Genomic DNA, 72089 nt, shown 5'->3' on the forward strand with positions numbered 1-72089 from the left:
ATATTAGTGGTGCTTGATCAAACGAGCTAGATTGCATCTTCGAGTTGCAGGTGACATTGAGAGGGAGGTCTGTCCGTCACTGAAGGCAGATGGCGAGGGGTGAGTTGTGAGCGTCTAGACTTATTGGTTAAGGGAATGACTCTTGTTGTTGGGTGTGATGAGTTCGATTCCGAGGATCGAAGTCTGATGACCCACCGTCTATAGGGCCTCTCTAGCTTGTGCCCGGTGGTGTGATGGACTTGTGATCATCCCGTCTTCTAAACTAATCCCCAAACCCAAAAAAAAAAAAAAAAAAAAAAACTAGTTCTGCGTCTCCATCACCATCGCAAGCACGCCATAATTCGGAGCTCCGAATTCTGCTGAAATGCTACGGAAATCGACCAGTTTCCTCACCGAATTCTTCATCTTTCAATCGAAAGAAACTCTGAGCATCCTCTGCTAAATTCGCTTTACAAGCTTGGTTGTCGTTCAATTACGTCAATTCTTTGCCAAGACCAGGTACTCGCGCCTTCGTTTCATCAGACGTACTGCTTTCTTGACAAAACAACTATCTTCCGGTCTTCGATCGATCTTCTCGGATATTTTGGACTGCAAGAATCCAAAGTTGGAATTACCGAGCATAGGCATGCGTCCTGGTGACGGGAAAATTTTCAGATTGCAATTCGTATGCCCGCTTCTCTCCTTGTCTCATCTGCTTGTCACACATATATACGGAAAAGATGAAAGCAAGCGAACAGGCGGAATATGCGGCGATCCTTTTGGATCCCACAACCGTTTGCTTATGTCGTGATTAAAGCTGGATTGTAAAATGCATCACAAAAAACGCAGCCACCACCTGCTGAATCTTCTTCGCGCTATTTATCGGATTTCACTTTTCCAGGCTACCGATGCCGTTGAGAAGCGTCATGCTCGTATGTGGTGGTAGATGGAAGCTGCAGAGACTGCACTTCACGATGAGAAGGTGCGTTCATGGATTCCTCGCAGCACTTCATCCTATGCCATGTCCCGGGATTATTGGATGCCGGACAGCAGCTGTTCCGTTTGTTATGAATGCGATTCTCAGTTCAACTTACTCAATCGCCGGCATCATTGCCGCATCTGTGGCCGCATATTCTGTGGAAAGTGCACTCAAAATAAGCTACCAATTAGGGATGGGTGTATTAGACAGCGAGGAGAACTGGAGCTTGTTAGAGTTTGCAAGTTTTGTTTCAATAACCGAGAACACGAATCTGTTTGCTTTAATGGACGAGACGGTTCAACACCCACTCTTACTCCGTCATCATCAAGTCGCAGTCTGGCAAGTAACAGCACAAGTGGTGGTAGCTCCACTACGTCATCCATGTATCCTGGGCCGAGGTCTACAAGTTTTAAATTTCCGACACAGCTAGCGGATGCTAGTGCTGCTGTTTCAGAGGAACAGCTTAGAATGATTCGGCTAGGTAGGATAAACAAAAGAACAGTGTCTCCCAGGGGTAGAGAAGGATCTCCAAGTCCTTATGACTTCTGCAATAATGGCAGGTAACTTTTTCTTTGTTTTAATCTAGAATCCTTTTCCCTTTGCCCTCGTGCTTGGAATTTCTGTTACTGGCTGGGATGTCATTCCCTTGCATGATGTATCTTTGGCAGAAGTGATGACGAGGATGATGATTTCCACAATGAAGAAGAATACAGCAATCTCAGAATTGAACAGGTGCGTGGGAATAATATGCAGGATCAACAACAGTGTTCTGCCTATGTAGATATTGACACCTCCAATTCTATGTATGATAATATCCTGGCCAGTGAATCAAGCCCTTTTAGTACAGAATCTAATATGAAGGCGGTGGATGAATTTAATAGTGGAGAGAATGAACATAAGAGTCTCAACCGTCTCAGTCCTGAGACTAGAGAACAGTCGCTTTCCAACAGATCTGAAGTGTCTGCAGAGTACTATGGGGGGCCAGAAGAAGGTGCGGATGACAACAGCTTCTATGCATCTTTGTACAAAGAACCGTTGTCTTCATGCGAAGGAGAATTGCCTCTTGATGTTGAAAATAATGCATTGATATGGGTTGCTCCACCGCCAGAGGATGAGGTTGATGAGATGGGTACTGTTATGGGTGATGATGATGCTGATGATGATGATGTGGAGGGTGTCTGGGGTTTGGCCCGCTCATCGGGAAACCTGAGCAGCTGTGACTTTAGGAACAAAGAAAAAGCAACGTCAGAGGAACAACGGAAGGCCATGAGGGCAGTTGTAGATGAGCATTTTAGGGCACTTGTTGCACAGCTTCTCAGTGGGGAGGGTATTCAAGTGGAAGAAGGTGGTGATCAGCAAAGCTGGGTAGAGATTGTGACAGCTCTTTCTTTGCAAGCTGCAACTGTTGTAAAGCCAGACACAAGCAAAGGTGGAGGCATGGATCCAGGAGGGTATGTGAAAGTGAAGTGTGTGGCCACTGGCCAGCGAAGTGAAAGGTGAGTACAGAAATTAACTTGGTTATTTTCAGGATTGGAACTTCTATTTATCATTGCCTTGTGGCTAAAGGTGTCCTTTAATATGTAAGCTTGGAAAGCTTTCTTTGCTGCCTTTCTTATACAGTTTTATGGCAGTTGTGTGGTGAAGGGAATTGTTTGCAAAAAGAAATTAGCTCACAAACGAATGGCATTGCGTTACAAGAACCCAAGGTTGCTCCTCTTGGGAGGTGCACTTGAGTATCAGAGGGTTTCGAATCAATTTTCTTCACTGGACACTCTGCTACAGCAGGTACATCTAGGCATAAGTACAGTGAGCTTTCTGTAAGAAAGGTGCAGGAATGCAGTAGATTTCTGCTTGTTTGTTTGCACTGTAATGGGACTGGACACCTAAAAGGGAGTGTTTTGGAATGCAATACCTTGAAAGCTGGTTTGTCACGATTCTTGACTTAACTTCCCTTTTCGCTTTAATTCCAATGGGTACATGATGGATCTGCTTTTTTGTAGAATTCTCAGCAGCTGCAGTGCATGCCCTCCATCTCTCCTTGAGTCTCTTCCCCCCCCGGAACAACCTACTCACACTTTCAACCCAACTTGATAATGAATCAACCTAACACAAACTTACACAACTAAGCCCTGAGAAGGGTTAGCGCAGCATAGAACAACAATCTGGCTGGCTTCCCTACCTACATATTTTGGACATTGTCCCCAACATGCCTATTCTAAACTTGCCAGTCACCCCTGCCCAGCCAGTTGGAGAGAGGAGTGCCCGAGCCATGCCAGTGAAGCATGAGAATGGGTTCTGGATGGCAAGGGATCTGCAAGAAATTACCAAGAATTTGGCCTTTACAGTAGACAAAACTGAAGTTGCACATATGCCAGGGCGACAGGGATTGTCCGGTATAGCAGTCCAAGTAGAAGTAGAAGTAGAATTTATTATCGTCCTCAGGGGGCCAAAAATGACCCATGGGACCTAATCATCAGTACAAAAATCTCCTCCAATGTGGAGGGGTCAAGAATTTTCAAGTTCTTGGCGGTATGAAAAAAGACGGGTGATGAAGAAGCTCCATGGGGGAGAGAAGTGAGAGAAACAGGTTGCAAGTGAGAGAAGGGGAGCGTAGAGGAGCCTTAAGAAAAAGACGAATGGGAAGAGCAGATGAAGACCCCTCTTATCAGAGGAAAAGAGCATGCTCTGAGGTAGCCCCTGTGCTTTTGTTTCTTGGTGTTTGTGTTGGTGTTTCTTTTAGTTTCAAAAGAGAGTTTGATTGAGTATGCATGTGCTTTCTAAGTTAGAAATGCAATTTTGTATCTTTGTAGGAAGCGGTACAGAAGTGTAAGGGGTCCATTTAGTTTTTTATGTTTTAAATGAGAGAGAGAGAGAGAGATTTTATTCCTGTTTTTTGGAAGATTTTGTTTCTTGATTTGCTTGTTTATTTTTGCTTAGCCTCCTTCTTCCTTTCTTCTTTATTTTTAGTTTTTTATGTTTTAAATGAGAGAGAGAGAGAAAGAGATTTTATTCCTGTTTTTTGGAAGATTTTGTTTCTTGATTTGCTTGTTTATTTTTGCTTAGTCTCCTTCTTCCTTTCTTCTTTATTTCCTTGTTTTCTTTCTCTTTTGTTTATTTCACGTATTTTAGTAAGCACTGGGTTTGCCCAAGAGACTCCGCGGGTCTTTAGAAACCCAGTATAGCTGCTTATGCTTGGGCATTGATGAGGACATAAGTGTTGCTTGCTTGCTAAGTACGTCTTCCTTTTGTTTTTCAAAAAACTTTTTGTTACCTCTGTTCTCTCTTTTATTGTCTGTGTAGATTTTTGGACTTTAGAACAACTAAAAATCTAAATTTGTATGATTGGACATATTCTAGTCTTACAAAGGTGTTTTTTCTATCACCTTAGCGGACATGCAAATTCTTTGAATTTTTGTTATTATTATTAATGTTTTTCATTTTGTTTAATATTTTATTCTTAATTTTTTTTTCTTTCTTTTTAATTTTTAAAGATTTTTAGTTAACTTTATTATTTTCATTTTTATTTTTACAAAAAGTGAGCTTTTGCTTATTTTTCTCTCATTTGTTTATTTCACTGCTCCTTTCTCATTTCTTGTCTTTGGTAGTGTTGTCATGTTCTACATTTTTTATTTTTAAAATTTAATTTTATATTGGTAACTTTCCTCTCCTCTCTCTCTTTTTTGGTGCTTATTGGCTTAGCGATACATGCTATGATGAATTTGCTTTTGGAAACCAACAAGGCGATCTCTTGGGACGTCATCTTGCTCCTTTGACATACCCTTGATGTAGGACAAACCTATGGGATGGCTTTTATTCGTTTTCAAGAACATGTTAGGGAAGCTAGAAAAGTTCCTAGGAAGAATTCCTTGATTAAGAATTTAAAACCCTTATGTGCGGCAATGGCAAAGTATGGTTTCGAATCTTTTCATTGCTTTCCTATTGAGCATATAGAGGGCCATTTTAATAATGCCAAGTATTTTTACAAGGCTGCTTGACCTCGTGAATTGTTTTGGATGGGAACCTTTATACACGTTCTTCCCAAGAGGTTTTAATTTGGAAGGAAAATCAACTCATCGTAAGAATAAAAGAACCTCTAAAAAGAAACGGTTGATGTGGCGAACTCATATCAAGCCCTTTAACATTCCTCTTTACCAACATTGTCATACACCTACCCTTGTATGGAAAGCTAAAGTTATGTTATGGGGTTGCCCTAGCTTTATTACAATCTCACATGTTGTTCGTGAGTTGCCTCCCTCACTTCCTCTTTCTCCTCCTTCGGCTCCTTTAACTTCCTCAGTTCCTGGAGTTTTTGCTTCTCGAGACTATAAAAGAAGACTTCTTAACCTAGATAGACTAATGTCTCTGGGCCTTTTTTCAATAAAAATATAATGTCAAAGCTCTTTTCAAAGTTCAATACACGGATTTGAATCTAAATAAGCTCCATTATATACAACTTAAAACTTCTTTGGATCACTTTTTAAAAGTAAAAGCTTCCTTTCAAAGCAAATAACTCTATCTAAACAAGGAACTCTTGATTTCTACTTTTACTTCTCCCTCTCTTGACAAGGTAGGCTTGAACTCAATTTTGAAGTCTTCTGCAATAATGCATTCTCTCCCTCATTATGAGAGAAGAATGTGGAAGCATCCAGCAGTAGCTTGGAAGTATGTAAGAACTTTAGGACTAAAGGCTTTGAACTATGGAGAGATAGGGCTTTCAGAGCATTCAAAATCTTCGAGAACCTTGTTGTTGTAAAAGTAAGAGATTCCAAAGCTTTGTTGATGCTGATTTAGGACATGTAGTCACAGCTGATACGTCAATTTGCTTTCTAGTAACTTAAGAGACCTTTTCATGAAAGGCACAAAATTTCGATTGTACTCTTTAAATTTTAAAGAGTCTTTCCTTTTAAAAGCTATTGATAAGGGAATCTCAAAGTTTGCTTTGCAAATAGAAGAAAGTTTGGGAGTTCAAAATATCTTATGAGAATGGAAAGGGAAGATTTTGAAGAAAGTTGCTTTGAAACTAGAAGAAGGCCCTTCCGTCAATCGCTCAAAGCAAAGTAACCATCTTTCTAAAGAAGATGAAACTCTTCTTCGAAAATTCTATAGGAAATTTGTCATTTCTTATATGGACAACTGTTCCAATAACTTTGTTTTTATTTGCAAACAGTTTTACTTAGAATGTCTTTTGAGAGAAGTGAACTCGTCTGCCAAAACTTACGCCTTGCCTTAGTTTCTCAAAAAAAATGATAGGGCAGGTATTGATAGAAATAAGACGTTGCATAAACTCAAATTCATAAGTGAAAAGCTAAAAGTTTGCTAAAAAGACAGCACAATTAGTGCCCATGGGGATTCCTATAATTTGTTGAAACAAAGAATCACCTATTGTGATGTAAAGATTATCTAAAAGAAAATCTATCCAAGAGCAAACATCTTCAACACTACCTTTGTGTATCTTTTCTTTTTAGAATCGATGTCATGGTCTTTATTATTTAGCCACAAAAAGTCAAAACATAAAGTTGTTTTTTCAACTTTTAGCACTTTGCATCTATCTTTATCAAATCTCAGCTTGAAAACTTTAGCCACTAGCTTTTTTATTCTACACTTCAGATCTTCCAACTTGATCTTTGTGTAAAGCGTAGTAAAATCATAGAATTGAAGGAGAATAGGAGACATGCTTCGAGAGGAATTTAAAAAATTTACAACAGGAATCACTCCTATAGAGTTGTTTAAAAGTGAGCTTAAGTGCGAAGGGACATTTGCCTCCTTTAATAAGTCCCTCCAAAGTTCATGGACACTAGGCAACATGGCTTTGAAGCAGTAGCTTAGCCATTTAGAGACATCCACCAAAGTATTCTCAAAAGTAGCTGCAATAAATCTTGGCTTTTTTGGAGTTTTGTGAAACTTCCAAGCAGCACAAAGAAAAGGGATACTTGGATTGCAAACAAACCCAGAAGACTTGGTATTTTGAGATCAAATCCCAAAAGCTTACCAAGTTAGGCGTTTTATAGATGATTTATTTGCACCATATGTTGTTGACTTTCAAGACTTTATGTACTTGTGCTTTTGGAGAAGGAATCTATCCTCGTGACTCTTGTGAACTGAACTGCACTTCAAGAGGGGATTCTTGTGTTTCTTAGATCTTAGACTTTCTCAATCTATTGTAGGATTAGAGGTTGATATATACGATAAACGTGAGCAACATGAATATAGTGGTTTACACATTATAAAAATGCCTCACATTGACTCAAAAATTTCTGATTTGGCAAAATATGGAGTCATTTCTTCCCAATTCCGCCTTGTACAACTAAGGAGTCTTTTATCTAGTAATTTGATCACTTTACTAATACACAAGAGGTATAATCCAAGAAAAATAATGAACAAAGTACGCACAATCTTAGATCTGAAGTCTTTTGTCTATGGTGTATCGGCCTTAGGTATGTTTAGAATGATTGAACATAAGCTGAAAACAAAAAGCGGGGAGCTGAATAGCCTATTTTTCTTTTAGTTTCAAAAGAGAGTTTGATTGAGTATGCATGTGCTTTCTAAGTTAGGAATGTAATTTTGCATCTTTGTAGGAAGTGGTACATACGTGTAAGGGGTTCATTTAGTTTTTGATGTTTTAAATGAGAGAGAGAGAGAGAGAGAGAGAGAGAGATTTTATTCTTGCTTTTTGGAAGATTTTGTTTCTTGTGTTGCTTGTTTATCTTTGCTTAGTCTCCTTCTTCCTTTCTTCTTTATTTCTTGTTTTTTTTCTCTTTTGTTTATTTGACATATTTTAGTAAGCATTGGGTTTGCCCAAGAGACTCCGTGGTCTTAGAAACCCAGTATAGCTGCTTATGCTTGGGCACTGATGACGACATAAATGTTGCCTTGCTTGCTAAGTATGTCTTTCTTTTGTTTTTCAAAAAAGTTTTTGTTACCTCTTTTTTCTTCTCTTTAGTTTTCTCTTTTATTGTCTGTGTAGATTTTTGGACTTTAGAACAACAAAATATCTAAATTTGTATGATTGGACATATTCTAGTCTTACAAAGGTATATTTCTTTTATTTCCTTGTATGTCTCTCCCACTCAACAAAGAATGGGAATTCTATGAACATTAGCTGAATTGAGAAGAGGGGGGAGGGGAGGGACGGGGCCCAATGAAATAGGGGAAGCTCCCCCCCCCCTCCCTTTCTCTCTTCTTTACTAGGTAGGCAGGAGGCAATGGTATGATTTTATTATTATGGTTTGCTGCCTGGAAGCTTAGATCCACACCAACGGTTCTGCATGTCAGAGAGCTCACCTCTATATTGCAACCCTTTTTCTTAAGATTGTTGGATATTGTGAGTCTAGCATTTCACCTACCTTTGCATTGTTAGAACTGTGTTCAGTTTGCTTGACATGGAAGTGTTGATTATGAGTTTGAGTGCCACCCATATGTAACCCGAATTACAGTGGCTCTTTTTTCATCTGTTAGTAGTTGTGTTTGTCTTTGCATGCCTCAATAAAATACTCATCGGTCATCCACTAACAGTTCTTCCAGAGAAAAAATGAGAGGCATACATTCCATGGGGGTAAGCCTATTTCTGATGGAATCTACAGTTTAGTAATTCTTGCAGGGAATAAAAGATTTGTCCATTTGTATTGACCTGACTAGAACAACCCCTACTTAAATTTCTGTTTGTGGATTCCATGATCTATGCGAGTAACGCTCTATTTTGTGCCATGTGTTTTTTGCTCCTTTTACACTTTCAATTGAGCATGGTCTGGTCTTCATTGTTATTCTACATGGATCGTGTCATACATGATGGTTATTGCTGTTGCAGTTTCAAGATTTGGCATATAAATGATGTATGTTTGTGGAGCTTCAAGATTAAAGATGATGCCCATGTTTTTTATCATAAATGGAATATCTGTTTTGATTGTGCACTCTTGTAAATTCAGACAAATCTTATATTGGCTAAGTGTCTTGCAGGAAACAGATCATCTGAGCATGGCTGTGACAAGAATAGAGGCACATCATCCAAATGTGCTGCTCGTTGAAAAAACTGTCTCACGACATGCACAAGAACGGATTTTAGCCAAGGAAATTTCTCTCGTGTTGAATGTCAAGAGGCCTCTCTTGGAACGCATAGCAAGGTGCACAGGTGCAAGTATAGTCTCTAACCTAGATCACTTAACTTCAGCCAACTCCACTAAAACTGGGCATTGTGAGCTCTTTCATGTGGAGACGTATGTTGAGGAGGATGGAAGTAAAGGTCAAGGCCGGAAAAAGCTACCAAAGACTCTCATGTTTTTTGAGGGCTGTCCCAAACCATTGGGATGCACGGTCAGTAATTTTATTAGTGATTATGATGAAGTTTTTTGTTCTTAGGTAGGTCAGCAGTATCAAGCATGCTTTTGATCAACATGAAGCAAGGAACTTAATGACTTTTATTGGAAGAAGATGCAAATATTTGGAATAATCCCTTGAAACAAAACTATTGGAAAACCCTTAAAGAAGAAGGCACATGTGAAACATTATCGAAATCTCCAAAATAAAGTTTTTTGAATAGAATTGAGATGGGCCACGTAATAGTTAAAGTACTTTAAAAGTATCTAAGAAAATGTATTAGCTGCAGTAGAAATCTATCTTTATGTAACATGTTAAAGCATATAAATTTGTTGGAAAGGTCACCTCCCCATCTGTAAGCCCCCAAATGAGGAGAGCATGGGGGGGGTTGAACCTGGGAACTGAGAGAATGCCACATGAGCAGCAGCATGGCTGCCATGGAGGTAGTAATCAGCGAAAGAAAGGAGCCACTGATGTGGCAATGATGTCAGCAACAGTATAGGGGATGCCACGTGGCTGTACTGGGCTGGAAGGAGCCTTGCAAGAGGCAGAACGAGCAGGGCAGCACAGGTGCCTGCACATGGCTGAAGGAGGGGGAGCCAGGAAACCTGGTTGGCCAGATGGAGGGCTGGTAGGGCTGGTTCCAGCCAGCCTAACATGCCTGGAAGAAGGGAGGACGAGGGGCTGGACCCTGCAATAAATGGAGGGCATTATGCCCTGGAACAAAGGCCTGGAGCGGGTTGGTTTTTGGGACCTGCAGCAGACTGGTTGGCCAGAATGAGGCTGACTGGTCGGTGGAGTTCTCAGCCCCTTGGGGGCTTATAAAAGGAGAGGCCTCAGGCCTCATTTGAGCATCCAGCACACCAGCAGTTTTGTGAGCAGCAGGAGCAGTAGTGCACACATCTTCAGGCCTACTTCCAAGAGGTAGAAGAGTGCAATAGAGGCTGCATACTGAGCTCTCTGTCACGAGGGCGTGATTTCTGGCGCATGCATGTTGGCCTGCATGTGGGCAAGACCCTAGGAAAACTAAGAGCGTGCTCAAGGGTTGCTTGATGTGCTAGAACCCCTAGAAATTGTGCCTTGGGGGTGATTTTGTGGTTTGGACCAAAAAGGGGGCAAAATATCCTTAGTTTTGAAGTTGGTCCTTGGAGGGGTTTTAAAAAGGCCCCACTAGAGGGGGCCTAGGGGCAAATGAAGCCCTTAGGGGCAACCTAAGGCATGGGCTGCCACGTGGCATGCCCATGCAAGTCCCTTTTGGAAAGGAACTCCTCGGGAGGAGCTGGCTGGACGACAGGTGACGGGAGAGAGGCTGTGGAGTGGGCCAAAGGATATGCACGGGAAAAAAAGGTCCTTTGCCTGGAGCGCATGTATGGAGCTGTACGGCGCTCGGACTGTAGGTAGTGCACGAGACTAGTATGGCTGACTACCGGTTGGGCAGAGGCATTTCTGGTACGGGAGCTGTGGTACAGGCTGTAGCTAGCTTATGTATGGAAATCCCAGGGACCTGCTGGTCTACGTGTACGAAAGAGAGTACAATTGCTGATCTATTGATTGCGTACGGTTGGAGCCTGCACCTTGTGATGATGAACGGGATGATGTACGTACAAGCTGTTGTTACCGTACAGACGTACGGATTTGGAAGGGGATGCTGATAGGTTGAGGACGGTCTTGGTATGGGCTGCCAACAGGCTAAGTGTACGGATGATCAACAGGTGACGGGAGAGAGGCTGTGGAGTGGGCCAAAGGATATGCACGGAAAAAAAGTCCTTTGCCTGGAGCACATGTATGGAGCTGTATGGCGCTCAGACTGTAGGTAGTGCACGAGACTAGTATGGCTGACGACCGGCTGGGCAGAGGCATTTCTGGTACGGGAGCTGCGGTATGGGCTGTAGCTAGCTTATGTATGGAATCCCAGGGACCTGCTGGTCTACATGTACAAAAGAGAGTACAATTGCTGATCTATTGATTGCGTATGGTTGGAGCCTGCACCTTGTGATGATGAACGGGATGATGTATGTACAAGCTGTTGTTACCTTACCGTACAGACGTACGGATTTGGAAGGGGCTGCTGATAGGCTGAGGACGGCCTTGGTATGGGCTGCCAACAGGCTAAGTACAGCCTTTGTGTACAGATGATCAGAGAGTTATGCTACATGTGCATTGCTACAGGATCTGTACGGACTAGGCACGGTAGCTTATGCCAAAGTACGGGCTGTTGTACATCGCCATTCAAATGCACACACTGTTGAACGTTGTTGTACACATGGATTTGTGAGCACGGTGGTTGTTTCCTTGGGCAGCGTGCATATACAACACCGATAAGGCTATTGCTCATCTTGGGACGTGTTCTCACCATGGGTCACTTTTGGGCGACTGCTTCAGTCCAAGGCTTCATCTAATGTTAGCTGTGTGTGCATGCTTTAACTTTACCCGGTGAGCTAGTAAATGGCCATGTGGCCCCTGGTATTAGTTATTGTGGACTGTGTGGCCTGGCAAAGCTACTTGAAAACAGTCTTGGGCTGAGTGGATCAGAATTAAATGCTTAGTGTTAAGCTTTGTGAGAACAATGCATAACAAAGTGTAAGGATGGGGAATTGATGCCTACCAGAGTGTGAAAATTTGCCAATGGATGCTAGGTGTGTATCCTTGCTTTATCCTTGTCCTGAGCACGTGAATGGCTAAGAGGGCACTCATGGCAGCTAAGGGAGTATTGGTTGCTAGGAACGGGCCTAAGCTCAGTGCAAGTGTTTTGGACCTTTTAGCTATGCTTGATGGAGGTCACTTATAGTAGAGATAATGTAACCGGCCTTTGAATGACAAAGGGTAGTATAACTTACTCTATTATCTCACAACACCAAAATACAGCCACCGTGTTCCATTGCCATTGCCCAAACACAATACTTAGAGCATACAATTTCTATCACTGAACCATACAAAACAAGGGAGGCTAGAATGCCCCTACTCAAAAGCATACACAGTGACACTTGTTGGCCCCAACACGTGGCGCCCCTTGCGGTCTTTATTTATTCATTGGTTAGTTTAAATACAAGGGACTCCCTTCTTGAACTCACCCGCAGGTGCAACCCAGTACAATGTCAACCCATGGCTGTGCAAGTGACCAACTCCCAGTGCTATTCTCTTGGTTCCCTTCAGTAGCCATGCATATCACAAGCAGGACAACCTAGCATCAAGCCAAGCAATGCATCTACACAAATCAAAGCCATTACTGAGCGCTTGCCACTGCACCCCCAAGAAGAGAGTATCACAACCAGTGCCTCAATCCTCTTCCAGGCCAACGGTAGGCATCCAACCTTCTAGAAACTCAGCAAGAATGATAGTAGCACAAATCAGAAGGAGAAGACAAGAATTTGGCCAACAAACGGAGCGTGTTTCAGCTCGAAACAGCTTCAGAAGATGGTTGAACAGCAGATAGCAGACTTTGGTAGGAGGGAGCTGTCCTTGACTGACTTCCAGCACCAGCAAAGGTCATAAAAGAGAGTGTCCAGCTAGCTGTAGCAAATCCGCCATGAATTGGTCCACTAGAATGAAGATTCCAGCCCACTGAAAGTGAAACCAGCCTCAACAACATAAAGGGTGGTAGGATCCACGTAATTACACCATACACAGTAAATAGACAAGCAAATATGCACCACACCACAAATCACAGGGGAGCTAGAGCGCTCCTACTCAGAAACAAAGACACCGATTGGCCCCAAATGCTGGCACCCCTTGCGGTATTTATTTAACATTCATTTGAAGCCAAGTGGCTGATTGCAAAGGTCTCTAGGAAGCTGCTCCACATGTATATCAATGCCCTTAGACTTCCTGTCCAGCCCACCCTGTAATTCCCTGCTCAACTTCAAATGGTGAACGGCATCCAATTACTAGACAATCCTGTATCCTCAGCCAACCAAAGCATGCAACAGAGACCCCAATAGCATCCATTGTTTGAACCACTCGTGCAATCGCACATCCAAGTGCTCAGCCAGCCAAACACGGTTGAACAACTGCAAGACAAAGCCCTCAATAGCTGAACTCTGGTGCAATCAAACAACCAAACACTTCCCAGTGGGTTGCCCCAATCTATAGCCTCCCTGGCCACTGCCAACATCATAAATCGACCCTTCTTCGCGAGGAAAGAAACCCAAACACAATAACTAGCCAGCAACCAATCAGGGAACGGCAAAAGCAGGCAAAGACAAGCCTTCTTCTACCTGGAATCCACAGAAGAGAGGTCACCCTGGCTGGAAAACCCTAGATCTTGCGGAGATAAGCTGATTCTGCTTTGGCACAGCCCCAAATACAGCTTAGAAGCGAACACCCACACATGGAAAGTTGCCAAAGTCAACTGGCACAGCTCGGAAGCCTCTAGAATCAAATCACAATCTTCCTGCACAGCCCAGAAATAGAATCGCAATTTCCCTGCAACAGCCTGGATAGCCTGGAAACTCCTGAAAATAGATTGCAATCCTTGTAGCAGCCCGGAAATACCTGGAAACAGTACCAGAACAGGACACAGTCACTTGGCACAGCCCGGAGGACTTGGAAACTGGATCGCATTTTGTAGCAAACACCCTTGGCAGAAATCACAATCTGCAACAAGCCTTCGATCTGGTGCATTTTTCTCTGGCAGGCCCTGGATGTGCTGGTACAGGCCCTGACTGATGACGATTTCCTCTGGCAAGCCCCGGAAGCTCCTGGTAATCTGCGATTTTGCTGGCAGGCTCTGGCAGCTCACAACTGATGATTTGGCTCCTTTTGGAACTGATTTGGCCAACTGAACCCAAAATAAGAGCTCTGGGTCCCTATTGTAGTCCTGTGCTAAAAATAGCAGTTTTTAATTGCACCACTCTTTTGGCCCCCCTTGTTGCACATTTTGGCCCTAGGAATTAATTGCCTAGTAACTGGGCGCACATTCACTATTTCCAAGGGCCCACTAGGAATTTTAATTTCCCAAGTCCCGCCCCATGGCGGGACCCTCGCGCCCTAGAGGCTCAAGGCAGTCACACGCAAATTACGGGAGTCACAAATCAAAAGTCCCATAATTTCACATCCTCGTGACAGACCCCCCACTTGAAAGAAGGCAAACGTCCTCGATTGCATGCAAACCAAAACAAAAAGAAAGAGTAGCAATGGAAAAATCAAAAGCAAATGAAATAACCAAAGCTGAAATAGAAAAATAATTAATAACCAAATCTGAAAGATAGCCAACAATGCCATCAACAGATCAACCAAGTCTGAAATGGGAGCGATCCAACAGACCAACCAAATCTGAAAGGATAGCTTGCCAATGCCGCCAACAGGTCAACCAACAATGAATATGTATTTGTAGAGCCTAGGTAACAAATACATAACACATTGCACATAAGATGCATCAAAACCAAGTGCCTAGCACACCAATCATAGAGGCTATCACGGCGAAGATACTGTTAGCAACCAGTACCTCGGGTGACACAAAATGCAACACCAAGTGTTCTCTAAGATACATGAGTGGGTCTGTACAACAAGAATGGAAGCACTAACTTCCCCTCTGTGTACAGACACCCGGAGATCTGCTGAACCTGAATGAGTACCACACAAAGTGGGCTCCAACTGGAAAGCCTCAAGATAAAGCTGTGGCAGCACCTGAGGAGTATCTACCAACTCGTCCTCCTCCATCCATTTCGCATGCAATGATGAATAATTACAAAACTTCACCAAATAGCATGGTACAACTTTACTTTTTACCTTCCTTTCCCTACGTGCTAGGATCTGCTCGGGTACAAGGATCTCATCCGAGTCTTCCACCTCTGGCTGAATCTCCGAAGGCAAATCCGTAGGCACATCACCTTGAAAAGGCTTAAGGAGACTCACATGGAAAGCATTGTGAATCTTCCAATGATCAGGTAACTGTAAGCGAAATCCTACATCATTAATCTGCTGAGTTACCTTGAAAGGCCCATAGTACCTCATACTTAGGTTAGGGAATAGCCGAGTACGACCTCATGTACTTTTCAACCTTGCTTTGTGAAAATGCAGCAAGACATAATCACCTTCCTTGATGACAACGTCACGCTTGTGCTTGTCTGTTGCCTTTTTCTGCTTCTCTTGTGACTTCTGCAATGCTTGCTTCACTTTTGATAAGCTATGTCCAAGCTTTCTGTTGGGGTAAAGGCACATTGCCAACCCTTCATTAAAGATAGGACACCTATGACTGTCTTAAGACAGTCATAGGGTAAAACCTAATCCTAATAAAACTAAAGAGTTTGTGGTGTGGCTCATCACTTCACACCCGCACATTGGAGTCTTCTCTCTCTCTCACTCTCTCCCTCTTGCTCTTCTTCCCCCTTCAGGCCCTTCAACTGGTATCAGAGCCACCTTTCCCTTCTACCCTTGACCAGCCTACCCACCCCCCTCCGTACGGACATACGTCGAGCGCAGTACTGACAGCGCCGTACGGACGTACGTCGTCCGTACATCCGTACGGACGGGCATCGAGCGACGGCATTGCATCGCGGGCTTTGGCGCTGGCACGGATCAGGGCGCGGGCGTGGGCGCTGGCATCGAGCAAGGCAAGGGAGCTGGCGTGGGCGCGGGCGCGGACATCTAGCGGGCGCGGGCTGTATAGCAGCTGCTAGCTGCAGCACAGCGGCGCCGCATCACGCCAGCAGCCAGCAGCTGCTGCTAGCTGCTAAGCCCTTCGGGCGTCGCACAGTCTACTCCAAGGACAACTGTACGAAAGTCCGTACGACGGGCGTCCGTACAGTACGGACGAAGCCGCCGTACCTGCAGGGAGCTGCTTCCGATTTTTGTAGCAGGGAGGTATATTTTTTTTTGGGATCTGTGTCTGAGGAAACATCTTTCCTTGGATCTGGCTTTTGCACAGGTACAGCAAGTACGAAAGTACAACAGGTACTTTTTGTTTGGGGAAGAAAGAGAGGTGAAAGAGCACTCTGCTCTTCATTCCTCTTGATTAAGGATCATTTTTCAGTTCAGAGAACTGTGTTTTCTGTTGGGGTAAAGGCACTGGCCACCCTTGTAACAGTATTAATCTAGTACTACTAAGTACACTAAGTACACATTGTACTTAGGTACTTAGTGGCCCTAGTCTTATCCATATATACTAGTGTGTGTACTTGGGGAGGTACCACTCTTTTCTTTATCCCCACCCACTGGTGTGTGACTACTGTGAGTGTGTCTCTCTACTCCCTACTCTATCTCCCTCACTCTCTATCAATTGGTATCAGAGCCAACGGGCTCTCTCCCTCCGCTTCCACTCCCATCTCTCCCTAGCCTAACCCTACCGTACGGACAAGTCCGTACGGCCGTACATCGTCCGTACAGCCGTACGGACGGATCGCGATAGCCAGGCCAAGGGCGAGGGCACGGGTGTGGTAGCGCGGCTGCAAGGCGATGGCGCGGGCGGCGTAGCTGGAGCGGCTGCAAGCAAGGCGGGAGCGCGGGCGGCGTAGCCAGGGCGTGGCTGCACGTCGCAGCCAAGGGCTGCAAGGCGCAGGCCACTGCTGCGGACGCGGCTGCAAGGCAAGCGCAAAGGCGCTGCTGCAAGCGACGACCAGCAGGTCGGCCAGCAGGGCCGACATAGCGCACGACGACGACACAGGTCGGCCGACAGCCGACACAGCAAGCGACGACCAACAGGTCTGCTCCGCGTGCCCCCGACCTCTTCTACGCTGCTCTTCGAATAGCAGCATAGGCTGCATTCCGCGCGGGTCTCCCCGTGGCTGAGACAGCTGCACATACGTGTGGTTCTACAAGGTCTCCGGGCAGCGTGCACGTCCGTACCAGCCCCCCCCCCCCCCCCCCCCCTTTCTTCCGGCTCCTTTTGTTACAGACGAACAAGCAGCAACGGCTGCACTCATCTCCGTACAAGTACAGCCAAAAGGCGGGGTACCGCAGCAAAGGTATGCAGGTGCTACTTTGGCAGGGCATCACTCAACTCTGAAGCTTAGCTTATGCCGCAAACAGAGTTGAGACCGGTTATTCACTTGGCGAGTGAGAATTGACACAGTGTATGCATTGTCAGATTTGCAGTGTGTATGCTTGACACTTGGGCAGAGGTTTATGCTTTTGTCAGTGTGTACCCGCACATGCAGTGATTGCAGGCAGTTGCATGATTTCTTTGGAAGATTGTGATCCACATTTCACAGGACAAATGCTTTAGCTTGTTGCTGACAGTACAATCACTTTTGGTACAGATTTGGTCGATTTTGACCAAGCTTGACTTTAGTCCAATTTGGGGCTTTTGTAGTCTGACCGGCAATCTGTCAAGTGGGAGCACTCTACATGCATCAGGCTATCTCGTAAAGCACTACTATGCTTTGAAAGTGCAAATTTGACTTACAGTTTTTTTTGGTCAAAGGTCAATCTTTTTAATTGGAGGTCAAATCTCTGATTTTCTTCATGCATTCAAAGGGCTTTTGAGCAATCTCACTTCCAAACTGTGAATTCAGTTGGGGGGGAAGTTTCTGAAGCATATGGAGGTCTAAAATCAGAGATCTTCATCCACAATCAGAGATTCACTGTTTTTTGACAGTCCGGGACTGTCAACCCGCAAGTTTGACCAGATTTCACTGTCAAAAAGGTCAAAAAGTACTGCTACTTTTTCAGAAAACAGTTCTGGGATTTTTCTGGAGCACTTTGAAGGAGCTGTACCGCACTTTCGCCAGCAAAAAAGACAGGAACAGATTGCTGTACTGTTTCTGCAGCAAGTGGGAGAAAGACTTTCAGTCGGTTTTATGCCACTGAAAGAGTACCAAGTTCATTTTCTGATCGTACTTCCGCTGCGGGGGAATTTTCTTGGAGTAACTAGTGCTTAATTGCACGACTACAGGGAGTCAAACTCTATTTTCTTTACCATGAGTTCCAGCAGCGACGTGTCGTCCTTGTTTCAGATAAAGAAGCTCGAAGGAGCTAAAAATTACGACATATGGAGGACACAATGCTACAATGTGTTGATGCAGAAGGACCAGTACAAACCTATAAAGGAGAAGGGTGTTAAGCCCTCCAACATTACTGATGAGCAGTGGGAGAAGATGGACGGCTTGGCCAGGTCGACCATTATGCTTACAGTTGTTGATTCACTGGTTGTAGGCATCAGGGATGAACCTACTGCGTGGGAGATGTGGCAACGTCTTGAGGATACTTATGCCAAGAAAAGTGCCACGGGAAAAGCTTACTGGCTAAAAAAGCTTGTTGGTCTTCAAATGAAGGAGGGGACAGCTATGTCCACTCATATTATTGAGTTTAACAGCATATTCAGCCAGGTGATCAACCAGGGGTTGAAGCTCGATGATGAGCTGAAAGCTACACTCATCCTATGTTCTCTACCTGAGTCATGGGACACATTCAGGACTTCTACCAGCAACTAAAAAACCATTTTGGTATTTGCAGATGTGGAGAGTGCTCTTCTACAGGAAGAGATGAACAGAAAGAACAATGCTATTGGGAAGTCAAATGCTTTGAATGCACGCAGCAGGTCCAAAACACGTGGAAAAGACAAAGAAAGAGAGAGGAGCAAGTCCCGCTCTAAGAGTGATCTTGTATGCAACTATTGTGGCAAGAAGGGACATATTGAGAAAAAGTGTTTTCAAAAGAAGAATGACCAGAGAGCCAAAGAAGGCAAGGCTCAAGGCAAGTCTAAGGGCAAAGAAAAAGAGGAGCTGAATGTTACTTATGTTAGTGACAGTGACAGTGGACATGAGATATGTTTCACCTCTTCACTGGAGGCTCATACACTTCATGCTGGTGATGGATCAGATATGGTCACCCTGATACCCGGAAGTCTACTACCGGCTATGTTTTCACTTTCACTGGAGGTGCAGTGTCGTGGGTATCTAGAATGCAGCAATGCGTTGCTTTGTCTACTACAGAAGCTGAATATATTGCAGCCACTGAGGCGTGCAAGGAAGCTATATGGCTATCTCGGCTAGTGGCAGATTTGGGCTACTCTAGTGATACTCCATTGTTGCATTGTGACAGTCAGAGTGCCATACAGTTGGCACGAAATCCTGTTTTTCATGCAAAGACGAAGCACATCGACGTGAAGTATCATTTTATCAGGGAGGTGCTTGAGAACAAGCAACTTCAGCTTGTGAAAGTTCACACTGATGACAATCCAGCAGATCTGTTGACAAAAGGATTGGCTGCTGAGCGGTTTGCACACTGCAGACGGCTTATGGGTATAGGATAAGCAGACCAACTGGTCCTGTACATGATGATGTATAGTGCTGTTTTTCTTTTACTCTCTCTTATGGGCACACTGCCTTTAAGTGGGAGGTTGTTGGGGTAAAGGCACTGGCCACCCTTGTAACAGTATTAATCTAGTACTACTAAGTACACTAAGTACACATTGTACTTAGGTACTTAGTGGCCCTAGTCTTATCCATATATACTAGTGTGTGTACTTGGGGAGGTACCACTCTTTTCTTTATCCCCACCCACTGGTGTGTGACTACTGTGAGTGTGTCTCTCTACTCCCTACTCTATCTCCCTCACTCTCTATCATTTTCTTGAAAGTACAGTAAGTACCTTCATTTACCTCGTGCTTGAGGAAAAGAGAACCACAGTGTGTGGTTGAGCATGAGGATTACTCGTGACAGGTCCGAGGGACTTTTGTTTCTGTCACAGAAAGAGTACATTGACAAAGTACTGCAGCGCTTTAAAATGGAGGGGGGGAAGTCTATTAGTATCCCGTTACCTCCACATTTAAAACTCAGCAGTAAGGACAGCCCCAGATCAGATGATGATAAGGCTGAAATGGCCAAGGTTCCGTATGCATCTGCAGTTGGATCTTTGATGTATGCCATGGTTGCCACTCGTCCGGATATTGCTTTTGCGGTGGGAGTCATCAGCAGGTATATGGCAAATCCAGGCAAGCGGCACTGGGAAGCAGTGAAAGGTGTCTTGAGGTATCTCAAGGGTACCAAAGACTTGTGCATATGCTATGGTAGGCAGGATGCATTGGTGCATGGTTTTACAGATTCAGACTATGCAGGGAATGCAGATAACCGGAAATCTACTACCGGTTATATTTTCACATTTGCAGGAGGTGCTATATCATGGGTGTCTCGGTTGCAGAAATGCGTTGCACTGTCAACTACTGAAGCTGAATATGTTGCAGCCACTGAGGCTTGCAAGGAAGCAATATGGCTTACTCGGCTGGTGGGAGATTTGGGCATTACAGGAGATATGCCAGTTTTGCATTGTGATAGTCAGAGTGCTATCATGTTGGCAAAGAATCCGGTCTTTCATCAGAAGACCAAGCACATAGAAGTGAAATATCATTTCATCAGGGAGGTACTGGAAGACAAGCGACTTGAGCTTGTGAAAGTGCATACTGATGATAATCCTGCAGATTTGCTCACTAAGAGCTTGCCTACAGAGCGGTTTGCACATTGCCGCCACATCATGGGATTAGGATGAGACCATTCTTATTATATGGTCTTGTATACAGTAACTGTATATTGCTGTAATTTTTATTCTTTTCTCCCCTTTAGGCACATTGGCCTTTAGGTGGGAGGTTGTTGGGGTAAAGGCACATTGCCAACCCTTCATTAAAGATAGGACACCTATGACTGTCTTAAGACAGTCATAGGGTAAAACCTAATCCTAATAAAACTAAAGAGTTTGTGGTGTGGCTCATCACTTCACACCCGCACATTGGAGTCTTCTCTCTCTCTCACTCTCTCCCTCTTGCTCTTCTTCCCCCTTCAGGCCCTTCACTTTCCACATACTTATCAGCCTCAAAAATCTTATCTTTTGTCTGCAAGATGGGTGGAATCTTATGTCGGCCTTCCACTATCTCAAATGAGCCTTACTTGTGGAAGAATGTACTGTATTATTGTAAGCATACTCCACCAAGGGTAAGAACTTCTCCCACTGTGACTGGTGCTCCGAAACATAACATTTCAGCAAATCTAGAGCTGTGGAATTAGCCTCCTCTGATTGCCCATCGTTCTGTGGATGAAAAGCAGAAGAAAATAGGAGACTAGTGCCCATATTTTCAAAAATTCCCCGCCAAAACAAGCTAGTCATGTGCGGGTCTCTATCACTCACAATGGACTTTGGCATACCATGAACTTGAAGATATTCTGCATGAATAACTTCGTCATATGATCTGCCCCAATCTTCTTCCGTACAGGAATGAAGTGCGCCTGCTTGCTGAAGCGATCAATGATCGTCCATATTCCATCATTACCTATAGGTGTCCTCGGCAAATTAAAAATTAAAATCCATGGCTATGCTCTCCCATGGTCCATCGGGTATGAGCAAAAGACGTCATAGTCCAGGAGTCTTCCTGCGATCATACTTCGCCTTCTGACAGGTTAGGCATGTGCGAACATACTCATCAACATCTCGATGCAACGTAGGCCAATAAAAGAAATGCTCCACCGCCTTAACTGTAGCATCAATACCTCGATGTCCCGCATACGGTGGATCATGACATTCTCTCAAGACCTTTTGCCTTAGTTGCTTAGTTACACATAACCTGCCATGCATCATCATAAACCCATCCTCAAGCACATAATGCTCGTGCCTCTGTCTAGTATTAAGCTGATCATAGATTTTAGCAAATTGCTCATCTTCCGCATAGTAATCCTTCATTACATCCAACTCATTATGATAAGCAATTGTCACAGCTGAAACTTGTCTTCAAGGCTGAGATTCATTTTCTGGGGCATATTGTTTCCAAGGATGGGGTTCGTATGGATCCAGCTAAAGTTGACGTAATACGGAGTTGGCCACAACCAAAGAATTTACACGAGGTTCGTAGTTTCTTGGGTTTGTGTTCCTACTACCGTCGTTTTATCTGTCACTTTGCAAAAATTGCAGCCCCTATGCATGCGGTTTCCAAGAAGGAGAGACCTTTCCAGTGGACACAAGCAAAGAATGACTCTTCTGAAGAGTTGAAGTGCAAGCTTACAACAGATCCAGTGCTGATTTTACCAGACTTGAGGAAGTCTTTTCATGTGCATGCGGTAAAAATGGTATTGGAGCTGTTCTCACACAGGATGGGCATGCTGTAGCTTATGAGAGTCGCATTCTACAGCCAGCTGAGTTGCATTTACAGATTTATGAGAAGGAGATTTTGGCTGTACTTCATGCTTCATCCACTTAGAAGCATTATCTATTGGGAGCTGATTTTACAGTATAGATGGATCATCAGTCTTTGCGCTACTTCTTGACGCAATCTAAGCTCTCCAAGAAGCACATGAGGTGGGCAAACTTTTTGTCAATGTTTCATTTTCAGATTGTACATGTTGAAGGCAAGAAGAATGTGGTTGCAGATGCTTTGTCCAGGAAAATACAATCATGTCATCAAAGAATGTACCCACGAAGGCTTTGTGGTCTTGAAAGATCCTGTCCATCATACGATTGAAGGTGGCAGGAGCATTAGTGAGTCCGAAAGGCATAACTAGATATGTAAGCGCAACTTCCCTATAATAGGTGTGACAGGAGTAGTGAACTCCGGGTTAGCCATGCCAGCTTCACAACTCGGTCCCATCTCCTCAGCTCGAATGCCCAATCTCGCTGCCATCTCGGGAGAAATAAAATTGGCCTTTGCACCTGGATCAAAGAAAATAAGGGCTGTTTGATCCCGAACCTTACCCCAAGCTCTGCATAACTCAGTTTCGTCACCTTGGGACTGCTCACTGATCACATCAGGCATCAACCCAGCCATGGTCTTTTATCTTTTCCCCTTCTGATCACCTTTGCTTGCCTCAGCCTTCAACTACAGGCTCCCCTCTTGAAGAAGTTAGGTGGAATCCCAGCAACGGAACCACTGAAACCAGCCTCAACAACGTAAAGAGTGGTAGGATCGACTTAATTACAGCATACACAATAAATAGACAAGCAAATATGCACCACACCAGAAATCACAGGGGACCTAGAGCGCTCCTACTCAGAAACAAAGACACCGATTGGCCCTAAACGCTGGTGCCCCTTGCCGTATTTATTTAACATTCATTTGAAGCCAAGTAGTTGATTACAAAGGTCTCTAGGAAGCTGCTCCGCAGGCAAACCAACGCTCTCAGACTTCCCGTTCAGCCCACCCTGTAATTCCCTACTCAACTTCAAACGATGAACGGCATCCAATCACTAGATAATCTTGTATCCTTAGCCAACCAAAGCATGCAACAAAGACCCCAATAGCATCCACTGTCTGAACCACTCCTGCAATCGCACATCCAAGTGCTCAACCAGCCAAACACGGCTCAACAACTGCAAGACAAAGCCCTTAACAGGTGAACTCTGGTGCAATCAAACAACCAAACACTTCCCAGCGGGTTGCCCCAATCTATAGCCTCCCTGGCCATTGCCCAACAGCATAAATCAACCCTTACAACAAAAGCAGGCAAAGACAAGTCTTCTTCTACCTAGAATCCACAGAAGAAAGGTCACCTTGGCTGGAAAACCCTAGATCCTGCGGAGATAAGCTGATTCTGCTTTGGCACATCCCCAAATACAGCTTAGAAGCGAACACCCACACCTGGAAAGTTGCCAAAGTCAGCTGGCACAACCCGGAAGCCTCCAAAATCAAATCACAATCTTCCTGCACAGCCTGGACAGCCCAGAAATAGAATTGCAATTTCCCTACAATAGCCTGGACAGCCTGGAAACTCCTGAAAATAGATCGCAATCCCTATAGCAGCTCGAAAATACCTGAAAACAATACCAGAACAGGACGCAGTCACCTGGCATAGCTCGGAGGATCTAGAAATTGGATCGCAATTTGTAGCAAACACCCTTGGTAGAAATCGCAATCTGCAATAGGCCTTGGATCTGGTGCGTTTTCCTCTGGCATGCCCTGGATGTGTTGGTACAGGCCCTGACTGGTGACGATTTGTTGGAATATGGAAGCAAGAACTAGAACTAGAAATTGGAAATGAAATAACAAGACTGAAAGACTAGAAATACCTTGAGATTCGAGAAGAGTGTAGACAAGACACAAGCTAGACTACTAATTAACAATGATGTGACCCATTGAATATATGGGCCAAAGTACAAGACATAAAGCAAGAGTGCTTATGGGATAATTGTAGAAGTGCCACATGGCACATACTCAAGACATAAAGACTAGACTTAGACTTAGACTTGGACTATGGTAGACTAGGAAATAGTACACTTAGTGTGCACTTATCTCCAACACCCTCCTTAAGTGGATACTAGGAGTAAGACAGAAAGACGAGACTAGAAGACAGACATAAAGACTGATAGACTGAGAGACAAGATAGAAGATATGACAGACAACAGATCCTGAGACATCCCTCCTCAAGTGATATCCTCATATGGGTCCACAAGGGTAGGGACAAGATGGATCTAAAACACAGTCAGATTGATAGACAGATAGACAGACAGACAAGACTAGATAGACAGAAGACTGACTGTAGACAAATAGAAAGACCAAGACACTGGAACCCCTTGACCTTTTCTTCGGTGGTCAAGGTGGTAGACAAGACATAGAAGTAATCAGAAAGCCCACTTCTCATCATGTGAGGAAGGAACAACAGAATCAGCTGATGGAGATGTTGCAGTAACATGGGCTGAGGTAGATGCAGGAGCTGATGTGGAGGTTTTGGAGTAGCAGTCCCTCTCCCGGTGACTATCACGGCCACAAATGGTGCATGGATGAGCCTTGAAACAGTCCTTCTCCACATGATTAGTTTTGCCACAATGGGTGGAAGGCTTTCTTACCTTAGAACTTCCTTTCTTTGCTAAAAATGCAGTGTCAGTTACCTTGCGTTGTTGAGTTCTTTCTTCCTCTTGGAGAGCATTGATGATACCCTCAAGAGAAGGATTATTATGATACTTGAAGGTAGTGACAAGAGTAGCATAGGAGTCAGGTAAGCTTTTGAGAAGCACAGCAATAGCAATATCTTCGGAGATGGGAGACTTGACTGACGCAAGCTGAACCATAAGACTGCAAAGATAATTGACATGAGAGGCTATAGTAGCTCCTTCCTGCATATGTGGATCAAAGAATGAGATCATAAGTGCAATCTTAGAGTTTTTAGATCGGGCCCCAAAAAGAGTGTCCAAAGTGATCCATGCTTGAGGAGCAGACTGTATGTCGGAGATGTGATGAATGTAATCATCTCCAAGGCCGAGCAATATGATAGCATAGGCTTTGTCGTTCTTGGCAGCGACAACTTGCTCAGATGGACCTTCGGGAGCATCACGGTGAACAATGTCCCAAAGGCCTTCTTTCATAAGATGGCACTTGATTTTGATCTGCCAAGTATGAAAGTTGGACCCATTGAATTTGTCGATAGATATGAGAGAATGAGAGGAAGATGCCATGTGGGAAGGTCTTACCTCTTGCTAGGATGCAAGGGCAGTGTCTATTCCCTTACAATATTGCAGAAAATAAATGAGAGGAAGAGATCCCAGAAGCCGGTTCTCTCACCACTTTGTCAGGGCCATAGCATATGATAGCCGATCGAAGCAGGAGGAACCAGCAAAAAAGGAGAGACTGTTCAGCAAACTGAAAGAGGCAAAGTCTTAGTACCTTAATCCCGGGCAGAGATAGAGGTGAAAAAGGGATGCAGATCTTCGTGAAGATGGAGCTGGAGAAGTCAGCGTGTGCAGGTACGGATTCCGTACAGTCGTACGGACTATACGGACTGCTAACGATGTACGGACGGCGAGCGGAGTACTGAGTACGGCCGACGTACGGATGATGTGCAGAATATGAGCAGCGTACGGACGACGGCGTACGGACGGCGGCGACGCTGTACGGATAGCAGATACGACAGTAGGTGCAGAGGTGACAGCAGATTTGCACAGATTTGGCGCTCAGATCTGTGGCTGAACTGCGCAGATCTGGCGCTCATATCTAGCAGAAATGATGCGCAGATCTGGAGCAGAAACACACAGATCTGTCGCGTAGATCTGGAGCGCAATGGCGGGGCAGAAAGAGGGGAAAATGTGAAGAGGGAGCGATCTGAGAAGAGGGGCAGATCTGCAGCGGGAGAGAGAGATCTGAGAAAAGGCAGACTGAGGGGAGAGAAGAGGGAGAAGAGGGATCAACCTAGCTCTGATACCATGTTTGAATATGAACTAGAACTAGAAACTGGAAATGAAATAACAAGACTGAAAGACTAGAAATACCTTGAGAAGAGTGTAGACAAGACACAAGCTAGACTACTAATTAACAATGATGTGACCCATTGAATATATGGGCCAAAGTACAAGACATAAAGCAAGAGTGCTTATGGGATAATTGTAGAAGTGCCACATGGCACATACTCAAGACATAAAGACTAGACTTAGACTTAGACTTGGACTATGGTAGACTAGGAAATAGTACACTTAGGGTGCACTTATCTCCAACACGATATCCTCTAGCAAGCTCCAGAAGCTCCTGGTAATCTGTGATTTTGCTCTGGCAGCACTTGGTAGGCTATGGCAGCTCACAACTGATGATCTGGCTCCTTCTGGAACTGATTTGGCCAACTGAACCCAAAATAAGAGCTCTGGGCCCCTTTTTGTAGTCCTGTGCTAAAAATAGCAATTTTTAATTGCACCACTCTTTTAGCCCCCCCTGTTGCATACTTTGGCCCTAGGAATTAATTGCTGTAACTGGGCACACATTCATTATTTCCAAGGGCCCACTAGGAATTTTAATTCCCCAAGTCCCGCCCCATGGCTAGACCCTCGCGCCCCAGAGGCTCAAGGCAGTCACGCGCAAAATACGAGAGTCACAAATCAGAAGTCCCATAATTTCACGTCCTCGTGATAGAAACCTCAGAAATAAGTGCGCCTTGCACCAGACAGGAGCTAGGAGTGAGGCGCTCGAGAATATGGCTTCAGATGCAGGAAAGGAGAACTTATGTCACGAAGAAAGTCGGGAAAAGCTTCAGAAAAGGCCCAGAATGAAGGCGCCCAAGTCCAGGGAGTAGCCAGCAGCAGGAAACACCAAGGGGAGGAGAACTGTCACGGAGAAAGCTTCAAAATCGACTTCAGCCAGCAAAGGGAGAGCTGCGAAAATCCGCCATCTTCAAAAGAAGACTCCTCTAGTAGGGGAGAAGACCCAGAACAGCAAGGAAGACTAGGGAAGGGCTCCAAGGCCTTCCAGGTGCTTCGAGATGTGACACCTAGGTGCTACAAGTCAAGCAGAGAGGCTGCACATGCCCCACACACAGACACATGGCAAAACAAGCGTGGGATTTTAATGCCCCTAGGGGGTCACTTTGGAACTCATGACCCTAATGCTTGAAACTAATGACCCTAGTATATAGGAGCTCTAGTGGGTCATGAGTGGCTGAGTGGGCTGCTAGTAACAGTTCCAGGCTGAGTGCAGTCAATTTGGAATAGAGATGGATTTTTATTGCCAGGTTTAGTGAAAGTGAACAGTAAGGGCTAAGCAGGGTATGTGGATGCCCACTGGGATGTGGAATGCCCGAGTTGTAAGGAGTGTATCCTTTATGTAGCTTGGATTTCAGGGCCTCTCACTTAATTAAAGAAATACCGAAAGGGGCGCCAAGGTTTGGGGCCAATGTGTGTCTTTGTCTTGGTGCAGGGGCACTCTAGCTCCCAATCTGCTGGTAATACTTTTGCTGAATTGTTAATTTAACAGTGCTGACTGGTTACTTGTAAGTTTTACTGCCCTTCAAATATATTGAAGGCCGGTTTCACTCTCCTTGGGGCTGGTACTTGGCTGTCTACAAGGGCAACAAGAAACTGAGATCTAGACGGAAAGTCTACATATGCTCGAGGTGGAGCCCGCGGGCTCGAGTCTAGAGATATGCGGAAGATAGTAGAAGTACCTTGTGGTAAGATCAAAGAACCACGCTTTGGTGGGACTTTGGATCTATCCCTCTTTTGTATTGTGTCCATAGCTTTGGATGGAAATATATATTCTTTTGGTAGCTTCTATATCTAGCTGGATCATTGTCTATTGATGAGTCTGCACATCTATGTGATGCACATAAGTTCAAGAAGTTTGTGATTCCACTCCCCACACACACTGTGTGAGCTCCTGGTGAAACCGGCCTCTAATCACTCAGAGGGCAGTGGAACTAAACCTTTAATCACTTCAGCACTTATTTACAGCTCACAAAGCATATATCACAACCATTAACCATTGCATGATCACCATTTGGCATTCACCCATTTGTTCACAAACAAAACCACTGAAAAAGGGATGGAGGCTAGAATGCCCCTGCTCAACAAACATAGACAAGTGCACCCGATTGGCCCCAAACACCGTGGCACCCCTTTCGGTATTTCTTTATATTTCACAATGAAATGATTACAAGTTGCATCTGGGAGACCTTTCCTGCAACTGAGCACGCAGCCCCAATTCACTAAGCCTTCACAAGGCTTTCAAGCATAGAACACCATCACATAAGTGCACTTAACCCATAGGCTCAATCCAAAGGCATTCTCTTTTCCGAGTGCAATTCCATTGGCTGTCTAGATGCAATCACACTGCACCCCAGCTGCACTCTCTTTGAGTTGTTTCCAGATGGCATTCACAAAGCTTTTCAAAGCTCCAAAATAAAATCAGCAAAGTACCCAACCAAAGAATGACTCATGTAGCATTGCCTGGGCACCTGTGAGCCAAGAAAGAGGCAGCACATGAGGCCAACCAATAGCTTATGGCAAAAAGAAATTGCAGCAGCAAAATCACAACTCACCAAGCCCTGAAAACTCGAACCAAGTCCTCAATCGCCAAGAGGACATAGTAGCCAATGCCCAATTGCATTCTCAGCCAAAGAGGAGTGCAAAGGCATGAAGAAAGAGCATTTACAAGAGCCGACCAGCAAGAATTCCACTGAAAAATGCGAAAAGAAGCACTTTTGTCGCGAAGAAATGGGAGTTCTTGGGCTCAAAAGAAGCGTGCTTCAGAGAGGAATGCATTGAGAAGGTTTTGGAGAAGTTTCATCACCGGAAAGTCCTCCAAAACTGAGAAAAACCAGTCAACCAGCACGTGGGACCACTCGAAATTCAACAAAAAGCTGTAGCTTTGCAAGAGGAGAGGCCCAGGAGGTGGTAGAAGCAAAAAGGTCCAGAAAAAGCCACTTTTGCAAATTCGACCAGCAAAAGAAGTGCTCAGCTCTGCCCGTTCTACCAAACGCACGGAGGGAAAAGCATATCACTACGAAGGGGAGGAAAAAGGGGAAGCCATCGGGCCAAACGGAAGTCGAGGAATCAAAACGGGTGAGGAGTTATGAAGAAAAACAGAATTCAGCTGAAGGAGGCTGAAAAACCAGTCCAAAATCTCAACAAAGGGAGAAGATGAGAGAGGAAACCACACATGTGAAGTTTAGAAGGCCCAAGAAGGTCCAAGAATGGCAAAGGAGCATGTAGAAGGCACTAGAGCCACCTGGAACTCTAGGGGGGCCACTGAAGGTACATGGCCCTCTAAGGGGGCCCATTAAAAATGCCACATCATCATTTTTCAACAACGGATTTCACGGGGACAGACAGCTAGATACCTTGGCTTTCAGGTTGGCCTAGACATCACGCCAGCTCAGCAGTTTCTCCCGGTGCTAGATTCCATCCGACGGAAGCTAGCTTTCTGGAGCACTGCTAAGCTCTCTCTTGCAGGTCGTGCCCTGGTAGTTAACCAGGTCCTCCTAGCCACGGCTTGGTATGTGGCTTCCTGCTGGTGCTTCTCGAGATCCAGCGTGGCACAGCTCAGGAGGCTGGTTCGGAACTTCCTTTGGTCCGGGGAGGATGGTCTTAGAGATACCAGAGCCAGGGTTGCTTGGCAGACAGTCATTCTTCCGCAAGCTGAGGGTGGCCTGGGGGTCATCGATCCAGAGCTTCAGAGTCAGGCCTTGTTAGGCAAGCTTGTCATCCGCGGTTTGATCCCGGGGGGGCAGACGTGGAAGATGTTACTCCAGCAGGGAGTCGGTTCTTGTGTCCCGCGCCGAGGTGGAGAGTGGCTACCGTCCCTCAGGTGGATCTTCACTTCCGCCCTGCTCACTCAGCCCCGTTCCCCACTCGTTCGTAGCCTCCTCATGGTTTGGAGGCGGCTCCGCCTCAGTCTCATTCAGTCCCCTCCTAGCTGTCAGGAGGAGATCGATCGCCAGCCGCTTATCTGGAACGGTCAGGTCAGAGATGCCGAGGGCCTTCAGTTGGGGGAAAGATCACATATCAGGTGGGATGGCTGGATGAGGGGGCCAGCCCGGTCCCTTCGAGTTTGGAGGGATACGTACAGACATCTGGAGACGGCTGATCTTGCAGACGCAGCTGGAGGTGCACGTGGAGCCCAGGCGAGACGCACGGAGATTGACGGCGCGATCCCAGCTGTTTGGTTGGTTCCACCTGAGCCTCAGGTCCTCATGCCTGGTGACGCCCGCTGGCTGGGACAATTCACCCCCCGTGGCATCCCACTGGTGATCGCAGGACGTATGGATGACTCCTCTATCTCCTTCTTCGCGGTTTTTGGGGATGGACGACTCAGGAGAGAGGATGCGCTCATCGACCCCCTACTCCCATGGCAGAGGGTTCGGGTCGTAGGCCTTTTGGGGAAGGTCTGGCGTACCGACCCTAGCATCGAGCAGGACCAGATGCAGCTTTGGCGTCTCTGGCTCTGGGAGGGGTGGGCCTTGTCAGAGCTTGATTGGGACCCAGGAGAGTGGTGGTGGCCAGAGATTGTGACAGGATAGGGGCCGACTTCCTTCTTCGCCTACAGCACGACTCTGGGCAGGCGAGTTCTTGGGAGGATGCAGAGCCGCCCCCCCACCCAGCGCCCCAGCTGGTACGCACAGGGTATTTCCAGGTTCTTCTTGCAGGCATTCTGGAAGGCCTTGTGGGAGAGTTGGCGGCCGCGGAAGATCTCATACTTCCTGTGGCTTCTTGCCTACAAAGGCCTTCCAGTGGGGAGCTGGTTGCGGCAGATAGGCCAGGACGGATGCTGCCAGATTTGCCATGCGGATGAGGAGTCACCAAAACACTGCCTGTGGAGCTGCACTCGCGCCCAGGAAGTGTGGAGGTGGACTTACGGGATTCTTACTCGCGCAGCACCAGAGCTAGGATTGATCACTTGGGGCGCGTTCTGTTGGTGCAGCACCGCACCTGGTCTTCATCACTTATTCGAGGCATGCCAGCAGGACCCCACTTTCCTTATCACACAGGGGACGTGGAAGCCGCTCGAGGGTATCCCGCAGCACCTAGCAGAGGCTGATACAGGAGTTCGGGAGAGGCAGCCAGTCTGGGAGATTATTAGCAGCATTACAGGGTGGCACATCTGGACCTCGCGCTGCGCGCAGATCCTCGGTGGCACCTCCTTATCGACTGCCCAGATCATGGCGGAGATTTGGAGTGAGATTATTCATACCCTCAGAGGCCAGTGGGACCAGATTCAGGGAGACTCCCGGGCCGGTTAGGAGAAGCGGAGACGCTTCCTCCGGGCTTGGGACACACAGGGCCTCTTCTTCGAGCAGACTACGCAGGGCCTTCGGTGGCACTACTCACCACCCCGATGTCTGTTCATTCACACTCGTCTTATCCCTCCGTGAGAGTATGATTTATTCTGCTACCTTTTAGGGCTGTGTCCGATTTGTGAACGCAGCCCGTCAGCTATAAGCTGACCTTTTGTATCTTGTTCTCGAAGTAATATAATTAGCACTGTTTTTTCGGCAAAAAAATGTGGCTCAATTGCTGTTATGATTTTAGTGTGACATCTACTTTCTTTTTTCCCCTTTTAAAAACAGAACCTTCCATGATATGCTATGAAAAGAATATCAATTATCCGTGAGGTGCTGAAAGTAGCTGTCTTGTAGCTTGCTTCTAGGGTTCCATGGTAAGCCTGGAGCTTGTGTGAACAATGACCGTGGCTGGTGGTTCTTGGGGCTCTTAATCGACACTCTGCCCTTCAGCTCTTAACATGGATAGCTTGGATGCTCTAACCATGCACCCATCTAGGTAGGAGAGGGACCAGGTCATTATATCAAGACCATACCTTTGGGTCTTGGATTGATCGGAATTGCTTTCTTAAGGTCAAGCTCAAGGTTGCTTGCTCAGCCACCAGCGGGAATCTGCTCTTAATATTCTTTAAGAATGGTCTAAACATGTGAGAGAATGACCATCAACCCATGCAGAAAATGGAAGCAAGTATTCATGAGACTTCTCTACAAAATGTGAAGACCAATCATGTATGAAGCAGTACACCTATCCCTTTCCGAGACGATTCTCCAAAGGAGTTTAAACCATGCTGTCTAGCTTCAGCAATATCATGAGGCCAACAAGGGCTTACTTTCCGTACACGTGGAGCTGACTAGAATAGCCACCTTCCAATGTTGCTTGACACTGGCAGTTCAGCCAGGTGTGCTCTAGATTTGTAGTAGATATGGACCATGCAATCTCCTTGCATTTTTCCTGGTATAAGATCCCATATATGGAGTAACCACCTTGAGTGAGAACCTATCCACTTGTCAATTCTGAGCATTGACAATATGATCATGGCAACTAGTTGTAAAGAACGAGCTAGCAAGCTCAGCAGTCGACCATGTTTTTGTATCTTGAACCACCCTTGATGTTGCACCCTAACCTAGGGTTGAGTCTGGACCTAACGTGGATGACATTTAGATCCCAGCTGCTGCTAGCTCAAACCCCATATGATTGTCCTGTGGTTTCAAGGACCTTGGCTTGGAGTTGCTACACCACTGAGGTAAAAAATGACTTGACCTGGTTGGGGCTGTTTCACTAGGGTTTTCATGATGGTCAACTGATGTCGTATCTTTAGTTGACTTTCAGCCATATAGTGTATCGTGGATGATTGCCACTATGAGAGGTGTCCAACATATGCTAGCGTTTCCTAAAGTACGTGGCCCTCTTTGGGGGTTCATGATGCAATAATTTCACGAGAATGCTGGCAGCCAAATTCAATAGCAGAAAATCAATTTTACTTAGTGCAAGTCTCACAATATTCTTCCAGGTGCGTTCCAGATTTCAGCCAGCTTGTAACTGTTAGAATTAGTATCATACTCTAGGCAGTGGCCAATGTATTGTAATAAGTAGGTTAGGGGCACTTTTCCCTCATTGAGGTTTTCCCCCCTAACCACAAGCCAATCGCTAACTACGGTTAGTGGATAGGATAGGCTTTTGTCACTCAGACAAAACCCCTCACTTCTCTTTTGTACTTCATTTTAGTCCACTATTGAGCACACTTACGTTTGGCTCTCTCTCTCTTGCTCATCACTCTTGCTCTCCATTCTGCTCACATTTGGTATCAGAGCAGGCTCAGCTCTGGACTTTTTTTTCTCACCCGCAAGCTTCAGCCCGTCGTCCTCTATCGGTGTGCCATTCGCCCATGAACAAGTCCGTCCAGCCATTGTTGGCTGTTCCGTACGTCCGTACCAGGCCAAGCTGCACTGTGTCGTACTCTACAGGCCTGCGCTATACAACCTACCGTACCAGCATGCAATCAGCTTCCCGTACTGCGGTACAGAGTCGTACACCGTACGGAGGTTGTCAGCCAACTGCACGTGTGCACAAGTAGCCGTACAACATCCGTACGCTGTACGGATTTCGAAATGGTTGCTCGTCCATACACCGCAGTTGTCCGTACATTATTGCTCCGTACAAGTTACAACGCACGCAGGTCAAATTCGTATTGTCGTACTGTACGGACTATTTCGTGCATTTTTTTGGGTTCTTTATAGGTTCATTGCAATTTTGGAGCAGAGATTTGGGACTTGCAGAGATTGGCATTGGGAGTTAACAGCTTGTATTGATATCCTAGCATGGATTTTAGTGTGGACCTTCATTCCCAGAAAGGGAATTCTATTTTGTGCATTTGCTGCAATTTTTTGGTAGACATGGCCCAAAACAATCAGAATGACTATGTCTTTGGTGTCCTCTCTCAAGAGGACATATTGGATGGTACCAACTACTCTTTGTGGAGTTTTATGGTACACAACATCTTGGTTAGTAGACATCTTTGGGATTATGTCAATGGAGATGAAGCAAGGCCAGATTCTATGGCTACACCTGTCACTCCTACAGCTAGAGGCAGGGGTAGAGGTCAAAATGCAGCATAAGTAATTGGAGCAGCTGCTACTCCAGTGGCTCCCAGAGTAGAGCAGAAAAGATGGGATTCTAGGGATGTACAAGCTCTATTTGTAATTTCTCTTTCTGTCAAGAGGTTCATTTTTCCTCACATTCGGTCATGCAAGACCTCAAAGGCAGCTTGGGAGATATATTAGAGTATGTTTGCAGCAAGAAATGATGCCAGAGTTTCCTTCCTGAAGAGAGAGCTATCTCATACGCATATGGATGAGGGAGATTCCATGAAGGCTCACCTCACAAAGCTTCAAGTTTTGAGGGAGCAAGTGCTGAATATTGATGAAGTTATTCCAGATTCAGAGATGATTACCACCACTTTGAATTCTCTTCTTGAGTCTTATCTTGGTTTCCACACCTCGCTGAATTTGTCATTGAGGGGGGGTAGCAATCCTCTCTCTTTTCACAAGTTGGTAGGACTTCTGTTTGTAGGAAGAGCAGACTAGAAGAAATATGGCAACACCGGCTAACGAGCATGCCATGCTTCGAAGTTTAAGCCCAAAGGAAAAGGGTAGCAAAGGCAACATGCCAATCAGCCCGCACATCAGCATAAAGCTGATTCAGGACAGCCCTTTTATAAGGCTAAGGGTGATGCAGATAAGCCTAAAAAGAAGGGCATTTGTCACTACTGCAAGAAGCCAGGTCATTATATTGGTGAATGCAAGAAGTGCATAGCTAAAGAAAAGAAAAGGGATACAGGTATGATTGTGTCAGATGCATCAGCTCCTAATGCACATGATGGGGGAGATGTTACAGCTAACTTTGTGGAAGAGCACTATGCCTTTTTGTCTTGCATTTCAGATTTTTCAGTGGGTAGTTCAGATTCTACAGTCACTATTGAGGATGATCCATATGCTTTCTTGACTTGCAGTTATGATCCTTCAAAGGATGCATGTTCTCTGAGTGTCAATGAGACACTGAATACTTCGTATTTTGATAGTGGTTCTTCTAAGCACATCACTTCTAAGAAGAGCCTTTTTGCATCTCTGCATCCTCCACCTACTAAAAAGAATGTGACTTGTGCAAATAATTCTTCTTATTCCGTGTGTGGAGTGGGGGACATCATCCTTACATCCAGTGATGGCACAGATTTCAGTATTTCAGATGTTCTCTATGTGCCAGGTATAAAGAAGAATTTGCTTTCAGTGTCCTCTCTCAATAGAGGAGGATTTCAGGTTATATTCGATGATGCTAAGTGTGCAGTCAGAGACAAAGAGAATGACTATGCTATGATGTTGTCTAGCACTTTGTATCGGGGTCTTTTTCAGCTTGATATATATGAGAAAAGATCCGATCTTGCAGTTTCAGTGAGCACTCCCACTGCTGCGATGCAGAATGTGGAGTTATGGCATGCTAGGTATGGACACATGAGCTATGGCAGCTTAATGACACTTCAGAAGTATGCTATGGTTGATGCGTTGCCTCCTTTGGAGTCACCTCCTTCTCATGCATGTGAGGGTTGCATCCTTGGCAAGATGCATAGATTTCCTTTTAAGAAGGATGTAGTAAGCTCATACATAGTGATGCCTGCTGTCCCATGAGGACTTGCTTTTGGTGGTTATCTCTATTATGTTACATTCATAGATGACTTCACCAATTATACTTGGGTCTATGGTCTTAAGGCAAAATCAGAAGTGTTTATGCTTTTCAAACGCTTTGTGGCTATGGTTGAGAATGAGACAGGACTCAAGGTGCAGATACTTCGCACATATAGAGGGGAGGAGTATATGTCTCATGAGTTTGAGGCATTTTTGAAGGAGAAAGGCATCACGCATTAGTAAAAAAATTTACAGAAAATATTTAAAGTAAAGAATTAAGAAAATAAAGAGAAAAAATAAGAAAAACTTAATAAATAAGAAAGGAAGGAATAAATAAAGTGAGGGAGGTGGGAAAAATAAGAGAAAAAGGAAAAAGTGGGAGGGAGAAAATTAGGGAAATTTTAATAATTTTATTTTATAAAGGGAAATTAGGGGAAGTATTTAAAAGGGAAAATAAATGAGGAAGATTAGGAAAAATTAAGGGAGGTAGGAGTGAAAAGGGAAAGGCAAGAAGGGGGGGCAGGGGGGGAGGGCGAAAGGGGGAAGAAGGGTAAAGTGAATGTCAAGGGGGAAAGGAATAGGAAGAGTGTGTGTGTGTGTGTGTGTGTGTGTGAGAGAGAGAGAGAGAGAGAGAGAGAGAGAGAGGGGGGGGGGGGGGGGGGTATTAGTTTTGCTCCCAAAGGTTGAGAAAATCTGAAGACAATCACTCCATATGAGGCATGGCATGGGAGAAAGCCTTCAGTGGATCACTTCAGAGTTTTTGGTTGTGTTACATATGCCCACGTGCCTGTGGAGTTTTGACACAAGTTGTCAGATAAGGCACTTAAATGCATTTTTGTTGGGTACAATGCACAAAGCAAAGACTATCATCTCTACAATCTTGCTTCTCGCAAGATTTTTGTGAGTAGAGATGTTATATTTTCAAAGAATTCAGCACATACACGTGCTGAATTTACTATTCCAGCTTCTTCAGATGATGTTTTTGAGGGGATGCTTCCTAAAGCATTTGGCTCCCCACCTAAGGCTCATGCTGAAAATCAGAATTTATAGGAACTTCCTCCTCATCCACATGCCCCGATTCAGCAACAGGCTGATTTTGTACCTCCATCGGTGTAGATGAAATCGTCAGGCAAGAGATTCAAGAGATACATGCAGCCAAAACAATCCCAAATTTGTTGCTACAGACTCTCAAGGAGAGTAAGCTTGAGGTCCCATTGCTTGGCAGGACTCGCAGTGTAGTAAGGCACGCAGGGGGAGCTCTTTCAATTGAGACAGCTTATGCAGGTTCTCTTCTTGATGAAGAACAACTTGACTCTTTTGAAGAAGCAAAGGATAATATGCATTGGATGCATGCCATGCACAATGAATTGCAGTCCATTGAGAAAAATCAGACTTGGGATGTTGTGGATTTGCCACCAGGTAAGCATGCCATTGGTACCAAGTGGGTTTTCAAAGTGAAAAGGAAGCCAGATGGTCCATTGATAGGTACAAGGCAAGGCTGGTTGCCAAAGGCTATGCACAGAAGAAGGGCATAGATTATGAGGAGACTTTTGCTCTTATATCCTGGATGACCACCATATGTTCAGTTATTGCCATGGCTGCAAATTTTGTTTGGAATGTCCATCAGTTGGACATAAAAAAAGCTTTCCTTAATGGGGACTTGCAGGAAGAGGTTTATGTCAAACAACCTCGTGGTTTTGAACTTTCTGGCAATGCACTTTAGGTTTGCAAGCTAAACAAAGCTTTATATGGGCTGAAACAAGCCCCACGTGCATGGTATGCTAAGATTGATGCATTCCTGGCAAGTAAGGGGTTACATAATAGTCCCATGGAAAGCACCCTCTACATCAAGAAGGATGGGGGAGATATTTTAGTCATCATTCTTTATGTAGGTGTTTATGTAGGTGACATGCTGCTCATAGGGTCAAATGAGGAAATTATTGCAGATTTCAAAGCTGTGTTGAAAGTTGAATTTGACATGACAGATTTGGGCATGTTAAATTTTTATTTGGGGATCCAGTTTATACAAGACAAGCGTGGCATCGTTATGTCTCAATCCAAGTATGTGCAAGGCTCTTGGATAGGTTCAACATGCATGATTGTAAGCCTATAGTCACTTCCATGGAGCCGGGGCTGAAGCTTACTATGTATTATGTAGGTGAATCAGTGGATGTCACACTTTACAGCCAGGCTGTTGGATGCCTCATTTATTTGTGCAATACTAGGCCCGATATTCAGTATGCAGTATCTTAGGTGAGCAGGTATATGCACAGCCCAAAGACAACACATTGGCAGGCTGTAAAACGCATCTTCCGTTATTTACAAGGCACAAAGTCTTATGGCTTGATGTTTCCCAAGGGGAGTGACTTACAGATGCATGCTTACAGTGATTTAGATTGAGCTGGAGACTATGATACCAGGCAATCCACTAGTGGTAATTGTTTCTTTTTAGGCAAAGCTTGCATTTCTTGGCTGAGCAAGAAGCAATCTACAGTGGCTACTTCCTCGAGGACGAGCATTTTCTGAGCGAAATCTCTTGAGCATCCGAGCGAAGGAAAAAAAAGCTTCCAACTACGCAAAAATAAATATGGCAAGAATGGATCAGAAGAAAACATAGTTTCAATTAGAAATATGCAAAGTATTATAGTAATGCCTATTTTATATACAAATATTTACGTGAATCTTTGGGAATGGTGAGAACATAATGGGATGGATTTTGAAGAAACCCACATGTAGAGCAGACTTCTCTATGAAAATTCCCTTATGATTCTTCTTACAACTTTTACTTAATAGGGGGTGATATTGAAAAACCTCTCTCAACCTATCTTCATGAAAGGGTTTCTCCAAAGAAAACTCATTAAAGCAAGCCATCAAGGTAGTTTCTCGAGCGAAACCCCTTTGAAGTAGGTCTTCCAAGGTAGTTTCGCTGACGAAACTACCTTGGCCAGCACTTTTAAAAGTGACATAACTTTCGCGTCCAATGTCCAAATATAGTCATTCAACTAGTCAAATTGATCGGAAAACATTATTTGAGCACATCTATGAGGTTATATTTTGGAAAATATTGCACATATAGTATTAAATATTACATGTATTTTATGAGAGTGATATATAAGCCCAAGTTAATACTTATTTATAGTAATTTAAACTTTCTTTAGAAACATGTCCATAAATATCTTGTTATTTATGCTATAAAAACACTAGAAAGATATTGCCATATGATATAAATGTGTTTAATAAGTAATTATATATGTATAATATTATTACATTGAGAGTGATTACGAGGGATGTTTCTTAAAGGAATTGTATTTCAATACTTTTTTTTGGTAATAACAGGGGTACAAAGGAATGTCTATGAATAAGAAAATTTATGTTATGTAAAAATAAATGAGTCACTAGTCTGTTTATTTTTATGATAAAGGGATCTAATTCTAGTGAAAAAAAAAGTGTAAAAACCATGTTTCCTAAAGAAATACAATTGTTTAAATCTCTTGGAAAATACGCTCGGATAAACCTGCTCATAGTTTTTTACTCGTAAAATTGACGCATCCCTACTTTCTCATGTGAAGCTAAGTGCAGGGCAGCTTTCACAGCGACAACTGAATGTGCTTGGTTGCAACGTTTGTTCGCGGATCCTTGTCTCTTATTGGAGGATCCTTCTATAATTCTCACTGATAGTCAGAGTGCTATAGCAGTGGCAAAGAGTCATGTGTTTCATGCTCGCATGAAGCACATTGAGGTTTATTATCATTATATCGGAGAGAAGTTGCATGGAGGGGAGATGAGTATGATCTATGTGTCAACACATGACAATGTTGCAAACATCTTCACCAAAGCACTTCCACGTGAGAAATTTAGGGCTTTTCGCATTACCCTAAACTTCTCTTCTTTTGGTGATTGATAACTACCTTATACACCACATTGGCACTGTAGGGGGGTGTTAGAATTATTATTATATTCTAGACAGTGGCCAATGTATTGTAATAAGTAGGTTAGGGGCATTTTTCCCTCAATTGAGGTTTTTTCCCCTCACCACAATCCAATCCCTAACTACGGTTAGTGGATAGGATAGGGTTTTGTCACTTAGACAAAACCCCTCACTTCTCTTTTGTACTTCCTTCATTTCAGTCCACTATTGAGCATACTTACGTTTGACTCACTCTCTCTCTTGCTCATCACTCTTGCTCTCCATTCTGCTCACACTAACGACTTCCACATGAATTGCTTTCATCAATTTTGCCACAATTGAAGCTTCCAATCCTAGACATTTAGACATTATAAGTCAAACTTAATGTAGAGAGCAAATCGTTGGCCCAAATTACTTTTCTTGACTCCCCCTTTTTGGAGAATTGCAGTTCCAAACAAGATCATAAGCACGAACTGAAATGTTCTACAAATTTACAAGAACAAATTAGAAAACATCTCAAGGTTGCTAGTATTATGGTCTACTGGCCAATAATGTCAATGATTGAGATCGTAAGTTTGATAGCCACTTTTGGTAGGCTGTTTTTATAAATTGGAAACAAAGTTGAAGTGAAGCGTGTTTGATTATTTACGGTCAGATGGTCATATAGAACGTGCCAATCAAACTCTTCTTAAGGGGGAGGAAACGTTACAACACTAATAATGTGGTTGATGTGCCTTGGTTAGAAAACTAGTAGACTAGATAACGGTCATTGGTTTGGGGGTTTAAGTAACCCTGAAGGATGATAGTACTTACTTAGGTTAGCAAGGGTTGCTAGAATTACTTCAAAGTCCTAAGTCAACTAACGTACCCTCTGTTTGGTTCTTTTCTAAAAACTTTGGCATTATCTCTGATCATTACCACGGCGTCAGATGCAATGATTCCACACATTCAGTTGGCTGATACTTCAAAGGAGGCCTGGGCCATACTACAAGACTCATACAACACTAGCTGGATCCTTACGCTCCAAAATCAATTGTTTAAGGTAAGTAAGCATTTGATTAAAGTTAAGGTAGTTAGAGATCAGCTAGTAGTTGTAGGTCAAAAGGTTGACACAAATTAACTAGCGTTGCTGGTGCTCATATGGTTCCCATGAGCTTCAGGGGTTTGGTCACGATACTAATCACAGCAAAGCGACCCAATCCACTCAGTTTTGAAGAGCTATGTCCAATGCTCATGCAAGAGAAAGACAGGGAGAAGAAGTATGGGACCAATAGAATATCAAGCAAAGGATACAAACAAGGGCAAACTTGGACAAGGCAAGCCCAAGGGCCAAGACTGATGGTCACTCTTCAAAACAGGCAGGAGTTTAGAGAGTGGGAGCGGAGCCCAGAAGTAAGCAAAAATAACTTTTTTGCAATCTCCTGGAGAAGAAATGTTGAAGTCTCATAGACATCATTGCATGGCAGAACCTGAAGAGGGCTATGGACGTGCACCAGGAAATGCTAGCCTCTGATGCAGCCATCTGCCTGGCAGGCATAGATATCATGTGCTGGACAAAGATTGGAGTACAGAGTGAAGAGCTGTGCCAATCCTTCACTTGGACAGCAATGAGGATTTATTAAAATGAATTATGTTGAGCTAGGCATAAGTTAGGATTGTGGATTAGCTGGAAATGACACTCAAGATTTCATCAGACTCTAAAGCTATTTAGAGGCTTTTTTGACCAGAATCTTGTATGGGGGAGCATCATTATGCGTGGTAGATCTTGGTGACCAATATAAGAGGCTAAATTTGTGCACCCAGCAAAAGCAATTCTAGGGAGATGACACTTTGCATTGTAGTGCACAACCAGTCTGAAATTTGCAGCGATAATAAACTAGGGTGCTTGGGGACATCTGTATTACTTTTAAAAGAGCACTCCCAGCAAGCGGTTCCATGATTCCTGATGCACTCGTTGAAAGCGGCAGATCATATGAGATGATGTCATGTGCCCCCATATTCTGGTTTATAGAATGAGGTAATATATTACTAGATTGTTCATTAAGAGCCTTATATGTTGCAAGAAGCGTCCCGACAAAGCATCGTGTATCATCCAAGTGTGTGGAAACTACATCTGGCTGTGGCATGCCAGCTCCTTCTACTCGATTTTGTGAGCATACACACCCAGCGTAAGGACAAACCTGGGCATAAAGAATCCTCTGTCCTACTGCTGAGTGTCTCTGGATCAGTTTTGTTCACCATCCATAAGGAAAAAGTGTATCTGCATGCTGTAATCCAGCTCTATCTACTGCAGAAGAAGAGGAAGGAAGAAAAATGGGAAATAGTAGAAGTTGAGAGGAGAGTGGATGAAAAATACATTTGCATTGCTACAGGGCCATTAAAAAGCTACCTTGCCTTGCTGAAAAGATGGAAAGGAAACCTATTCTGACACAATTAGTTTACTTTTCGTGGATGGCCAGGCATTGACTATTTTTTGTATCCACATGATTAAATCTGTCTTGTCCCTGCCAAATCTTAATCTTGAGGCATGATTTCAAGACAAAAACAGTCTCTTGGATACTTCAAGTAACCTGCAGCAAGCTGCTTATACACAGTCTTTGTATCGTTTGCACTGCATTTAGCTACCTTCTTTGCAACAGGGATGTTAAAGTTCTGAAATGGTGCCTCTACAATTATCATTCTTAATTGAGATTGCAAGGGCCTCTGAATAACCATTTTCTAATGCTAGCCTTTTCTGTGACTGAGTCTGAGCTTGCCTTGAGCAGTTGCCAGAAACTTGATGGTGCACATTAATCATTAAAGTTGTTGTATCGCCCAATATTTTCTAGTACTTGCATTAACATATCTGCTCTTCACCTTTGAAAACTGAAAATATGAACCATGCTACTTTTTCTTGATATTTGAGTACTGATAATCTTGTATATTTTATTAATATTCAATTTTAGTGTAGACCATGTTGTAGCTGATGGAGTTGCTAGATTACAAAGTTGAACGCATTATAGATTTGAAACTCTATATCCATAGGTATAAGTTTAAGTGCCACAAAATATCAAGCTGAGTCGATCTGTCATAAGCTGAATGAAAACACCGTCTCCTTTATGTAAATGATTATCTCCTCTCATAGACAGCCTGCCTCTGCTTTTCAACTTGTGTTGTTTGATTACTATCTTTTTTTGTCACTTTTATTGATGTGAGCGTACTGGCTGATGATGTTTCCTTATGAAAAAGTATCCCTCACCATTTCCCTTCCTTCTGCTAAGAAAACCAAAGAAATGAGGAGATAAAAAAACAATTTTCGGAGTCCCAAGTGGCATCTCTCGTTATTAACTTCATATGGTTTTGCTCAGATCTTGCTCAAGGGACCTAATGGTGATGAATTGAAGAAGGTGAAGCGGGCAGTCCAATTTGCAGTATTTGCAGCCTACCATCTTGCTTTAGAGACATCTTTTCTTGTAGATGAGGGTGCAAATTTTCCTGAACTCTGTTTCAAGTCTCCTCTAAGTGTTGCTCTTCCAGACACACAATCAAAGTCTGAGAGGTCTATATCCACAGTACCTGGTTTCTTACTTCCCACATCACAATTACAAGCTGGTATTTGTCAGGCACCTCAAGGCCAATTTCCTTGTACATCGGTCTCACCTCATTCACAGAGTAGCTTAAATTTGAGTGACTGCTGTTTAAGAGAACTTCCATCAGCGGTGTCTGTTCGAGGTGCCAACTCTCCCACTAGAGCTACAACTAGAGACACAGACAGCATACAGCCTGTTACATCTGGTACAAGCTCTGGGCCACTTGGAGTGATGGGTGCAACAGTCAGCAAGCTCTCACTGGAGATGACCCTTGAAGAATTTGAAGAAGGCATATCAGGTTTGTCTTTTTCCTTGAGGAAGGGTTATCTGGAAACAATTTCCACTGCACAGGCATGTGCATTGTCAGTATCCAAGTTGTCCATTCATGATGGTCCTGGATCAAGTGATAATATAGCTGCTCCTGAACCCTTTCCAAAAAGTCCTCTAGTGGCATCATGCGATCCTCCATCCTTAAGAGAAGACCATGGGGTAGATATTTTGTTGGAAAGGATCGACTCCAAAAGCACTTCATTGGAGCAATATCATGTATCACAAATAAGCAATCAAGATGCAGAGAAAGAATTTATTCAAGAAGATTTTCCACCATCATTTTCTGATCGACAGAGTATCTTGGTGTCTTTTTCCAGCAGTTGTTTAAGAAAAGGAACTATTTGTACAAGAGGTAATCTCCTGAGAATAAAATACTATGGCACGTGTGACAAGCCCCTTGGAAGATTCTTAAGAGACACAATATTTGATCTGGTATGTATTGCATGATATTATAGCTTTTGCTGCTTGCTGGGGGGGGGGGGGGGGATTATCTCAATAACTCATGCCAGGTTGCTTTGATTGCATATTCTAAATTGCTACTGAAATGCAATGTATATAGACCCTCACACCATGAAAGGGAAAATGCATATCATGGTGGTTTTTCTATCATGTTGTTCCTCTGCTTGAGCTTCCAAAAGGTGGTCAGTGATCTTCTTGTTTGTTTGGAGAATGGTACATTCTGCATATTAAATAAAAATTGTGGATGCAGACTCACAAATGCCTATCTTGTGGCGAGTCAAAAGATGCTCATGTTGATTGCTACACCCATCAGCAGGGTAGGTTGACAATCTCTGTGCACAGGCAGAGTCAGGTTCTTCCTGGGGAGAGGGAAGGGAAGATTTGGATGTGGCACCGATGCTTGAAATGTGTTCGAATTGATCTTGTTCCTCCGGCAACTCGCCGGCTGGTGATGTCAGATGCTGCTTGGGGTCTATCTTTTGGCAAGTTTTTAGAGCTAAGCTTCTCAAATCATGCAGCTGCAAGCAGAGTAGCTTCTTGTGGGCATTCTTTACAACGAGATTGCCTTCGATTTTATGGGTAAGCATATCAACCTTCTTCTTCTTGTGATTATGACAATTCAGCTCCACTACTGCAACTTTAAGCAAAGATGTTTTACTTATTTTCTTGAGTTGTTCTAATTTTATAAGTTGTGATGATGCAATGGAATTGTCCCTCTCATCAATTTATGTGAGAAAAATTCTGTTCAAAGTCTGTATCTTGTGCAAACATATATTTGATATTACATGTACAATTTGCAAGTGCTTGAATTTATTCTAAGGTAGCTGAAATATGCCTGAATGTCTGCATTTAAAGTAGCTATACCTGTTTTCCAACCATCATTGAGATGGTTGCAGGTTCGGCAATATGGTTGCTTGCTTCAGATATTCTCCAGTCAATGTATACTCTGTCTACTTGCCTCCTTCCAAACTGGAGTTTCTCTTCTCTGAGCAGCAGGATTGTCTACAACAACAAATTCATGAGGTACTTTCTCTTTTGTATGCATAGCTCTGTAAAAGACATGCTTTAGTATCTCCAATATCTGGTGGTGGTTGTTTTTGGGTGCAAAAGCATCTTCTGGTTTTCCAGCTTACAGGAATCAGAGATCATCGTTTTTGAGTTCTCGTGTCCTTGTACAGGTAGCAGGAAAAGGAGAGCATTTCTTTGTAGGGATATTTGAGCGTCTTCATCAGATTAAGGAGAGGATAGCAAGCTACAGTAGTGGGAAAGTTCCAGAAGCTAGGAGGCACATTTCAGATATGGAAGATCTTTTACTGAAGCAAAAAGATAAATTTAAGGTAATTGAAATTAGGAGGAAATTTTATTGGCTTCATTTTTTAATGCATGCAATGTGAGTATGTGGCAGAAGATATGGCACAAACTTGTGGTATTTGATGTCTATCTTAGTATAAATGGATCTTACAAGTTCAGGGAAATCCACAATTGTGGTCACATGCCAAACTCACCTTAAGTCTCTCTGAAGTTGATATATGATCTCTTTTGTATTCATAGGCAGCTTTACAAACTGCAGCACCGATGAGTCATAGAGTTGGTCAGCCACATGCTGATATAATAGAACTCAATGGCATAAGACGAGGTCTGTCCTTGTGCTCCTCTTTGTGGGACAATCATCTGCAAGGGCTGTTATACTCTGTGAAGTCAGCGAAGGGTGCCATTGGTTGTGACGCAACACAGCGTGGAGATTCACCTGTGTACTTCCTGAAAGACATTTCCTTTGGGAATCACAGAAAGAATAAGTCTGACGGTAGTAAGGAGGTGTCTACTGTAACAGATACAAATTTGGATGGTTCCAACCTGATCAGCAATGCAGTTACTGAATCCCCTTTCAATGAAAGTACTATACATACTAGTGACAGTGTGCAGTCAGAGAAAATTAAGCTGATCAATACGACATTTGATGTGGAGCTTACTGCCAAAGCATGTAGTGACTCTGTCTTGGCAAATACGTGTATGGTTGGTATGGATTCACATAATGATTCATTTGAAAGATGTTTATCAGAAAATGGATCCTTAACATTGTTGGAAAATAGAGTGACCAGCATCACTTTTGATCCTGAAATAGGCTCGTCTTCTAATGACGGGGCGGCAGACAAATTGTGCACAATCAACATTGTGCCAGGAAGTAGCTCTTGGCAAGTGAAGGGGTCCAGTATTGCCAGCAATAAAACTTTGGAGGGAGAGGTTGGGGTGCATCAGATCTTGTCAGAAGGCCATTTTTCCGCCTTCACTGATTTTTCAGCTACATTTGAAGCTGCCTGGACAGGTAAAGGCCAGATTGTGTCTGATGAATTGGATGCAACGACAATAGAGCAAGATGTCCCCCCTTGTAAATCTGGCACTGAAGTAAAGGTGACCACTGAGGGGTCTGGAAGTGGAATTAAATGGTCAGGTTTTGAGGCCTGTGATGGACTTTCAGCAGAATGCAATATGCTGGAACTTAAGTCTAAAGTTTTTTCATCTTTGCAAGAAACTGGGGCAACAGGGATGGATTCACCACAGGCAAACACTCTCACATCACCTGCCAAAGCTGGGGAACCATCTGATATTGAAGGCTGGGTGGGAGCCCCTTACTCAAGCTTGTATAGGTCATCCTGTAGGAATGTTCAAGGCCCAGTGACAGGGTCCCCTAAACTAGTAGATGCACAAGTTAATTCCAGCACACAATTTCCAATTCCCGAATTACACCAGGCAGCACCACGAGACGTGGTGAAAACATCACTTCATGGGGGAATAATGGATATGGTGGTTTCTGTTTATGATGATGAACCAACCAGCATAATTGCATATGCATTAAATTCACAAGAACATCGAGCTCATGTATCTGATAGATTAGTTGACAAAGAGAAGAAGAGAGATAAAGAGAGGGAGCAGAGGGGAAAGGAAAAGGAAAGAATGAAGTTAGATCTCTGTATGTCTGAAGGTATTGTCTCCCATCCACTTCAGTTGGCAGAGGGTGGATTTGAGCAACAAGGGTACAATAATCTGGAAGAAAAATCGAGCAACTCTGAAGAAAATATCCTTTTGATTCCAAATCATCAGTCACTGGATGATGCGCTGATGTATTCCAAAGCTATGCATATTAAAGTTCGCTTCAGTGACAGTAATTCGCAAGCAAAAGTAAAATACAATGTCACATTGTATTATGCAAAATATTTTGATGCTCTAAGGAAGAAATGCTGCCCAAGTGAGATGGACTTTATTCGATCTCTTTGCCGCTGTAAGAAGTGGGGGGCACCAGGTGGAAAGAGTAACGTGTTTTTTGCTAAAACCGCTGATGATAGGTTTGTGGTTAAACAAGTTACCAAAACTGAGCTCGAGTCCTTTATCACATTTGCCCCTGCATATTTTAATTACATTTCAGATGCGCTTATCTCTGGAAGCCCAACTTGTCTGGCGAAAATTCTTGGAATTTACCAGGTCAGTGCAATTCTTTACCTGTCAGCTTCCAGTATTTTAAATTATGGCTATTTCATGTTTGGAAACATTAATTGTGTAATTTCTTTCTTTCCTTGAGTTGGTTGGTCTCCCATAGGCTTTTTTAATACATCTTGTAATTTCTTCCTTTCCTTGTGCTGAATTCTTTCATAGAGAGAATGCCTGGTATTTTCGCTGCAGGTGACGGTCAAATATGGGAAAAGTGGAAAAGAAGTGCGCATGGATTTGATGGTAATGGAAAATCTACTGTATGGGCGTCAAGTGACAAGAATTTATGACCTAAAGGGGTCCTTAAGGTCACGCTACAATGCAGATGCAACAGGGAAGAATGCAGTTCTTCTAGATCAGAATCTTTTAGAGTCTATGCAGACCAACCCTATCTTTATCAGCAATAAAGCTAAGCGTTTGTTGGAGCGAGCAGTGTGGAATGATACAGCTTTTCTAGCGGTCAGTTATCACTAGCCATTTCGAGTCTCTCATTATATGTAGTTTGCAGATGCAATAGATTATAGAATTGACCTTTTATAGCAGTGGGTTGCATGCTTATCTGACTTGCTTGGTATCATTGTGGATTGCAGTCTATTGATGTTATGGACTATTCTTTACTTGTTGGAATAGATGAGGAACGGAGGGATTTGGTTCTTGGCATCATTGATTTTATGAGGCAGTATACATGGGACAAGCATTTGGAAACCTGGGTCAAAGCTTCTGGTATATTGGGTGGCCCAAAGAATGCTGCTCCAACTGTAATATCTCCAAAACAGTATAAAAAGCGGTTTCGTAAGGCCATGAGCATGTATTTTTTAATGGTCCCAGATCAATGGTCCTCATCTACTATTGTATCAGCCCCACGCCAGGTTGAGACTGCTGAGGAAAGCTTCATGATTGCACCCAAAGAGGGAGCTGTGGATGATTCTTATACTTAAAAGCGTGCACCATCCAACTTGTTTTGTGCAATTCTGTGGATGGGAACCTTGGCAAGGCGAGAAATTGCCCTCGTCTTGCTTGTACATTAAAATTCTTCATCAATGAAGGGAAGCTTAGTTACTATTTTTTTCTAGTTCACGGACTCCCCACTTTTGTTTTCTTTCATCATCTTTCTTATTCTTGGTTCAGGAGGTTGCTATCTAGCTACCAGCCATATCTTGGTGCTTTCATACTCTAGCACTGAATGATCACTATGTTTTCCTTCATAGTTGTGTAATGATGATGTATGAAACCATGGCTTTTTGCACCCATGCCACAGAACTTTGTTATACAACTGTGTTCATGTTAGGCTTCTGCATATACTTTGCTTACACAACGTGTATGCACATCGTTTCATACCTTTGTGCTTGTTCTATACACAACTATTTTTCTGTGCACAATTCTGCACAACGAGGTTGTGCCATGCCTCATAATTTGTTTTTTTGGAGCAGGAAATTGACTGTTTAGCACAGATCTGTGTTCGTGGAATTGCTTATACATGTACAATGCACACTAGTTATTAAGCTCATCTCCTTGTCTGGTTTTGTTTTATGCTCTCAAGTCCTATTGAGTTTGAACAGTATACAATTTGAAGATGCTGTCACCCTCATGAAATACTCAGCAGATGGCAGCACATCACCCTTTTCTCAGGCTGTTTGAACAATTCCTTAGAGTTTGTATGCGACGATGATTATAGCCCATGGGTGTGAGATCTAATCAGAAGTTGCCACCCTGCACCCTATGTTAACAGAGGTTTGACCATGAGGTTTGACATTGATTGCTTTTTTTTCAATTCTTTTAGGCTATTGTGATCATTAAGGGCCATATTCTCAGGTCCTGCACAGGTTTTTTTTTTTAATCTGTTTATTTTCTTGCAAGCTACATGGGGTGGGGACATCGCTACTTTTTTATCACCTTTAGTTTACAGTTCTGATTTATTATTCACAAGGCACTAGTTTAAACAATGTTCTCTTTGCAGATTGTAGTCATACAGGGACATTGTCCCTGTTGTGCTGCTTTTGCGTTTTAGGTCATAGGCTTAATGTTATTGCCTTGTATTTAAAAGTGACAATTGATTGTGTTTTATTTTCAGATGTGGATTGATCTGAACTTAAAGCATCATGACATCTATGAGTCTTGAGTTCTGGACCACATAAAGGAGGTTGCGCCTTCTAATAGGTTTGTTCCTTTGTCCTAAACTTTTTCTGAAGCTGAAAGGTTATGGGGTAGGATCAGTCTTGTATCAGCGCTCACTTACTAGTTCTTCATTTGCAACCATTCGTGCCAGTTTGGTGAACTAGATTGTTACATTTCAAGAATGCTGTGAGGTGCATCTTGAATTTTGCAAATGAGTTTGCAACATGCGATGTTTTCAATGTGTTGAAGATCTTTTACTTTTTATAGTCTTTTCTGACCAAGCACTTAGCAGGTACATTGCCCTCTTTTTTTATGAAGCTGGGGGTAGTCTTGCTTTTATATCAGTATGTTCCTTCATATCCAGTAAATGGTGCCAATCTGGTGAAGTCAACTTGCTACATTTCCAACATGCTGTCAGGAAGCCTTGAACTTTGTAACAAGTCTGCAACATTACGTGTCAGGGTTCATGAGAGCATGATGTTTTGAAACTTGCAGCTGTAAACAAATCTTTTGCATTTTTCAAATCTTTATTTCTATTGGAGATTTGTTGGCAGCTCAAGGTTCTTGGTATCGATTCTTTTGCAACATGTTGTCCCAGGTTCTATGTTCTTATCATCAAAACTTGCAGATGGCCTTTACAATACTAGCAATCTATTCATAAGATAAACAGTACATTATCATGTATGTAAGATTGGATGAATGATATGTCATGTACCTTTGATTGTTGACAGCTGGAGTTGGCTAGAAGTCTTTTATTGACTAGACATTCAGCAAATTATGTAGGTTAAGTTTGCATAGTTAAATACGTAGTCTTCATCTTCTTGAAATGAAAAGTTTTAGGAAGTTAGTTTCTGAATGAGTCGATGTATGATATAGGTCTTGCAAACCTGTTTCCTAATACAGGGAATCAAAGCAGTTGAATGGGGAATGCAGAACCATCAATGTTAACCTTCATTTCCAAGCTATGCAGCAGTATCCAACAATCACAACTTTGTCCTCTGAGGCATATTTCTCCTTTTCACGGTCTCTTAGGATTTCTGGTCTATTTTCCTTCAGATACATGAAGTTGCAAAAGTGTTTCAAGTCTAGTTTTGTTTCAACATCCGGATACGAGGGATCACACGAGACAGCAGCAGCACCACAACGACGCCCATGGAGGAGGCGATCGCCTTTGTGACCACCACCATGGGGGTCCCCGCCCACGGCATAGAGGGAGCATGGCGTGTTGGGAGAGACCCCAACCGAGAGCAGCCCCTAGTCATCCGCTTTAAAGATTCGCATGCTCGACTAGAGACACTCCAACGTCGAGCCGCTCTACGAGAGCATCCCACCCTATCCATGGATGAGGATTTGACACCACTACAGAGTGAGGAGCGACAAGTTCTTCTCCAGTAGCAGGATGTTGCCCGCAAGGAGGGGAAATGGGCCGTGGTCCGAGATGGTAGGTTGTTGACCGGCACCTGTTGGGCTCCCACCCGTGCCTCCTACGGGAACGAGGCCTATGAGACTCAGGTTTCCGAGACCCTAGTTTGCACCATTTGGAACTGTAATGGTACCTTATGGTCAGACCCAGGGAACTTCTCGGAATCTTACACAAGACGAGACATAGTCTTTTACACAGAGACACACTAGAACCCAGAGCGTCCACTACCGATAGTCAGTGGCTACACATGGGAGTCAGCCTTCAGGGATGAGACGAGGGATACAGGAGGAGTTCGAGGATTAGGCAGGGTCGCAGTATTGTACAGGTCTTCCCTCGCTGGAGCCATCTCCGTTGAGAGGAAGGACGCACACTCCCGATTCATGTGGATCCAGATCCGACACACGGCCACTCGTGACCTTTTCATATCATGCTAGCAGACATGGACCTAGACGGAGCAGGTATGACCAGGATCTCATTGGACCGACACGGGCCTGTTACACCATATGGACACGCGCTCCTTGACCTGGGCAGGATGCATGATCTCATCATCTACAATGGGCTTGACCTATGGCCCTCCTTAGGTGGTTTTACTTGCTTTCCACATGGGGGGGGCACTAGTGTAGTAGATTACATCATGGGATCCCCTACCTTCACCTCACGTATCACCGACTTCACCGTAGCACCACTCCCTCCAAGAGCTGATCACACCTACCTATTCTTCACCATCGCCACCTCACGCTTAGCCACACCACACACACCACATATGATGCACGACCTACCATGACATACACTTTGATCACAGCCTCTCCCCTGTCTACTTTGGACGCCTAAATAGACTCCTAACCTATATCGATCACATACCACTCATAGAGGACCGTGCTGCCGTGATTAGTCGCACACTCCACGTTGCCCTCCAAGTCTTTCCCCACACCACACGGTCCACTAGACCACCACCTCTTGGTTCTGTACCCTGCAACAACTGGTACGATGCGGAGTGCAAGGCTTCTCGTCGACAACTTCGACCAGGTGTCACCTCCCGAACATACCAGACACGGTACGCAAGTACCGACGTCTCGTACGTCGGAAGAAGCAGGCATTTCTTTGTCGAAATGAGGAGTTGCTGAACATTTTGTACAACAACTACTCTAAGGAATTTTGGCGGAGATTCCTTGAGCGTAGGTCTCCATCACCCCTCACCGACACGAGAGTTTGGCACACACATGCACGCCATCTTTATGATGTCCCACACCAGCCTACTCCAGATCTCATACACACACCTCGTCCCACCAGTTGCACGTTGTTCACCAGAGGGGGAGTCAAGGACGCAACATTGAAACTACACAATGGCCGAGCTAAGGACCACGAGGGGCTATGCACTGAGTTTATCGCATATGGGATCGACACGTTAGCCCCGATCCTAGCAAAGCTATTTAATGACGCTGTTTGCCTTGGCTTCCCCCACACTTGGACACTCAACACCATCACCCCCATCCACAAGGCAGGGGATCCCATGGACCCGAGTAACTACAAGACTATCATGATTGGACATGTGATGTCCAAGATCTATGCAACAGTATTGGATGCATCGGTCAGCCTGTTCGCAGAGATGAGAGGGCTCAGAGCAGAGGGTCAGGCCGCGAGACCATGGGACTATGGATCACATACTCACAGTCAGGAGTGTCATAGAGGAGGTCAGATCACGGAAGGAGAGGGTATATGCTGCTTTGTGGATTTTTGCAAAGCCTTTGACACAGTACCTCGAGCTCGACTCATCACACGCCTACAGGCACTGGGATTTGACCAGGAGATCATCTGGGCAGTCATGGCACTTTATGAGAGAGTCTCAGGCCGAGTTCGGACAGGCGCAATTTGGACAGATGAGATCTTGAGCACCATAGGGGTCAAACAGGGTTGTCCCTTATCACCAACCCTATTTGGCCTCTACATCGACGAGCTTGAGGCTTTCATGGGGGCTTTTAGAGACCGGTTTCTCACTTACCGGGATCATCAGCAGGATTCTTCTTTATGTAGATGACGTGGCACTCTTATCGTCCACACCCGAGGGGCTCCAGCGACACATGGATGCATTGCAGGCTTTTTGTTTATCCCATGATTTGGAGGTCAACCTTGGCAAGACCAAGGTCATGATCTTTAACACCTCTCGAGCAGCCATGCACCGGAAGCAGTTCACTTTCGGTGGGTTACCAGTTGAGATCGTATCCTCATACACTTACTTGGGGGTCATCTTTTTCGGCGCGATCTTCACGATGAGACCAACGATACAAGCTAGACTGAGTAGGGGATACGCCTCACTGGCTCGGCTAGAGAGACAGTGCTTCCACTCCCACTTCTAGGACCCTCGGACCAAGGCTCTTCTCTTCAACTCCTTGGTCTGACTAGCCGGTATGTATGGCAGCCCTTGTTAAAGACTTGACATGTCAGATATAGAGTGGACACGGGTGGAGCGCCTGCAGATGCTTATGCTCTTACGGATGACCCGAGGGAAACCATCTGTACCGCATCATATCATTTAGGCCGAGTTTGGTGCTTCTCCACTTAAGCTAGATGCAGCCTTTCAGACCATCACATATCTACACCGGGTTAGATCATATGGGGATTGCACATCAAGGAGACAGAGGTTGCCAAGGTTGGCTCTCGATTCCTCCATGAGGTTGGCAGCAGAGAGAGACGAGCAAGGCTGGTATGCACGGAGTCACAGATGGTTTGTGAGACTAGGGTGAGACTGGGGTTTCACATCGATACGATACCTCCTTTTCAATATAGTTTGGATGCCCCCTGGTACTCCCACCCACCATCTCGATCGGGCCACACACCAACCAGGTCATTCAAGAGAATCTCCTTCAGCTACACACCTTTAGGACCTGGTTGGAGCCGAGGGAGCTTCCAATGAAGCTGAGCTTCTACAGAGATCACTGTCTTCGTATTTCGGAGGAGGGATTCATCACACCACCGAGGTATATTGAGCTACACATGCCTCACTCACTACAGATCTCCATTGGACAGTTTCGGATATCATCACACCGCCTCCGCATAGAGAGCGGTAGAGCAGAGGGAATCCCTAGGGAGCATTGCATATGCACATTGTGCGACTGTCAAGAGATTGAGTCGGAGGAGCATTTTATTTTCAGGTGCCTAGTGTACTACGAGATTCGAGGTCGCTACCACTATCTCTTGAGAGACGGCTTTAGGCCCCTTTCCAGATCCCATGCCTACCTAGATCAGAGATGCCTCGTGGCCTTCATTCACGAGGGGGTCCGACACAGAGAGTACTTACTTAGGCGGCGGGGCCTGGCCACACCACTAGACACCTCTGAGAGCAAGATCATAGAGTTCTTCCCATCGAGTGATATTGATCGTCCAATCTCTAGCCGCAGACATGACAGAGACCCTGACCCGACGACTGCAGCACGACACACGAGGCACCAAGGGGACACACAGATCACTTTGGGGGACCTCCCATCATTGTTTAGACCCGGGACACGTCCCACGGGAGTCACGGTGGCTCTAATCTTGCGTCAAGTCTCCTTCAGGAGACTGAGACGCACGGCACCCCTTGACAGACGCCAGCGTCCCATCACCGGCTACGCACCAGCCAAGGCGACATGACATACGGAGGATTCAGCTCCGCTCCAGTCTTTTTTCTTTTCATTATCACACCCAGATGTATTTGACTATGTATGATCAGACTTAGGACTCAGCACGGGTGATGATGCTCGTTTAGTAGCTCCACCCTTACTGTGGTTTGTATCAGGTTTTTTTTCAGTCTCATAGACCCATCGGTCTTCCGAAGAGTCTAATAAAATTTCTTTCTTTCTTTCTCTTCGACAAAGGGCCCATTGTCACATCATTTTGTTTAGTCCATATTCCCTTATACTAAGAGACATAATTGAGTAGCTTGGGTGCATTTCCTTTGCAAGGCATCGTTCTTAAGGCATGTGAGGATTAGATAACATTGATGCCTAGTTATGGAGTTAATTGATGTCAGAGGAGTTGGCTTCAAACAGAGGACTGACAGTCCTGTAAGGACTCTTCTAGGCCTTTTTTAGTATGACACCTTTACTGGGTTTGCAATTGAGACGGGATGGCAAGTACATGGTGCCAAAAATTCATGGCACGGTCAAATAACTTCTTAAGAGTTTCAAACAGAAATTTGTCGGCCTTGAACTCAGGAGGACAGGTGGTACATTGTTTTTGAATTTTTGTTGTCAGGCCTGATATTGGGCAAATTATTTGGCATCTTATCTAGTGTGTGAAAAGTTGGACTGGTGGCTGTGATCTTTTATTATGGAGAATGGTTTTGAAGTCTGTTTTGAACTTTCTGATCTATTAAACAGTGTCGGACAACTATAGGAACATCAGGATCTCATTGAAAAGTTTAAAGAAAAATACAAGGGAATGAGATTTCTAATTGCTTGTAATATTGATATGGCTGGCAAGTGTAATCATTGACACCTTTGTCAAAAGCTATCGTTGAGTGGGAATGTCTTGGGATAACTGTGATTTAAATGTGGTTGAGCTGTCTGGTTCTCTTCGTTTAATAATTCGAAGGCACTTTTGGAGGCCTTTGTGAAAAGTCGAGTAGCAATGTTTGGGATGATTATGATTTAAATGGGTTTGAGCTGTTAGGTGGTTGTGTTCAACAATTTCATTGATTAGTATCCTGCCAGCTATGTGTATTGAGTATAATTATATGAATTTGGTAGTACACATCTCAAATTCAGTCCTGTTCAGCTTGATTTGTTGTGAATTTTTATTTGACTTGGATTTTGGAGGAACTTTTTGTCAGGAAAAATTCAGCTTCTAGATTTTCGTTTCCCCCACTTCTGGTGGGGGAGTCAGTACAACAGAAAGCATGAATGCATTCATTTGGAATGGACGGGCTTCAAGGAGCTATATAATGCATGGATTTATAAGAGTGACCACTATCAGAATCAAATTAAACAAGATCCTAAATAATCAAAAAATTAGCAGGAGTTCTATATCCTTGAAAACTCTGTAGGTGTAGAGAGGTTTCAAGAATTTCTCGTCTTATAGGGTCCATCTGAAGATTATGAAAGAATATTGTAGGCCATCTTTTGATGGTTCTAGTGATGCCCTATAGGCCATGGTATGTGCCTTGTAGGCATAAGTGGAGGCACTTATAGTGTTAGTGCCTTTTAGGCCACATAGGACATTTAGTCCTATGTGACACCTAGGACACTTAGTCCTAGGTCTAGGTACAAGTACTATGTACTTGTGCATTTTCTATCTATCTAAGATTGACGTGACTTCTCTATCGACTCGTCTTGTACCTGCACTCTCTCTCTCTCTCTTCGTTTCGTATCTACAGTGGTATCAGAGCAGGTATTGCTCTAGCCTTCCAGCTCTCCTCAGCCCGGAGTCCTCCATTGCTCATTGGGAGTTTTCTGCCCTGCTGGTCGATATATTCCCAGCCTGTTGGAGGCCCTTCAGCGCTATCTGCTCTGTACTCTGCGTAGTTGCCGTACTGCACGTCCGTGCACATCCGGTACCTGCGCGTTGCTGTGCTGTACTGCATGTCCGTGCACTTCGTCGTACCTTCACTGGTACCTACGCCGTAACTGTGCTGTCGCTGTCCGTACTGCACGTAGCCGTACCTGCGCATTGCATCGCTGTACTGAAATCGTGTATCGTCGTACTCTGCGTCGTACCTTCAGTCGCACTCTGTGCCGTACCTTCCGTACGTATACCGTACACTGCGTCGTACTTGCAGTGCTATCTGCTCCGTACTCTGCGTCATCGTCGTACCTTTAGTTCATCGTACGTCGTACGTTCAGTTCGTCGTACGTCGTACCTTCAGTACTTGCGTAGGAACACCGTGCAAGGTACTTGCACCGTACCTACAGATCAGTCGTCAACAACTTGTACCAGTTTCCCATACACGCGTACCTTTAGTAGCTGATCGTACAGCTTGTACTTGATCTGGGTATTCCGTACAGTTTCACCACAAGACATTGGCAAATTTGGGGCTTTCATTTCCTTTCACCTCCTTTGATTGCAATTTCTTGCAAGAATATTGGAGTTTTGGGATTTGTTCTGCAATTTCTTGTTTAGATTGCAGTACATTGGGTCAGATTGCAGGACATTAAGTTACATTTGCAGGACATTGAGTCAGATTTGCATACATTGGGTCACATTTGCAAAAATTTCAGCAAAATTTGGGGCTTTTCTGAATTTGCCCTCTTTTTGGCCTATTTGCTCTCAATAAATTTGGGGCTTTTGCTAAATTTGTTGTTTTTGCAGTGAACATTGCCTGTCACAATCACATTTGGGTCAGATATGCATTTGCCCTTTGATTTGGGTCAGAAATTTGCAGATATTTGCTATCATTTTTGGGACAGCCAGCTTTTTGCAGTGATAGCCTTGAGGCTTTTTGGGTTTTCAGGTCTTTTACAGGCTATCACAGTTGCTATGGCTGGGAACAATCAAGGTTTTTTTGGAGTTCTTCGTGAAGATGATAAGTTGGATGGCACCAACTATCCGATGTGGTCTTATCTCATGAAAAATTTTCTTGTTGCAAAGCATTTGTGGAATATTGTTTCTGGGGCTGATCTAAGGCCAGCCAATGCTACAGTGGTTGTTTCTACTGCTGGTCCTTCTGCAGGTGGTACTCCTCCTGATGCCTCTTCCTCTAGCACTCGTGCTGTTGCTCTTCCAACTCAAGAACAGTCAAGATGGGATGCAAGAGATGCAAATGCACATTCATGCATTGCTTTATCATGGAAGAGAATCATTATTCCACACATCCGGTCTTGCAGGACAGCAAAGGATGCTTGGTATAAATTGGCCTCTCTATATCAGATTCGCAATGAAGCTCGTGTTGCATATTTGAGAAGGCAATTACAGGAAGTGAATATGAATGAAGGTGAGTCAATGGATGCATATTTGATAAAGGTCAAGGACCTCATGGAATAGCTTGCTAACATTGATGAGGTGGTGCCAAATTCACAGCTTGTCAGTTCTATATTGAATGGACTGCCAGATACATATCAAGGGTTTGCTACAACCCTTCGATTAGTGGCCATGGGTACCACTATTCTTTCGATCAGCTGGTTACTTTGCTTTTGCAGGAAGAGCAAAGTAGAGCTAACAGACAAGCCATTATTCCTTATCATGCATTTGCTTCACAGCAGACATGAAGAGGCAAGGCTTCCAAGCCTATGGGCAAGCCAAAATCTGCGCACAGCAGCTGCAATTCCTCTACGCATAGCAGCTGCAATTCCTCCCATGCATCTAAAAATACAGCAGATAAGGGAAAGAAGAAAAGATGCAACTATTGTTGCAAGCCTGGACATGACATTTCAGAATGCAGGAAGCGCATTGCTTCGGAGAAAAAGAAAGCAGGATTGACAATTAATGCCTCACATGCCATTGAATCCCATGAGCCAGCAGATGCTTCACATGCACATGCTCTGCAGGATGATTGGGCATGGGCTGTTCATTGCTCATTTGATCCCTCCAAAGCTGATGCACTATATGGTGCTAATGATGCTGAGTCCTGGTACTTTGATAGTGGTGCTTCCAAGCATGTCACATCTTGCAGACAGTTGTTTCATTCTCTAGCTGATGCACCTCGAGGGGGGACTATTACATGTGCCAATAATGCTTCATATGCTGTAAAAGGAGTTGGAGATGTGCAGCTCACATCCATTTCCAGCCATCCTGTCTCTCTGACAAATGTTCTTTTTGTACCTGGCATTGAAGTCAACTTGATTTCAATCTCAGCAATTGCTACTTCAGGTTTCAGAGTAATTTTTGATGGCTACAGATGCCTAGTATATGATCTTCGTGATGACAATGCCATAGTTCTCACTGGCACTTTGCAAAAAGGGCTTTATCACCTTGATCATCATTCAGCTGCACTTTCTATTGAAGCATTGGCTATTTCAGATTCACAGCTTGCTGAAACTCATCTTTGGCATGAGAGAATGGGCCATCTCAATTATAGAGCTCTTGCAAAGCTACATTCACAGCAGATGGCAAATGATGTACCTCAGACTCACACAGTTTCCAAACATGTGTGTGAGGGTTGTCTTTTGGGTAAGATGCATCGATTTCCTTTTCAAAAAAATTGTCCAAAACTCTCACAAAGGAAATTGGAGCTAGTACACAGTGATGTTTGTGGCCCAATGAGGACAAATGCCATTGGAGGATACAAGTATTTCATGACTCTCATTGATGATTTCACAAGGTATTGCTGGGTATATCCTTTAAAGGCCAAATCTGAAGTTTTCTTATGCTTTCAGAGATGGCTGAATAGGGTTGAGAATGAATCAGGATGCAAGCTTGTCACCCTCAACACAGATAGGGGGGGACTCGTATATGTCAAAGGAGTTTGATGCATTTCTATCCTCACGAGGCATTATTCACTCATGCACTACTCCTTACACTCCTCAGCAGAATCCTGGTTCTGAAAGAAAAAACAGGTCCACAATGGAGATGGCCAGATGCATGCTTAAGGCCAAGTCTTTGCCCAATAAATTTTGGCTTGATGCAGTAATGTGTGCCAACTATGTGCTGAATAGATCACCTACACGAGCATTAAAGACTATCACACCTTATGAAGCATGGAAAGGCAGGAAGCCTTCACTTTCACACATGAAAGTTTTTGGGTCTCTTGCATATGTTCATGTACCATCTCAGTTGAGACATAAGCTTGATGACAAGGCAATCAAATGCATATTCATTGGTTACAACCAAGAGAGCAAAGGATATCAGTTATATCAACCAAATACTGGGAAGATTATTGTCAGTAGAGATGTGATCTTTGCTGAACATTCAGCTTCTTTTGTGGACTGCAAAGCAAAGCCAGATATTGACATGTTTGATGCCTTTGAATCTTGGTTACCTTTTCAGTTTGAGGATTGCAAGCCAATCTCTACTCCAGTGGACCCTGGCTTCAAATTCTCAACTCATGATGGGAGCCCACCATGTCATATCACTCTTTATCAGCAGGCTATTGGATGCCTTATTTATTTATGTCATACCAGACCTGACTTGCAGTACCTGACTTGCAGTATGCAGTATCTCAGCTCAACAGATTCATGCACGTGCCCAGTTCACAACATTGGCAGGCAGTGAAGAGAGTCTTCAGATATCTCAGAGGCACTCAGGATTTAGCCCTCTTCTACGGTGATCAGGGTTCACTTACCATGCATGCTTACACGGATAGTGACTGGGCAGGATGTTCCGACACCAAAGTGTCACATACTGGCAATTGTTTTTTGCTTTGCAATTCATGTATTTCTTTGCTCAGTAAGAAGCAACCGACAGTTGCCACATCTAGCTGTGAGGCTGAGTATAGGGCAGCTTTCATCGCTACAGTAGAGTGTGTTTGGCTTCGACAGTTACTTACAGATCTTGGTATTTGCCAGACATCCTCCACTATTGTCTACACTGACAGCCAGAGTGCTTTGGCTATTGCGCGTAACCCAGTGTTTCATGCGCGTACCAAGCATATTGAAGTTCACTATCATTATGTTCGGGAGCAGTTGTCAGCAGGAGACATAGAGTTGTCCTATCTTCCCACAGAGGACAACATCACAGATATGTTTACAAAGGCACTTCCTCGTCCCAAGTTCGAATTCTTCCGACAAGCTTTACACTTGGTTCCCTTTGTTACATGATCTAACATTCCTTGTACATTCATAGGTGGCTATATCCTTTTGGATGAACATGTGCCACCATGACCAGAAACTACCAGGTATTCTGAGACGTTTCCAGAGTACTTCAGCCCATCCCATGGAGGGGGGTTTGTAGGCCATCTTCTGATGGTTCTAGTGATGCCCTATAGGCCATGGTATGTGCCTTGTAGGCATAAGTGGAGGCACTTATAGTGTTAGTGCCTTTTAGGCCACATAGGACATTTAGTCCTATGTGACACCTAGGACACTTAGTCCTAGGTCTAGGCACAAGTACTATGTACTTGTGCATTTTCTATCTATCTAAGATTGACGTGACTTCTCTATCGACTCGTCTTGTACCTGCACTCTCTCTCTCTCTCTTCGTTTTGTATCTACAAATATATCCATAGCTATTAATTTATCAACATCAATGCCATTTTTAGCCGTCTCTATAGTGGCATCATGTAAGTTTTATTTGCATCGGCACTATTTTAATCCAGACCAGGTTTCCTAACCTACTACTTCCAATCATTGGTGTGAGTGGAGTCTCAAATTATGACCAGAAAAGTCTAGGCATTTTAATATGGAGAAGCATCTGGAAATGAAAATCATTTCTCATTGCCAATTGTATAGTTATGTTTACCTTGGATAGATTTGGTTGATTTAATTATTGTAGTATTCTATTTGCTTGTGTTGTCATAGTTTTCTTAAAATCACAAGGCAGCAGTTTTTCATCATTACAGACATGAAAATCACTTCTCATTGCTGATTGTACCGTTTGGTTTGGAGAAATCATGCAAAGGCTTGACAACGTTTCTCTTTATCTTCGTAATCCAACTCGTGTGGATGCCAAAAGTGATTCCTGTCATACCAGAAATGTTGCATCTACTTCTAGACTAATTTATCAGTTTCTTGTGATTCCCTTGTTATAAACATTGCTTCTACTTCTAGACTGATACATCATTTTTTTCTTGTGATTCTTCTTGCTCCTCAAATCGGATAATTTTCACTTATAGAGACTATATTAGAGTTTAGAGGCACAAAATTTTAACTTTTGTCTTCTAAGGATACATGCCTATTAAAAGACATATCAAAAGGAGTCTCAACTATTTGCTATCCAAGTAGAAGAATCTTTAGGGGTCCAATGTCTCTTATCACTTTGAAAATCAATAGTTTTGAATCTAGTTGCTTCAAAACTAAGAAAGAAAAGTTCCTTTTGTTCGAACCTCTGATTCTAGTAGCTTTCTATCTTTAGAGGAGGAGATATCCTTGCATAAATTCCAACAAAAGTTTGTGATCTCTTATGTAGACAAATGCTCAAATGATTTTGAGCTAGTTTTATTTGCAATCTCTACTAGGAGAGTTACCTCTGTAGCAAAGATGCATGCTAGTTGTTTTATACATCATTTGGAACATCAAAGCTTTTGTAAGTCTTTTGGGTTCATTTGCAACTCAAGTCTTCTTTATCTTTGTGAAGCTTGGAAGTTTCGTAAAAGTCGTAAGAAACCTAGATTCATTGCAGCGGCTTGTGAGTTTTCTCTAACTATCTAAATGATGTCTCAAAGTGGTTGAGTTATTGCTTCAAGGCCATATTACCAATTGTCCATGAACTTGGGAAAATTTTATTAAGAGAGGTTGATGTTCCAGTAGATTTAAGTTGAATTTTGAATGATTCAATGGGAGTTATACTAGTCGTAAAGTTTTTTAACTCCTTTCTAAGTGTAAAATTGACTGTTCTACAATCTTTCTAGGTTTAGAAGTTTTTAATTACAGATATGAAAAATACATATGCATAATTTTAGTCATCCTTGCATTTTGATTTTTGTTGGATGAATCTAAAAAGCAAGACCATGGTTTTGCAAAACTTAGGTGCACAAAAATTGTAGACGGTGAAGATGTCCTCTGTTGGTTAACTTTCATTTAGATAAAAGGTTCATAACTCTAGGAGACTTCTTATTTCAACAAAACAGTGGTATTCCAATGGGCACTAATTGTGCTATTTTCTTAGTAAACTTCTATCTTTTTAATTATGAATTAGAGTTTATGCCATGATTGATCGCTCGTGAGACTTGTCCAATTGTTCTTCAAAAACTTAGTCAAGTAAGGAAATTCATAGATGACTTAGTTGCCCCAGACATTCCAAACTTTAAAGGTTTTATGTACAAAGATCCAAACTTATTTGGTGGAAGAATTTATTCTCCAAAGTTTTTTGTACTTGTTACTCAATCTTCTTTAGGTCTAGAAGTTGATATCTACGATAAACGACAATGATGTTGCGAATGCCTCACATTACTCAAACACCTTTGATAAATTATATAGGTTCTTTCGTCTTTGCATAAGTAAGAGTGCATTCTTCTCTCAATTTAGTAATTAATCCTTTATTCTTAGAAAGGGCTATAATAATGAAGGAACTCTACTCTGTCCTACATTGTAGTTATTATATCTTTGGAATTTTTTCTTGGGGTATGTTTAGGATCCTTGACTGGAGGATCAAAGTCCAAAGTTTGGAGCTTTAAAGCCTATTTTCTTTGTAGTTCTTTTTTTGGAGTCCATCTATTCCTAGGTATCTGTTTAGATTATTTGAGTTTACTTTTGCACTACACACACACACACACACACACCTCTCTCCCCTCCCCACACACATACATACATATATACATACATACGTACATATGTATGTATGTATGTAGTGTGCATGTTTGTAGTTATTTGGAACATCAACAGTTTATAAAAATGGTGAAGCATGCAGTCAAGCCTTTACTAGTGAAGATATGGATGTAGCTTTGACACTCTTTTGTCACAAGGATGCAGTATGTGACTAAGCAGTATGGCCGCCAATATTTAGGGGATCAAAGACTAAATGTCACAATTGCGAAACGAAAAATGCAGTAATACTCAAAATTGTGTCAGCTACGGCCATTACAACATGGTGAGATGCTTGATCTTCTTGTAGCTAGAACCTTCATAAGACAAAATGATTGGTGCAAGCTTCTAAAATGGCAAATTTTTGTAAGACAAAAAGCTTTTCAAGATAAGGGTTCCTCATCAAAAATCTTCTTTAAAAGTCTGCACACTTCTAGACAGAAACAATACATTGCTCACGTAAAAAGATTGGATGGGACTTGGACAATGGATACATTTGAACTTGAAACAGAATGCTTGAACCATTTCAGCCAACTGTTTGCAGCACCATTGCCACATACTCAATCACAAAATAAAGCCAAGAATCTCTTTTTGAATAGTGTAATGCATAGTGTTTCTCCAAGATGCTCTCAATATGAATATGCCTTTTCTTCAGAGTGAGCTAGATGATGCTTAGAATTCTTTGGGTGCATGAAAATCCCTAGGTTGGGATGGGCTTAGAATGGAATTCTTTTATGCATATTTGGGTTAACTGAAGGGTCCGATTTTTCAAATGATTAACCATTATTGGGAGATTCAGCTCCTCCCACCCTCATGGTGCATGAAAATCCCTAGGTTGGGATGGGCTTACAATGGAATTCTTTTATGCATACTTGGGTTAACTGAAGGGTCCGATTTTTCAAATGATTAACCATTGTTGGGAGATTCAGCTCCTCCCACCCTCATGAAAAGAGGGACTAGTAAAGTTGGTCCTGAAGAAACAAATGTGCGAAACCATGTCTGATTGGAGACCTTTCACTTTAATGCCTGCTATATACAAGCTCATAAAAAAATTTGGTCAATTGATTGAAAGGGGTTCTTCATACAGGTCTACATCCAGGCCAGTATGGTTTTGTGCCACGAAGGAAGATACATATAGGCATCGAATATGTCAAATATACAAATCAAGATGTGCTAATTATGTAGTTTGATATTGCTAAGGCTTTGATACTATGGAATGGGACTTCATTGCTCAGGTAACGCACAAATTGGGTTTTGGTTCAAGAATGTTAAATGCTACCTTTTGGTTATATCAAAATTGTTATGCTCGCTACATGTTTGGTGGTGATCTCTCCCGCCCTTGGATTTGGGTAGATCAGTGAGGCAAGGATGCCCCCTCAATGCTTTATTGTATGCCATTACTACCAATCCATTATTATTATACATGGACAAACTTACAGTTGAGGGAAACACTTTGTGGCTCAAGCATATGCAAATGACTCGTTTTTCTTCCTGTGTAACACTCAGTCGGACACATGCTTTATCATGGATACATTGGAATTATATGGGCTAGCTGTTAGGCTACATTTCAATTTTCAAAGTCTAAGATCTTACCTTTGACTGCAAAAGATTGGCATGAGGTGGGTAGGCCTGCAAAGAGCCCCTATTTGTTGTCCCCTTACAAAAGCGATCGCCCAAACCATCCTCCCTCCCCTTAACCCATGCTTAACCCTCTTCCCATGTGCACGTTCCCCAAATTAGTCCCCAAATGGCATTCAAGAGGTGGGCTCTTTTGGGCGAGTTTTGATCTCCCCCCCCCTCTCTAGGTGGTCTACACTCTTTTCCTGGTCCATTGTTCTTGTCCAGCATGTTTCTCCATACATCTTTTGAATATGGGATTTCCCTCTCTTGCAACTGTCCTCTGCCGTTGTTTCTCTGCCCTCTCTTGCTTTGGCCCCTCCTTTGCTCATTTTGGCTACAGCAGCTCCTCTCTCTCTCTCTCTCTCTCTCTCTCTCTCTCTCTCTCTCTCTCTCTCTCTCTCTCTAGCAGTAGCTCTTTCCTACCTGCTCCCTCTATCTCTCTCTGTCTCACTCACTCACTCTCCCCCCTCTCCCTCTCCTTTGCCTCTATTGGAGCTGCTCTCTTCATCCAAGCTACACCACCCTATGTGGGAGTCCCATTCTTGCTATTGTAACCTCTGCAAGTATGGTGAGGAAGAGGGCTACAAGACCATGCAATGTTATGACCTCTTGTGTCTTCCACAACACCAGAAATGCATTAGATGATTGGATCCCTTGCACCTATAGCTTGAATGACTTGATAGTCATGAAAGAATCAACCAAAGTTCCACATAAGCTTCCCAAGAGCAAGAGAGGTGATATCTTGCATGAGTGGAAGCACCGCATCTTGAAGTTCAAGTCCATGTCCATAAAAAATACTCTTTTTACAGTAAGCAGAGCAGCGTGAAATTTTACTTTCATCAAGCCACTCGTCATAATCTTAGACATTTATCTTCAAAAAGATCCAATGGTGCTTTGTTCTAGGATGATTACTTTTTTATAATAAAAAAGTGCTTTGACTATTCATGAAGAAAGAGTCTTTGTTTAATGGTGCAATGGAGCAATAATGTACTTTCATTACTATGATATCATCAACTTCTTGAGAAATAGGTTCAACCATAGGCTGAACTGAGGCATCACCCACTAGGGTATCTTGTTGCAAATTCAGATTTTCCACTAGCATATCAGGTGCAATGTCAAAAGAAATGGTGAACAGACCATTAGAGGGTTTAGAAGGACCCTGATTTTTCTCAAAACCAACAAAGGCCATATCTGCATTTTTAGCAAATCTAACATCCTGACTAGTGATAACCTTCCTGGTCACGGGATTATAAAGTCTATACCCCTTGCTTTCATTGCTATACCCAATAAAGATGCTTTTTTCTACCTTGTCATCAAGTTTGCCACGCAATTCTTGAGGCACATGTCCATTTGCTACACAACCAAATGTACAAAAATAGCGGGCTTACGAACAAACCATGCTTTGATAAATTATCATGATATTAAGAATCATCATGGGACACCTATTCAGAATATGATTCAAGCACATGATATGGGTTCCATTCCGAAATTTGGGTGGCAACTCTCTTGCTTTTAGCATACATCTCCCCATCCTCAAACATGATCGATTTTTCCATTCACCCTTCCTATTTTGATGAGGAGTATACTTCACTATAAATTGATGTGTAATGCTCTTCTTGGTAAAAAATTATTACAATGCCTTAGATAGATAATTCCCCCCACAATCTAAACGAAGGGTCCATAACCGGCATTCAGATTGATTTTCAACCAAGGCGGCAAAGTGTTTGACCACATTGCAAACTTCAGACTTTTGCCTAAGAGCAAAGACCCAAGTAAAACATGTAAAGTCATCCATGAATGTAACATAATAAAGATGACCCCCAAGAGACGCAACGCGCATGGGTCCACAAACATTAGTATGGATGAGCTGTAATTTACATGTAGCCCGGACTGCACGATCCTTAGGAAAGGAAGAAGGATGCATTTTACCTAAAACATGACCCTCACATATTTTTTTGGGAGGGGTCACCAACCGAGGCAAGGTATCAACCATATTAAGCTTCTACCAATAGCAGCATGTCGCTGTAATGTACATGTCCAAACCTAACATGCCATAACTCTACATCTTGTATGGAAAAGGCAAAAGCCACAAAAGTTGAACATGCTCTCATATGCATCAAGCTGAAATAACCCATGACATAATGTATCGGTGAAAAACATGGCATAGTCTCTCTCCCAGTCACAAACCGTACACCGATTGAGGATAACCCGATAACCTCTTCAAGAGAAAAAGAGACAAAAAGTAAATTCTTCTTAATCCTAGGGACTACAAAACAAAGATATGAACCATCCACGGATGCGAGTGAAAGTTCTCTAGAACCTTTTACTAGATAAGAAGAATCGCTAGCACAAGTAATTGACTTGCCAGCCGATGCAATGGATAACTTATCAAAGAAAGATTTATGTGAAGTATATGGCAACAAGCACCGCTATCAAAGTACCATGTCTCAGCCACCGTGGGCATTTAGAAACCCAGTATAGCTGCTTATGCTTGGGCACTGATGATGACATAAGCATTGATTTGCTTGCTAGGTCTGTCTACCTTTTGCTTTTTTAAAATTTTGTTAGCTCATTTTTATTCTCTTTCGTTTTCTCTTTTATTTTCATTCTAGAACAATGAAAATCTAAACTTGCATAGTTGGATATATTCTAGTCTTACAAAGGTGTATATGTATACACTCAGTCATCTGATTCATGCTGATTCATGCTGAAAATGCATGACTACCAAGAAACAAGTAAAGAAGGCCCAAGCATGCTCAACAAAATGAGCAAAAGCATCATCTGAACCTGCATGATGCGTTGAGCCTTAAATTTCCATACCAAACTCTTTCTTCTAAGCCTCTTGGGGCATTCACCGATGTGATGACCAGGCTTTTTGCAATAACGGCACTTGCCTTTCTTGAAAGGTGTTAAGGCATCCTTTTTATCTTTCCCACCTGCATGTGCATATCCAGAACCATTACTAGTTGGTGCGATGGGATCATCAGCTGCATGGGTGGGATGTCGGTTATGTCGTGCCTTGCAAATAATAGTGATGGCCTTTGTAGCAATGGCAACAAACCAGCAATAACCCTGAGGGGAGGACTACCCATGAGGCATACATATGCGATGAAAGCATCCATCCTGAGTGCTATAAACCCGGCATGTGTAGACAGGCAGAAGATATTTTTCTCATCTTCGAACAAGTCTTGGCAAATTATGCGCAGAGTTTTGGTCCCTATGGAATGTTCCCATTTGATTGTTGGATGAGCAAATATGATCTTGATTTGGAGTTGCTTCCATTGGATAAGCACGCGTGCGTTGAGGTGATCTTCCACTTGTAGAGCAAGATACACCACCGTTGTGCATTGTAGTGGGGCTTCATTGATGTTGTCTTCCAATGCCTCATTGTTGTGCTCATTGTTGTGCACTAGCAATTGGAGTTCAAGCTTGGAGATGATTATCTTTTTGGAGTGCATCTCATTCATTTTTTCTTTGTATTTCTGGTAGATGATTGTATATGCCTCCTTAAGCTTTCTCATTTGCAAGGTGACCTTTGCCTGTAGAGGAATGTCTTCAGTGGTATTGGACCATTGGTCCAAGACTTGTGCTTGTGAAGTGCTAGCCTCTTGAGCAGTAGCAAGTTGGTCTTTTAAGATTCTACATTCTCTTGTAAGCTCGTCAATACTGAAGGCACGTACTGCCAAAGATTGTTTCATGTCTTCAAGCTTGTCTTTGCAATCATGGAGCTCTTCTTGTTGGTGAATTAGAGTGAGCTTGTGCCACTACCTCCATCTGCTGAGCATGTGTAGATGTCAAGGAGTTATAGTAAGTCTGTAGGATTGCCGTTGCTTGTACTACTGCTGTTGCTGAGTTTGACTTTGATCTATCTGTGCCCGAAGTGCCTTGACCTCTATGGCGATTGCATGGAATTAGTCTTCGATTTTTGTTGCAGTCTGTCTGTCCAATTCTCTTGCATATTCTCCCTTGGCCAAGCTAGTGAATAGTTCTAACATTTGGATCATTTTGCTAGCTTGATGTTGGAGAATGACAAACGGTGATGAGGACTGGAGATACTGCTGATACAAGTGGTGCCCATATAGCCATCCCAATGATTTTGTAGTAACTGGGGGAGGTTGTTCCAATGGTATTTTAGTCCCTTGTGTACAATAGTCATACTATTGATCTGGCACTAGCTCCCCTTGTGGCTCATCGACTGGCTTGGCGTCGATGGGCGGTTCTAGTAATGATGTAGCCTTTTGGTGCCGATCTTTCCTCAAGCTCTGGTGCCGATCTTTCCTCAGGCTCTGATTGCTGCTATTGTTGGAGATATATTGGTTGCAATTGTGCACTGAGTTGTAGCATCTCGTGGGGCAATTCCTCAATCTCGACCTCCAAAATAGGTATTTCTTCTAAGACATTTGCACTTGTCAATGTGATAGTAGGAGAAGTTGGTGACGGCTCCCATATTGGTGAGAATGGTATGTCCAACTCCTCAATTGGTTTTGGTGACTGGGCCAAAGTCATTTCTCTTTCTTGTAGCTCTTTTTTTATGATTATAGCAAATAAGTGTGGAATTTTACATTTTTGGCTTGATGAACCATCTAGTTTCTTTGTAAAGAAGATGACTAAGTGCTGGATCCAGTCTCGGCTTCCTACTCAGCAAAACAAATGTGCAGAGTGGAAGGGATTCATTCTTGCTGCACTTAACCCCCATGATTATGGATAGGAATTGTGTTGCTTCCCTAAGGCGACAATAAAGAATGGTGCAAAGTAATATGCCATCCCTATGGAATAGTGTGCCCTTAGCAAGGAGAGGCTGTACTTCGAGAAACTTTGCATCGACAAGCCGTTAGGGTATTTGGCACCGTGTGTTGTTAGTGAGAAAGCCCTTTGAATGACTGTACTGTCGAGGATAATGTTAGTACCGTACTTGCCCACTTATGCATTGCTAGAGTGGTAAGGATGGAGAAAGTCCCTGATGTATGTGGTCATTGTAGGACTGTCCTCCAAGGATTTTAAGCTCTCATGCAAAGTGCCTAGACCCCTTTGCTCTAAGTAAGATGTTGCTTCTTGCGAAAGAGCATAAGTCGATGTAGGTGGCCAAACAAGTTCCAGTGATTGGGCCTCGTCAATGGTTGTGTAGGTCGATGGTGATTGGTGTGGCATTTGTTCTTCTTGGTCATGCATTGAATCCTCTTCGGAGCTATCGCTCTTCACCACAAATGCCTATGGTCGCCGTGGTTGAGAGGATGTAGATGGCTGCGAACTCTGGAGGGGGTCTCGTGGTTGAGGCAGTGGGCTCTTTCGGCACATCCTTTTTAGTTGCAGCATCTTTTCTAAACCTACATCCATGTGCATGTGGTGTACCATTGATCATTAGATTGGTTGGCATGCAGGTATGACCTTTTTGTGTTTGTGAGAGATCTTATTTTTATACATGCTTTGAAAGTGTGGCACAATTATTCATGCAATCATCTATGTGTCTAAGCGAAAGCGTGTGAGTGCACGTGACCTAGTAGCTAGGTAGGGACTAACTATGTGCTTTTTTTGTTCCTGGGATTTCATAGGGCAGCTAGGACTCAAGCATCACTTCTGAGCCCTAGGTTAAAATCGATTGATGCTACCTATATGTGCGAAGATGTACATATGCAAGTGAGTGCTCGTGATACAATCTAATCCTAACTAAGGAAGACTTGGTTTCCCAAATCTTCGTTTTTGTCGGGGATGGCTTGTGTGTTGAAGTAGTAGCACTTCCATCGGCTCCCATTTATTGTTGTGTTGAATTAGACTCCATCCAATGTTTCTAGCAGTGCAGCTCCGATGGCATTCATCTTTCTTACTCGGTAGGGTCCTTAACCTAGATAATTCAGTTTCCCCTTGTGTACTTTGGCATTGTATAACAAGACCAAGCCACCTTCCTTGATGTCTTTAGCTTTAAGATTTCTATCAAACCATGCCTCTCTTCTGTGTTTTTCTATTGTTATGGCATGGTAGGTGACTAGTCTTGTCTCTGTATGCTTCTCCAATTGATAGAGTTTTTCTTTCATGGATTCATGGTCTCCCATGCATTCCTGTACTGCTATGCATAGGCTTCGTATTACAAATTCTAGTGGGACCACAGCTTCAAGGCCGTACACCAATTGAAAAGATGTGTTTCCTGTACTTACCTTGAGTGTGGTTCTATATGCCCATAAGACTGCATTCAGTTTATCTGCCCAATCAGAACGTTGTGGTTCTACTACCTTAGTGAGGATAATGCATAATATTTTGTTGGTGGATTCGACGTGTCATTCCCTTGGGGGTAGTAGGGTGTGCTTTTTCTAAAGATTACCATAAAGCCAGACAAGAGTTCTTGGATTACCTCATTGACAAAATGTGTGCCTCTATCCGACACAATTTCAATGGGGCATCCGAATCAGGTGATCACATTTTCGTATAAGAATCTTGCTGTGCTTCTAGCATCTGCCTTTCTGGCTACTTTAGCTTCAGTCCATTTTGTAAAGTAATCACTGGCCACAATGATGTAGTGTGCCTGTGTTTGCTTTGGTGCTGGATGGATGGGACCCACATAGTCAATCCCCCATTTTTCAAATGGTTTTTATGCAACAACTATTGTTAGGGGATTAAAGTCTTTATGTTGTGGTTTAGTAGTCCATTGGCATATATCACAGCCTTTTACATATTCATAGGCATCTGCCCATAGTGTTGGCCACCAGTAGCCTACGAGGAGAACTTTTCTTACTGTGGCTTCCCCTTGGAAGTGTCCTCCTGCAATGCCTTCATGGACTTCACTTAAGATTGGCATGATCTCATGAGGCATTACACATCTTCTTAATACCTGGTCCTTGCCCATCTTGTATAGTTGTCCTGCAATGTGTTGATAGGGTGCAGCCTTTAGAATCAGTTTTCTGGCATCTACTGCTTTTATTTCAGGGGGTCGTCTTCCTGCCATTAAGTACCCAATGATATCTCCATACCACTCTGGAACAACATCTATTTAAAATAGTGTGGCATCTAGTAAGTCGTCTTCTACTCCAGTGGCTTGTTCTCCCGACTTGACACGAGACGTG

The 72089-nt window shown here is 43.5% G+C and overlaps 1 protein-coding gene across 1 annotated transcript; it reads left to right on the forward strand.

Annotated features, from left to right (window-relative positions):
• Positions 1–365: 365 nt before the first annotated feature.
• On the forward strand, positions 366–48655 carry LOC147898747 (1-phosphatidylinositol-3-phosphate 5-kinase FAB1A-like). The gene is made up of 11 exons (XM_087379073.1): positions 366–1518; positions 1627–2454; positions 2590–2743; positions 8912–9265; positions 43081–44064; positions 44342–44670; positions 44988–45114; positions 45270–45428; positions 45643–47568; positions 47767–48033; positions 48165–48655. Exons 1-11 carry the CDS (start codon positions 926–928, stop codon positions 48510–48512), a joined length of 6069 nt encoding a protein of 2022 aa, XP_087235199.1. The 5' UTR covers positions 366–925; the 3' UTR covers positions 48513–48655.
• The last annotated feature ends 23434 nt before the right edge of the window (positions 48656–72089 follow it).

The sequence above is a fragment of the Dipteris shenzhenensis genome, chromosome 9, assembly GCF_047967505.1.
Source record: "Dipteris shenzhenensis isolate YYH24624 ecotype China chromosome 9, Dip_SZ_1.0, whole genome shotgun sequence".
NCBI lineage: Eukaryota > Viridiplantae > Streptophyta > Polypodiopsida > Gleicheniales > Dipteridaceae > Dipteris > Dipteris shenzhenensis.

Excerpts from the sequence above, each read along its gene's own strand:
- LOC147898747 (XM_087379073.1), top strand. The coding sequence starts at position 926 with ATGGAAGCTGCAGAGACTGCACTTCACGATGAGAAGGTGCGTTCATGG. Across the intron at positions 2,455-2,589 it reads ACTGGCCAGCGAAGTGAAAG|TTGTGTGGTGAAGGGAATTG; the intron begins GTGAGTACAGAA and ends GTTTTATGGCAG. Across the intron at positions 48,034-48,164 it reads ATGATACAGCTTTTCTAGCG|TCTATTGATGTTATGGACTA; the intron begins GTCAGTTATCAC and ends TGTGGATTGCAG.